We start from the raw sequence: 72089 nt of genomic DNA on the forward strand, positions 1-72089 counted from the left end.
TCAGGAATGATTCACTGTCTGAGGCATCTGCTGTCCATCAAAACAAGAGTTGCTATGGCAACAGCTTTTCTCCAGCAGAGATAAAACTATTGACATGTTTGCTAGTAATGTAAATTTCCTTATATTTGACGGTGACGGATTTATTTTCTGGCAGCAGATTTCTGTTCGTTTCTGTCATGTGTTGCTTTGATCATTTCAGGCGTTGGAAGGCAGCAGGCTCGAAAATTTCCTCCACTTTCCTCTAAAGTTGTCATTGACCTGCAGTCAGGCACGAAATGAACACATTAGCATTCAGCATGTCCTCACCTGAACACCCAAGCTCAGGTAAATCTGCTATTGGCCACTAAAGGGGCTGTTTTCTGTTACTGCCAGCTGCTTCTCAACCTCCACGTTAAAATCCTGCTGAGAGCATCAGGAAACCCTGTCTTTATTTATATTCCTCATTCTTCTAGATCTAGCAAAACCTCTCTTGTTTGTCAAAGGATGCATTTTTTTAAAAGGGTTTTCGTTAAAATCATATCAGCTGACGAGTTCAAAGTTGTCCTCACCTGAACCACAGAGGTTCTTATGTTCAAACAGAGGAATTCTGTCTCCATCTGCTGCAGGACTCAGAGGACTGCAGTTCTCAGAAACCATCAGAGACGTTAGATCTTTAAGACACCAAGGTTTCTACTTTCAACTTTGTTCCTGGTAGTAAAGTTTTTACTACCCTGTGATCAATTTACTAAAATTATGAGAAAATTTAGTTGCGGTGTAACAATTCATTTAAATAATGACTTGATTCATGTCATCGTTTGTGGTTGACCATACGATTCAGTTGATTCATGTTCATTTTGATCCAATCCTCTGCCCTAAAGTGGATCCAGATCATCTTCATCCAGACAGAAATTCCTGCTACTGAACAGTTTTCCAGATTCTTGGATTTCTTCCAGATCATCAAGTTAAATGAAATCTGTGTCCAAACCAACAAGTAAACTAGAATGAATGTCAAATCCATTCACATGTTAGTTTCCTAAAGTTCACCACTGTTGTTTTTCCACATCCAGAGAATCCAAAGGGAACATTCTTAGAACATTCTAGACACTGGATGGTCACATGACTTTATTCACAGTCTGTCCACACATTGGACTGGAATGATGGCCTGATCCGTGTTCATGACATCACACGTATGTTGTCTGCTGATGCACTAAATTTAGAAAAAAATCCGGTCCAACAAAAAAAGGAGACAGATGTAATCAATATCAATAAAGTTCAGTCTAAATTACAAAAGGGGTTTATTCAAATAAACACCTGGTGTGTCAGAAGATCCGGACCCGCCTGCTGTAACAGTAAAATGTGTCCAACATCAGAGGCCTTCAGCTCCCGTCTGTCTGCTCAGCTGATGATTAAAAAAACAATCATCTCAAATATGAAACTGACAGAAAACGTAAAAAACACTAAATTAAATACCTGAGAGTGCAGAGGAAAACAGAGTTCTACACATCATAGGAAAATTCCCGTTTATGGGTGAACTTCTGACCCGTTTATAAACCCACGACTTCCCACAAATACCGCCTTTCCCTCCTCGCCAGCCTCCTGGATTTTAGGCCACGCCCTCTGCGGATTCTCCCTGGCCTCCTCTGGTGGGTCCTCGTTGAAGCGCAGGCCTCTAGCTTGGAGGAACCTGTTCTTGGCCGATCTCCAGACCTCCTTCAGGCGCCGGGAGATGGATCTGAGGAGAACGCCTGGGGGCCCCGGGTCCTCTTTATGGCAAGCAAAAAGAGTCAGAAATCCCCGGGAAAAGCGGCGCAGAGAACGGCGTTTTGGCACCTTCAAAAGTAACGTAATTGATGCCCTATTGCGTCGTCCCAAGACGGGCATGAAAAGCAGCGTTTTATGGCGTACAAACCGCGCGGGTTGTATGTTTGACAGAATGTTGTCTGCATTCGCCGTGTGCTTGAAGCGGCTGCTCTGATATTGAAGGGAATTGTGAGTTGGACTCAGAGCGGCAGATTCTGTGTTTTCTGTCTCTTTCTTTTGCTAACTTTTAGCAACAGCGTTATTCTGGTTGTTTTTAATGTTTCTTTTAGATTTGACATGCATTACATTAATAAACTATTAAAAATGAAAACAGGCTTTCTTTGTCTTGACCATACAGAAATCTTTTTGATGGCCAAAAGGCCGTTCTTTATGACTCTTTTTGCTTGCCATACCTTCAAGTATAGAAACCGTGTTGTCTGTCAGTGATAAACAGCTGAGGAGTGGGACATGAAGTCACAGTACACAGGATGCACATCGTCTTTATTCTCAGTATGCATAATAAATTAGTCTAGCTGTATTCCTTAAAAGTTCTCATGTCAGGATTTTGGCAAATATAACATTTTCTGACACACCGTCTGTAAAGAACTACTTTAGATTTTTCAGTGCAAAAAAGCTAAAGCCAAGTTAATCAAATAAAGACCAAACCACTGTCCTGATTTAGCTCCAAAAGCTATTTTAACACAAAAGCAGGTCTGTCAATGATGACAGTTTAGTGGTGAAATGTATGTGAGAGCAAAGCATCATCTTAAGAATGACTGGTGGACATAGATAAATATGTTTTTTATGTAGATTCATTCAAGAATTCCCTTTTCCAGTGACTTTCTGCCAGTTGAAGTTTGAGGTTGGCTCAGGATTTCAGCATTTCATCGATGATCCTTTGGAAAGGTAAACTCTCAGATCGGCTTTATGCGTTCAGAGGTGATCTGTGCAGAAACCCAGAGTCCTGAGTGTGACTGTGTGCAAATAAAGAAAAAACCCTCCTTTGTTGAGAACGTCCATTCCTACAGAAAAGGTGAAAAGCTTTAACCGATGATCTCCATCTTCATCCTCCTGTCGAGCTCTCAGCCGTTCTTCCTTTTCTTCAGTCGTTCTTCCTTTTCTTCAGCCGTTCTTCCTTTTCTTCAGTCGTTCTTCCTTTTCTTCAGTCGTTCTTCCTTTTCTTCAGCCGTTCTTCCTTTTCTTCAGTCGATCTTTCTTCTCCAGTTTTTACGTTTCAGTCTCGTCTTCATTTTCTTTCAACAGTACAGTACAGCCGCCGTTCTACGTCACCTGAACTTTGGCCTGACGCTCCTCTCTGGTGCGTTTCAGCTTCTCCAAGCTTTCCAAATCTGAAGTGCAGCGTCATCACACCCGCCTGCATCAGGAGCCCCATTCTGAGGGGGCTAAAGGCTCGGGGGCTCAGTTCTTCTTCACAATTCTGGTTTCAGTAGGAAGCCACTCCATGCAAAAACAATGAAACAGCTTTGAAAATGAACGTTTCCAGAAAACCCAAACATTGCCCAGAGCTCCGTGAGCATGGCCTCTGCATGTCCAGCCTTGGAAGGACGTGACCCCGTGACCCTCAGGCGCCGCCAGGACGTCCCGTCAGCAGTCTGACACTTCAGAGACGTTGGAGTCACTGGTGAGTTTCCTGCGTTTCCGCACAGACTTCTCCTCATCCTGCAAAATAACATTTACTGTTTACTGGTGTGAATTTTAAAGATACTTTGTTACTGCAGTAGATCTGAGTACCAAATAGTAATTAATATTTACACAGGAGAGCAGAGAATTACATGTCGGTCTTTTTGGTCAAGACTTTGGAGATCATTTCCAATAATCTGTACTGCATGAAAACCTGGGTCTTACTGTTGTTGGAGAGAACCTTCTACATAAAGTGGGCGTGTCTTATCCACAACAGGAGTGGAGCGCCGCTACCTCCTCAGAAATGTTTCTGTCATGTAGACGTGGTCTGTGTAGGCATGAAAAACTGGTCCTATTAGCTGCTGTCAATCAACTATCTAGGATAGAGGCGCCGCGCCACGGGTTATGTTGGACGCCATGTTGGTGCCGGCTCACTGCTGTGCTACACCGGCACAAACGGCGCCGGAGGAACAAGAAGGACTTTTCCCCAATCAATGATTCCAGTCAGATAACGAAGGACACGTTCTAGAAAACCTTTCAGGAAGATCTGAGTGAGTTTCCTCTGAGAGTAGTGAACGTTTAGAATGATCTAGTAGTGATGACCGTGATGTCATCACTGTCAAAGTCAACTAGCATCAGACTTGGTACTGGTTCCAGGTCTTCTGGCAGGACCACCCATCTTTTGGTTTTTTGGACAACAGAAAAGTGGAACATAGGTGGACAGACGTCGTTCCACAGTCGATCCCAGCAGAAGACAAATGTCTCCATGATGGACATGACAGGACCTCTGTCCCATTGGACCATCAACACCAATGTGGACTTTACTGTCAAACACTTTGTTGTCTTTCTGTCTCCTTGACCTCATTGATAAGCGGGAAGAGGAGAACTTTCCTCTGAAATGAAGCTTTGGGTCCCTGAAGGTGACGTTTAGCAGATAAACCGCTTTCCTCTGCTGGTTAGTCCTCATCCAGCAGCAGAGCTAGAGGCTGCTTCTGGAGCCGTTACCGTGACAACGCAGCATATCAAATAGTCTGCTTCTTGTAAAAAAAAAATAAGAACAATATAAAATAAAGTATAAACTAAGTAGTATAGACTAAGTATAAATAATAAATAGGTTTTAATTTTGTAAGTGACGGTGGTTTCAGCGGTAAAATGAAGTGTCCATCATCAGAAATGACAGGACGCCTCATTGATTCCATTGGTTCTTTCTTTTAAAAGTTTTAACGTTAAATGTTTTGTCAGGTTTCTACGTCAGTGAGCTCGTCTTTCATTAACAAAGCAGTGACATTCATATGATGTGCTGCTGTTCTCAGACATGACTTGACCGGTTTTTTAGCCTGACAGGAACTTCACAGGACGTTTTGGGATGTGAACGCGAGCGGCTGCAGGTTTCTGCTCCATGAGTGTCTGTGTGCACTAACAGTCTGGAAGATTCCATTCTGGGCCCAATCTCCGGGGGACTGATCCTCGGGGTCTTCAGTCTCATCCTCCTCCTCTCCTTCTGCCTCTCTCACCGTGTCCATCCCATCCTCCTCATACTCCGTCAGATAGTCGGACTCCTCTGCAACAAACACAGATTTTCAACAAATGGAACAGAAAAAGGGTTTTGAAAAGTATCGTAACTATGTTTTCCATCAAATATCCTTGAAATTGATGAAGACTTGTTCAGATGTATTGTACAGTGTGAATCTGTTGCCAGCTGGAAGACACTCGTACCTTCAGGGCCTACGTAGGTCTGGACCGGCTCTATCCGGGACACGATCTCTGCCAGGTCGGTGAAGTCAGCAGCTGGACACGTGACAATCTGGGAAACAACAGTTTCAGTCAGAAATAAAGAACCGTCACTTTCACACGACACCGACACAACATTTGTGCACAACAACCACTGACTGTATGTGAGAACTGGACTGAGTGAAAGTGTTTGTAGGTTTAAAAGAACATTGATCATGTGAAACACGAGAAGATGTCTTGTGCCAGGTAATAGCAGAAATAAATATAATTATAGCAAATTTTGCTTTAATTGTTTTTAACTATGTCAAAAACGTTAAAAAGTGGTAATCGACTAATAAAGTCTGATAAGTTAACGGCCCAGAAAAGGATTGTGAAGCAGCACGTCTGTCTTTCCCTTGATGTTCTGCTCCGCCCTCGTAGTTCCTGGCCAATGACTGAAGAGATCTGTAGTCACGTGGTTTTGGTAACAGTTGATGCCAGTCTGAATGCAGACCAGACACAACGTTCAGGACTAGAACCAGAACAAAGGACTTCCGGCCTGAATACACCCTAAAACTCTGACACCGTTTCTAAAATGTTCTTCATAATCAACTTTTCTTTTTATGATTTTTTTTCTGTAGTTCAAGTTTTTCAAGTTACAAACTGACCAATCAGATGGAAGTAGGTGGAGCCTGCTGGCCCTCACGTCTAACGTTCAAAACGTTTGACTGCTTTCAGTGGTGGGGGTGTGGCCTTCCAACAAGCTCACTCCTGATTGGAGAGAGTGGTTGCTATAGAAACGTTGGCTCAGACCAATCCCTGCTTACTGGCGATTTCTGGCTCCAACATGGCGTTGTTGTCCGCATCATGACTGAACTAAGTGCATTAATGAACCTTCCATGGATGGCGTCACACTGACTCCGTCCAGTTCTCTGATACAGTCAATGGTAGGAAGTACACGGTTCTTCTCACGTCGGTTCTCTTGCAGTCGTTGTAGTCGGCTGAACGGTGATCCTTCAGCATGTTGTCGATGATGTCGCCTCGAGCCCAGCCCGTGAACAACAACTTGCCGTGCTGGTAGCCCACGTCCTGAAACACAGGGTCGCTAAAACATGGGGGCCAACCACAGCCGCAGTTGCAAAAAGGACTTGATGGACAGGATGTAACTCACGTAGATCTCATCAAACTTTCCAAAGTCCATGGTCTTGAAGCGGTCTATAGGTGGTCTGATGTACTCACAGTAAGCGCTCTTCTTCACCACCTCCAGCTGCCGCACACACGACACATACGCCAACCGTGACTGGATCTCTGCCATGTCTGGAACCTGTGGGAGGGGTTTGATTGGAAGCACCAGTTCAACGTGGCTTCCTCTTTCAACTCAGACTTCATACTTGTACTCGGATGTTGCGTACCTTTACTTTTTCTGCCCAAGGATTGATTCGTTTCCACAGAAGCCACCAGCCAGAGAGGCTGTCGCCATAGTTACAAAGGTCAGTCTCATCCTGACTACCCACATCGATGGCAATGACCGTTCTGGCCCCTGTGTTCCTAGCAATGTCCGCTGTTGGACGTGGAAGAATAGTTTTACAGCCATGTAGTCACAGAGTCGGACAAAACGCAGCAGCAGAAGGACGACGGCGTTACTTTGAGCTTTCTGACTCCCAGGCGGACTACGCTGAGCGTAATATGAAGGATACCCGCTGAGTCCTGCAAAAGGGAAGCTACCCTATCCAGGGCCTCCGGTACCACCTCTCCCATTAACCGCGGGACAGAGTTAGGGTTCTCTGAGACTGAACCAAGGACAACTACATACGGCTTCTCCAAGACGGCATGTTAGCAGAGAAGGTCATATATAGGAGCACAAACCTCAAGTGTGTCATCAGTTCTTTATGCTGCTGCATTTTCTCCCAGACAGACAGAGCAGGGGGGGTTCATCTGAAGACCACATCCATGCTGAGAGCAGCTCCTTCATAGAAGGCCTGGGGGCCATGACCCTTTGATACTTCCACACTGCCAGCTGATGAGGATGAAGGGTCTTCAGACAAACACAGCCCCCCCACGGCGTAACATGTCTGAGACACTGACAGACACAAGAACCAGCATTCCACTTCCATCAGTCTGACACAAAGACGAGTGGAGTTAGGCGACAGGATTCCAACAACTGCTCCAAATGGTAAGTTATTCCACATACGCATCCACTTCTTCCTGCTTTGACTCTGAAACTGTTTGAATATGTCAAACAGGAACCTAAAAACCCAGTTTTATTCCATTTACAGAGGTCAAATCTCATTCTTATCCCTGATGTAAAGTTTTCAGACACGCCTGTCGCCCAGCTCCATGAGAGAATCTCCCAAAATGATCCATCATGTCCATCACAAAACGACCAAACAGCCTGGTGACTCGTGTAAAGACAGAGCATCAAACTGTTTAAGGGCTGAAAATCTTTGATTTGGTGATATATAACAGCAGGCTGTTCATCCGAATGTTGTTGTCGTGAGTAAACAACAGACTTTCTTCATCCTGTAAACCAGAACACGCAGTTTCACATGACCGCCATCAGTCTGTATGACGTCATGTCCAAACATAACGCTGAGTTTGATCCTTTTTAAATGTTAAATACATTTTGATGCCATCCATGGACGACGTGTTCCTCTAAGGTTTGTGCAGAAACGTGTTCTGGTTTTAGATGAAAAAACTCTAAACCAGAGGTTATTGGTCACCAACAGACGTCTGTTGGTCTACAGCAAAGGTCAGAGGATTAGCCCCCCCCATGGGGCACACATGGATCCGTTTTCTAAATAACAAGAGACATTACAATGTTTGAATGTGAAACACTTCAGTTCATTCTCTTTACAGGGTGTAGGACATATTCAGCCCAAAACACCGTCTTCAATTCGGGATGGAATGATCTAAAACATGGAATGATGGAAAGATGGAGAACACACAAAATAAGCTCCAAATCTCATTTCTGAGGATTTCTTTCTTTACTCACATTGTTGAGAATCAGGATAAGGTGTAAAAACGCCGAAAAGATCGTATCTGTGACGTAAAAAATAAGGTGGGCGGGGCCACAAGCTCCCTACTCTGAGCTCTCAGCAATGGAGAAGGGAAGGGGGGCGGGGTTGCTCCACGCCAACAGTCCCGCCCACAGCTCAGAGGGGAATTTGTGATGAACTCCTGCCGCTCTGCAGAAACTATGTTCTCAACAATGCCAACAGGTTTTTGGATTTATGCTAAAAACGATGTCATCACAGTGAAAAGAGCGCTGGGAACGCTTTGAAAACAGGTCAGAAGGTGATCCGAGCTGGCCGACCCAGAACCTGTTAGATGAGCTGCAGTGGATGTGCGAGCTCAGAACCCGGTCCCTTTGGAAGAACTGGGCCTTCCATTTCTCAGGAGATGAACCTCTACGTGGTGAGAAACAGACTGATGATGTCAGCAGAACTCAACAAACCCTAAAGGACGGTTTTGTTTCTGGGGAGTAAAAACTTCCAAAATGTGATGACGTCATTTCAGCTGTCTGTGTTTTTAAAGAGGGGGCTAATCATCCAGACCTTCACTGTATCCATGAACACCAGTAACCAATGAACCCCACAGTCCCCCCTCCCTCTTCTCTGGAAACAGGGGGCAGACACTGATGGTGGGGGCGGTGGCAGGAGCTGACACCTGTACTTGCCTGGCAGGTTGTTGATGTAGCCACCGTCCATTAGCAAGTTGCCATCTTTGGGGTCGCAGAGAGGGGGCAGGTACCCTGAGAGGGTCATGCTCGCCCGCACATAGCGCCACAGAGAGCCTGGCACACCAGGGAAGAAGGGAGTGGGACGGAGGGGGGGATAACATCTCAATGTCGGCTAACAGTTCTCTAGAGCGTCCGCACACAGAGCAATCCGCCCGTGAAGGCGGCTGACCCCAGCTGAGGCTGAGCTGTGGCGCCCGTCACATAAACCTCATTAGCCTGGGCCACTTATGCAAAAAGTAGACGTTAATGACAACCATCACTCAGACAGACACCTGGTTCCAATCTCCAAACTATGTCATCACCAAAAGTGTCTTCTTAGGATTTACAAAATGATCCTTTGATCAATGGATCAGCACGTTTGGCACAAGGGCCCTTTAATAGAATCCAGGACGATGTTGGCATGACAACGCTTGGAGATCTTTCACAGTGAACATCGCAGAAAAGCAAATAGCCTACCCAGTCCTGCATTGGAGCAATTAGCCAGCAGGGGGCAGGTGCAGGCCATGTGCTGCATGGGTTGGAAGGATAAGAAGCACCACTAGGAAAAGCTGGGGGTGCCAATGTGCATGGAGTATGTATGAATGATGTGGCAGGATCGTCCTACACAAACATGACCACCAAAAGCTTCCAGCGACTTTCGTCTTTGCAGGAAGACGACGTGCAACAGCAGGATCCAGAACACGTTTATCCGAATCAGGATCGAGGTACAGGAGTCAGAACCCCACAGGCCCTGCATGCAGGTGAAAAGCAAGGGGAGAGGACAGGCGCTGGTAGGACAGACGGGACAGGATCGTCTCAGAGATGGAACAGGACATGCAGAGTCGCAGAGCAGTCCTGCAGACTCAGGTCACTGAACACACGATGAGGGGTTTGGAGAGACACTCAACACCTCAACAAACTGCTGCTCACTCGACTTGTCATCTATTCTCAGGTCAACCTCCAAATGGACCCAAACTCTGCTGGGACTTTAAAGAACCTAACAGGGAACCAACAGCTAGTCACTCAAGCAAAAGAGCAATGAAGCACAAGAAGGTTGTTTGTACTGACAACATCACAGCTCAGAGAAAGATCCGTTCAGCATAAACGGCCGTACTGACTGGAGGATCATGCATCTGTCTGTCACCAACAGATGGTGAGACATGCAAAGGCCAACATCCTATCAACAAAGTATGTGGCTTTGGATTTGGGAGAACCTCCAAGTAAACTGAGGTGGAATTGATCGGGAAAAGGATCGGCACTAGAATAAGATCCGAGGAGCCCTAAAAGGGGCACGAATTATTCTTTCTTGGGATATATGTTGTATTAAGTCTTTCCTTCCAAACCATGGGCTCCCAATGTCCACCTGCTAAAAGTTGGGTTAGTTATGTGTGGGAGTTTGAGACAAAGACAAGGAGGGTCAATCATTTTGACTGACTGTCAACTTAGGGGAGGGTAGAAGGAGGTTTCGGTGAGTGGATGTTCAAACTCTGACCTGGGACATTGTTAACATAGCAACCATCCACAAGCAAGTGGCCATCCTTGGGGTCACACAGGGGAGGTAAATAGGGGGTGTAGGAGGAGCTGGCTCTAACATAGTGCCAGACACAACCTGTCGGGAAATGGAGAAGTAGGAACACATCAAATGAGCCTGAGTCAACGTCAGAGACGGAACAAAAGGAAGAGAAAAGCAGGAAACACAACAAAAATGCCTCCAGCCCCGTGAAGAATTCAAGGATCCCGCATGGAACAAAAACACAGACATTGATAGACAAAATGTTTATTCTCTCTTTGATGCATGATGTTCCCTTAACCTCAAAAGACCCGAGTTCTTGTCTGATTTGTAAGGAATAATGGCCTTTGAGGTGTCCACTGTCAGAAATGAACAGATTTGGCTAAAGCAACCGTCCACGGAGGCCGTTAATTGGACATCTTGAAGGTAATTATCCCGCTTGTACCATGGTCACTTCCAAAAGAAATAAATATTCAATCAATTTTTAGAACTTTATTCTTGGACTTTGCTTTTCTATTTTAAATCGCTATTTCACAAAAAGGGACAATTTGGTGCGGCGCATTGTCATGGTAACGGCTGAGCCGGCACGACCTGGACTGCAGCAGCAAAGGGAAGCGATATCTATGCTGATGATCACGATGTGTTAAATAAAGCATCAGTTCAGAGAGAAAGTTCTCCTCTAACCGTTTGTTTGTGTCCAGATGATGAAGATAAAGTTTATTGTAAAGAAGCCAGAGCAGTGATACGAAACATTTAAGCTAGGTGACCAGAACTACTTTTATTGGCGTGGGGTTGTCACTTTTTAAGCCACACCCAGCAGCCAATCAGAACTGAGTATTCACCCGGACCGTGGCATTAGCATTTTTGACAGGGTTCTCTGAGACTGAACCAAGAACAACTACAAACTTCTTCAGATCAGATTCTGCTGTGGTAGTAGAATCCAGATGGGGACGCCAGGTCTGAAGAGGTTAAAGTAAAACCTTCAAATTGTCTGATTGCAGTGACTCTTAGTACCCGGTCAATGCAAATGTTTAACCTCAACATTAAAAAGGGATGGGGAGTTGTGTGTAGGTCTGGGGAGGGGGCTCTATTTGAATTTTTGTGCTTGTTTTTATATTATTATTTTTGTTGGTCATTATGTAAAGCATTTTGGAAAAGTGATCTATAAATAAAGTTTGATTTGAATATTTGTTCCTCAGTGCCGCATTAAGAACAAGAGCCTCATTTTGGATGAAGTAATGTTGTAAATACCGGTTCCCCTGCATTCCCTAAAAACACTTTCCATGGTCATAAGCCAGGAGGGTTCGGTTGTCCTGAGATTCAGAGTTAAACGAACAGAAAAAGGAAGCTGGTCCCCTCAGGATGAACGACTTGTACCAGTGCAAAGGATGACTTCCTGCTGCCCGCTTACAGAATCATAGAATTAGTGCAGTTAGAAAAAGCAGCTTCATCATCAGTGGACATCAATGCACGACAACATTTTGTTGGCCGCCATCTCAGATGTCTGGATCAGAAAACAAAGTTAAAGCGTAGTGAGCCGACCGCTTTAGCATTGCTTCTATTATTGGCTTCCACACTGATGACTGCTAATGCGCCTTGACATGATGGCCGCCTTCATTTTGTGCTAGTAGGGTGACAAGTATTCTAGTCTATTCTGTTCCATTCCATTCCATTTCATTCCAATCACTTCTGTTTCATTGCATTTGATTCTATTCTAATCTATTTCATTCCACTCTATTCTATTCTATTCAATTCTATTCCATTCCATTCGATTCAATTCCATTCGATTCAATTCCATTCCATTCTATTCAATTCCATTCTATTCGATTTGATTCGATTCCATTCTATTCCGTTCTATTCTTTTCCATTCCATTCCATTCTATTCTATTCCATTCCGTTCAATTCTATTCTATTCCATTCCATTCTATTCTATTCTATTCAATTCCATTCCATTTTATTCAATTATATCCCATCCTATTCCACTCTATTCTATTCTAATCGATTCTATTCCATTCCATTCCATTCTATTCGATTCCGTTCCATTCTATTCTATTCCATTCCGTTCTATTCTATTCCATTTCATTCTACTCTATTCCATTCGATTCCGTTCTATTCTATTCCATTCCATTCTATTCTATTCCATTCCGTTCAATTCTATTCTATTCCATTCTATTCTATTCAATTCCATTCCATTCTATTCAATTATATTCCATTCTATTCCACTCTATTCTAATCGATTCTATTCCATTGCATTCCATTCCATTCTATTCGATTCCGTTCCATTCTATTCCATTCTATTCTATTCCATTCCGTTCTATTCTATTCCATTCCATTCTATTCTATTCCATTCCATTCTATTCTATTCCATTCCGTTCTATTCAATTATATTCCATTCTATTCTATTCGATTCCGTTCCATTCTATTCCATTCTATTCTATTCCGTTCTATTCTATTCCATTCCATTCTATTCTATTCTATTCCATTCCATTCTATTCTATTCCATTCCGTTCTATTCAATTATATTCCATTCTATTCCACTCTATTCTATTCTAATCGATTCTATTCCATTGCATTCCATTCCATTCTATTCGATTCCGTTCCATTCTATTCTATTTTATTCTATTCCATTCCGTTCTATTCTATTCTATTCCATTTCATTCTATTCTATTCCGTTCTATTCTATTCTATTCCATTCCATTCCATTCCGTTCCATTCTATTCCATTCCATTCTATTCCATTCCATTCTATTCTATTCTATTCTATTCCATTCCATTCTATTCAATTATATTCCATTCTATTCCACTCTATTCTATTCTAATCGATTCTATTCCATTGCATTCCATTTCATTGGATTCGATTCGATTCCATTCCATTCTATTCTATTCTATTCTATTTTAGTCCATTATATTCTATTCCGTTCTATTCTATTCCATTCCATTCTATTCCATTCCGTTCCGTTCCATTCTATTCCATTCCATTCTATTATATTCCATTCCGTTCTATTCTATTCAATTGCATTCCATTCCGTTCTATTCTAGTCTATTCCATTCCGTTCTATTCTATTCAATTCCATTCCATTCTATTCCACTCTATTCTATTCTAATCGATTCTATTCCATTGCATTCCATTCCATTCTATTGGATTCGATTCCATTCTATTCTATTCCATTCTAGTCCATTCTATTCTATTCCGTTCTATTCTATTCCATTCCATTCCATTCTATTATATTCAATTCCATTCCATTCCATTCTATTCAATTCTATTCCATTCTATTCCACTCTATTCTATTCTAATCGATTCTACTCCATTGCATTCCATTCGATTCGATTCCATTCCATTCCATTCTATTCCGTTGTATTCTATTCTATTCTATTCCATTCTATTCCGTTCCATTCCATTCTATTCAATTATATTCCATTCTATTCCACTCTATTCTATTCTAATCGATTCTATTCCATTGCATTCCATTCCATTCTATTGGATTCGATTCGATTCCATTCTATTCTATTCCATTCTATTCTATTCCGTTCTATTCTATTCCATTCCATTCCATTCCATTCTATTATATTCAATTCCATTCCATTCCATTCTATTCAATTCTATTACATTCTATTCCACTCTATTCTATTCTAATCGATTCTATTCCATTCTGTTCCATTCTATTCCGTTCCATTCCATTCCATGTGGATCAATGGAAAATGATCCGTTTCTCCAACAAACCCTGATGAACAGCGTGGATCTCGTGCAACAGGAGGAAACTACATCCCTGAATAATTCAGAGACTATTTCATGAAGTGACTGAAGGAAAAGACTGAAAAGTATTATTATGATAAGGAAAAGTACAGAATGTAGCAAAGAAGACAGAAGAAGGATGAAGCAGCGTTCAATAAAGTGAAACTGTGAGGTGGTAAAGAGTAAAAAAGGAGGAAAGAGTGTTCTGGATCCTACATGCTGACGTGAGGACTGAACCACTACTCCGTACCAAGGCCAAGTCTGTGTCTACATCTGTGGGACTCAGGGAGGACAAATAGTGACGGTACAGACCAGTGAGAAGGAAAGGCCATGGAAGGGCTTTAGTGAAGGCAGAAAGAGATCTAGAGGAGTGATGGAAACACGACTGCAGGGGGGGGGGGAGCCTTTGTTCAAACATGTGCCAACATGCAAACACGTGCAACTGGTTTCCTGCAAGAACTCTTCACATCCAGGACTAGGATCAGCTGATCCCACACTACATCCTGTCAGTTCAGAAGAAGAACTGCAAAGATCTCCAAGGCAGAGCGTCTGGATTGGTCGAGTTTCTGGAGGAAGGCACTGCAGCTGAAACTTGGTAGAGTCAAGATCTGCAAATGAAACAGAACCTCTCCAATCCTGAAACACCTTCTGGAAGTTCTGTTGGTAGATCAGCAGCGGGGAACTCCAGGTCCAGAGGAACCTTTTCTGCTAGTTCCTGCCTAACTGACTGACAGTCACCTGGTTCAGGTGTCAGACCAGTTAGAAGCTGCACGAATGGGACGTGTGAACAGAAATAGAAAGGTGCTCCTCTGACCTGGAGTTACACACTCGAGGTCACAGTCCTGAGCCACAACACAATGTCAACACAATAAACCTGAGAGGATTTGGTATTTATGTCTGATGGGGAGTATTTCTGCTGCTCTTACCAAATAAACCTTTCTTCGATGAAGTCACCATAAAACGTTTCCACTGCATCCACGTGATCCTAGACCAGCGGTCAGAAACCTGAACCTCTCAAAGAGCCACTTGGATCCGTTTTCCACTGAGATGAAAGGCACAGGGAGCCGCAACACTACAACATTTAGAACCAATGTTTTTGACGACATGTCACCATAGTTCATTTAGCAATACTTTTATTGATTCCAAATGCTGTCAGGATATTTATTTAGTTGTTTAATTGCATGATGTTTCCTTTGATCTTTTGTCCATTTTCCACAATCTTGAATAGACTTTTCTGTCAAACACCAGAGTTCAGATGAATGAGATGATGGAAACAAATTCACTTTGATGCAGACTCCATCTATTTATCTATTTATCTATTTAATCCAGTAAACCCGATACATTATATTAATTTAATTTATAACAACTATTTTTTATTAGGAAGCAGCTGTTAGTTTGTCTGGAATCATAAGCGGTGAGTCTAAGCCCCGCCCCCCTCTCTACCTGTTTGTTGTTTTTCCCCGTGTGCAACCCCCCCCCCCCTCCCCCCCAGCATGTTCTACACAGACAGGGCAGCATACGGTCATCGCAGCAGCAAGGTGACAGGATAGTGGGGGCGCCCTGACGCACATTTGATTAATTTTACGCAGAAATGGGTGGTTTTAGTCTAGTGGGCGGCTGTGGAGCAGCGGTAGGGCGGTCGACCCATGATCGTAAGATTGCAGGTTCGATTCCCGCCTTGCACGCCCATGTGTCGAAGTGTCCTTGGGCAAGACACTGAACCCCATCCCACCTCTGGTGGGAGGCTGGCGCCAGTGTTTGGCAGCAGAGCCGCCATCAGTGTGTGAATGTGTGTGTGAATGTGTGTGTGAATGTGTGTGTGACTGTGTGTGTGACTGTGTGTGTGACTGTGTGTGTGAATGTGTGTGTGACTGTGTGTGTGTGTTTGGCAGCAGAGCCGCCATCAGTGTGTGAATGTGTGTGTGAATGTGTGTGTGACTGTGACTGTGTGTGTGAATGTGTGTGTGACTGTGTGTGTGAATGTGTGTGTGACTGTGTGTGTGACTGTGTGTGTGAATGTGTGTGTGTGACTGTGTGTGTGACTGTGTGTGTGAATGTGTGTGTGACTGTGTGTGTGGGTGTGTGTGTGTGTGTGAATGTGTGTGAGACTGTGTGTGTGAATGTGTGTGTGACTGTGTGTGTGAATGTGTGTGTGACTGTGTGTGTGAATGGGACTGTGACTGTAAAGCTCTTTGGGCCTTCGAAAGAGGGTAGAAAGCGCTATTTACCATTTTAGCGGGGGGAAAGGCTTTGGGGGGGGCTCTTGTGTCCCCTACGAGGTCGCCACTGACTGTCTTTCCAGAAGAACTTTCCATCCCATAACAGACTCTGGTCGGCGCTCACGCTGCTCTCTCCCTCCTGCCCCCCGCCCTACCTGATGGTGTTACAGGCACCACAACAATCTCAGAACGGGATATTTATTTTACTAAACCACAGAGAGCCACAGGTTCCTGACCCCTGACCTAGGCCAAGTAAGAATGTGATTACTGTCATCTGAAACTAGAATCCATACTAATCAGGGTTTGATCCCATAAAGGTTCTGTGGGTTTTTGGGTCGTCCGGTTCCGTAGAAGGGAAATAGAGGAGCGGCTGCATCTTCAGGTTAGCTCAGGTGATGAAAATGGAACGTACCATTGTCGTGTGTGTGTGGGAAGCGTTTTAGGAAGTATTCATAAGGACTGTGACCCGTACAGGTTTAGCGTATCCACCGTAAGGACAGCTGGGACTGTGAGGGCGTCTGTGTGAAGGTCTTTAAAATAATGGGGTTGGGGATCATGGTCCTGGGACACAGAGACTCTGTCTTACATCTTTAGCTTGATTCCAGTTTGGAAAACTCCATGAGGCAGTAGATGAATGAATAAGCCTGTAAAGGCATTCAGCTCAGCCGCCCGCCACTCACCGTCCTGATGAACGCGCATGGATGAGGCTGTGATGTCCGTGGTTATGTTGAAGTACGGAAGCCACAGGTCCTGGAAGCAGAGGACGCCACAGAGCTTAAAAGAAACCTACGGCTGTCACGTCTGACCACAGACGGCAGGCTCTCACCTCTATCTGCTTGTCCTGGAACACTTTATAGATGCTGGTGTTAAAGGCCGAGCCGGAGAACATGGACGTGATGGGGTAGGTAAGGTCCAGCACGGTTTTAAAGACAGAGTTCATGGCCTGTTGGACAACAGCAGACAGAGGAGCTGCACATGAAAACAGCTGCAGGTTCTCCAAAAGTGCAGCTTTTAGGGAACATCTCTTTGTCTGGAGTCAAAGATGGGATGAAGGCCACAGAAATCTGCTGCACCTTTGACCACTCCCTGGCTCTTTGTTTGGTCCGGACCGCACTCCTCTCCTCGGCATACAGAGCGCCGATGAAAGAGCCGATGGACGTCCCGCCCACGATGTCGATAGGAATCCCCGCCTCCTCCATGGCCTTTATCACCCCCACGTGTGAGCAGCCTCTGCAGAGGACAGACGACGCTAGCTTACAGCGCTGCGTCAGCGCGGCGCCTTCTATGCCAACAGCAGTAACCGCTCACCTGGCCCCGCCCCCGCCCAGGACCAGAGCAATGCTGTTTCCGGTCAGGACTCGGGCCAGCCGAGAGAAATCGCTGTGTCTGTCTGCGGTCTTCTCAAACACCTTCTCGTAGACGTCCCTCTGCCCAGACACGGGAAACACAGCCGTCATCCCAAAACGCCACAGGAGAAACGGCGAGAACCCACGGGTCCTCCATACCAGTTTGCTGGGACTCCGTCTGGAAAAGACCCGGCGAGGACATTTAAGGTGCAGGTGTCCGGAGCACCAGCTGCGCATGTTAAGCCACTCCACCGTCCTGGATGGGCCGGGTCCATCCTCTCTGTGCAGAAGGATCAGCTGCTTCAGCGCCCGCACCGCCGTGTTCTCCAGCATCTGCTCCAGCTGAACAAAACAAGCAACAGGCAAACATTCCAGCGGCTGCTCTTCCGCCCTCAACCCCCAGTCTGCTCACATACTTCTCCCAGAGAGGGTTCCTGGTCCCCCAGCCCCACGATGAGAATGCAGTCGGCCTGCCGGATGCAGCGCTGAGTCCACGGGGTCATGCTGCTGTCCGTCTGGTACAGGACGATCCGGTTGATGTCCTCCTGCTGGGCCAGCCAGCCAGACAGACGGTACTCATGAATACTGAGGGTGTGGAGACACGGATGTGCAGGAACATTAGTCCTCGTTAGAACATGCATGGGGTCACATCAGTGCTACATGAGCACAGTGGTGGGCCAGCAGGGCCTTCAAGGCCTGCTCTGAAAAATATCTGAACCATGATAGTTTGTCCATGCAGACTCAGGAAATCATTCCAAACGGTCTGTCCATTCCCTTTCATTGTGTTTGTGATGGATCTGCTGCTGCAGAGAGACAGATTTTGATATCGGAGCATTTAACCAATCACATTTCAGCTGTCCTTTGTTGCCGGGCAGGGTAAGGACCTTCACCATGAGTTGTGAAGGCCTCCTAATGCAAAACCAATGTGAGTCATTCATTTCCTTCAACCAATCAGATTGTGAGTTGGTGTCAGCAGGGCCTTCTAGCAGCTTAGGCAGCGTCACAGTATTCAGAGCTTCTGATTGGACAGAAACTTCAAGAAGTCACATGCAGCCTTGTCCAGTTTGACACAGAGGAGAACTTTTGGATGTGTCTCAGTTAAAAACAGACTGTGATGGATCCATGGAGGATCCAGCAGGAACGTCTGCCACTGATGACTTCCTGAGTGAATCATGAAGCAGACGGACAGATCTGTGTGTTTGGACTGACCGTCCCCGTGTCCACTGCGTCTGTCCAGCAGACATTTTGGGCTCTAAAGCGGATTCAAACCTACAGAAACACAACTGGACAGACTCAGCACTGATGATGGAACTGAAGACCATAATCTACATGACAGGCTGATGGACAGCAGGACAGAGAGGAGGACGGATTTAGTCTACAAATAATCCCATTTTATTGAGTGAAATGAAAATATCATAAATAATATTCCAAATGTCTGTGGTTGTTTTCAGTGTTTTTTGCCGGCTGTAGTTTGTTTACTGTTTTGTTTCTTCCGTTTATTTAGAGGCATAAAATGCTTAATGAGGGGCTGAGGGATTCAGACGTAGCACGACTGCAGGCCCGGGCGTGTGACGGTCCACCACTGCATCAGCATAACCAGCACGCAGCTAAAGCACTGAAACTGCAAAGGTCAGTTTGACTGAACCCACCTGTCCAACGCAGAAGCTCCCAGGCGCTCTCTGATGATGTCACTGGTTAACAGCAGAGTGGGCCCTGCAGCAGCCAGAGGGGAACCAACAAGACCATCAAAGAATGAAACCAGACAAGTCACAAGGTCATCATCATCCTTCCCTTCAGCCGAGCCTGCTGGGAAATCTGCATCTGCACCGGTCGTGGTGAATGAAGACTCTGTTTTACGTCACGTGTGGAAGAGGGACGTGAAGCGCTGGCGTTACCTATGGCGCTGAGCGCATGGCTGAGCTCCAGGTTGAAGGCATTGATGGGAACGTCGTCACACACAGGCAGCACCGCCACGGTGGACAGGTTGCTGGCGGGGTTGGTGACATCTGCACTTGATGCCACGCCGGGTAGGCCGAGAGCCGGACCTGCAGGGCAGAAATAGAGAGTAGAGCAGAGCCATAAAAGCTTGACTCTAAAGCGGCGGTACCTGAGAACGGCCCACGGCCCTGCTGCAGGTTCCCCAAAATCTTCTGGCCAAGCAAGTGGATCAACCTGGTCACCACCTGGACACAGACACAGATATGACTTTGTGTCATCCAGAGCACCAAACTGAAGGGGCGTGGCAGCAGGACCCGCCCACCTGAGGATAGCGCCTCTTGATGTTGTTCAGGGTTCCCTCCGGCAGTTTGACCAGCTCTGTGTCCCTCACGGCGTGGACGGTGGTGGCTCTGGGCTGCCGGGTCAGCGCCTCCACCTAGCAGAGGAAGAGGACTCTGACTAACGGACAGACGGGTGAAGGAGCCGGACGAGCAGAGCTACGGTGGCCCTGAAGTCCAAATCCCAACAACAAATCACTCCATGCAAAAAAAGACAGTTAAAGAAATCCAAACAAATCAACAAAAAACAACCAAATCCAGAAATCAAAACACAGCCCAAAAAAGTCATAACAAAAGAAAACATTTCGGAAAATAAAGGTCATTTCCAGGAAAACAAATGAAATGTTAAAAAGTACCAAACATAAGAAGCCAGAAAAGGTAGGGATTATGGGATGTCGCTGATTGGAGGAGGACTTTTGTTTTCTGCATGACGATATCTTCTGACAGGAGTTTCTTGGAGCTTCTGGCCACGCCCACTCCATCAATTCTGGTTTCCATCTTCTTCAAAACCCAAACACCATCATCCACTCAGTGACATCCCATAATTCCCACCTTTCTTATTTTGTTTCATTTGTTTACATTTAATTTTGATTTCTGGAAATGACTTTTGTTCTCTGGAAGGTTTTTTTTTCTCCACATTTTGGTTTTTGGAATTTTGAAAAAGTCCTGTTTTTCTTTTTTTAATCTGTAAAATGTTGTTGTGTTGATGTGATCTGCACTTCAGGGCCTCCCAAGCAGCTCACTAATGAACGACAACCATAAGAAACACAGGTTTAGTTCATGCAGCAGAATCAAGAGGAAACTCTTCTCACCACACCAATCAGGTCTCCTCTTCCATATTCACCAACCAGCTCTTTTTTGCCGTTTGCCTTTCGGATGACGGAGCGTAAACGTCCATTCAGGACAATGTAGGTGCAGTCTGACGGGTCATCCTGTCTACACAGGAGGAGCAGAAGCATCCATCAGAGGGGCTTCCTCTGAAGGGAATGCTCTAGAGAAGCTGCAGTACCTGTAGAGAGCTCTGCCCGCTTCAACCGCCATCCAGTCGATGGCAAAGTCCATCTGCCGGACGAAGGCCGACATGCGGATGGCCACGGTGTGGGCCACGCTCAGAACCACGCTGGGCTGTTCCCTCATGATCCTGCAGGGGGCAGCAGACAGCCACAGAGGAGAGCGCTGACGTCAGGGGCAGCAGGTGACAGCAGCATCAGAAAATGAGTGGCGCTCATGACACGAGCGCCGTCAATGTTAAGCTACAAAATGAAGTTTGTAACAAACATTTGGAGATTTCACAGCAGACGGCATGAACAACATCCACTCTGTCTCATCAACTTAGATCCTCAGCAATTATCTGCTAGTTTCTGCATTTCAGGCAAGTAAAAAGGCTGTAAATGTGGATTTACAGCCGATTCTGTTAAAGGACATGTTCCCACAGAAACCACAGATCTCACCGGACTGAAGTCTGACTGTTGATCTCTAAACTAATCAGTCATTTTAAGTTCAGCAGAACAGTAAAGATCAGGAGGTCGTCTATAGTTCAGAAGCAAAAGCTCCAAAAAATCTACAACATTAAAAAAAACACACATCATTTCCGAACAAGATGGCCAATGGTTGGCATCCTCTTCCTTCACCGTGCTCAGAAAGAACCGGTCCAGGATTTAGTCTGGTCCAGGTCTGAGGGAATCTGCTCATTCATCCTATCTGAGATGTCCACAGAGACACAGGACCGACCAAAAAAACAACACTGAGCGTCAACAAACGTCATCTGCATGTTGGGATTCAAACCCTCACTCACATATTGAGTTACTTTCTCTGATTGCACTGAAGAAACGATGAACCATCATCCCCATCAGAAGAAATTCATATCAGTCAGCTGTGGTTTGTCTGTTATCCAGGTTATTAAGGGAAGTGAAGGGTTCAATTCCCTTAGCATTGTAACTGCATGAATGTCCACTAAAGGTTTTATAAAGAAGCCGAGTCATCAAACCTCCAGGAAAACGTTACAGGCCTGAAATACAGAAACTAAACCAAATGAGAAAGTCGAGACGATTCAGTGGTTCTCAAACTGCTTGGAGCAAGACCCCCTTTACCGAAAGAAACTGTGTGGGCCCCCTCCCTGATGGAAAGAGGGGTGGGTCTTCATGAGCCCCTCCCTGATGGAAAGAGGGGCGGGTCTTCATGAGCCCCTCCCTGATGGAAAGAGGGGTGGGTCTTCATGAGCCCCTCCCTGATGGAAAGAGGGGCGGGTCTTCATGAGCCCCTCCCTGATAGAAAGAGGGGCGGGTCTTCATGAGCCCCTCCCTGATGGAAAGAGGGGCGGGTCTTCATGAGCCCCTCCCTGATGGAAAGAGGGGCGGGTCTTCATGAGCCCCTCCCTGATAGAAAGAGGGGCGGGTCTTCATGAGCCCCTCCCTGATGGAAAGAGGGGCGGGTCTTCATGAGCCCCTCCCTGATGGAAAGAGGGGCGGGTCTTCATGAGCCCCTCCCTGATGGAAAGAGGGGCGGGTCTTCATGAGCCCCTCCCTGATAGAAAGAGGGGCGGGTCTTCATGAGCCCCTCCCTGATGGAAAGAGGGGCGGGTCTTCACGAGCCCCTCCCTGATGGAAAGAGGGGCGGGTCTTCACGAGCCCCTCCCTGATAGACAGAGGGGCGGGTCTTCACGAGCCCCTCCCTGATGGAAAGAGGGGCGGGTCTTCACGAGCCCCTCCCTGATGGCAAGAGGGGTGGGTCTTCACGAGCCCCTCCCTGATAGAAAGAGGGGTGGGTCTTCATGAGCCCCTCCCTGATAGAAAGAGGGGCGGGTCTTCATGAGCCCCTCCCTGAGGACTACTTAACGTAGCAGCATTTCCGCCATCGCAGACCTGAGCACTGACCGCGCGGATTTAAGAAGTTATGAGCGAGCAGACCTTTAATAATAAACATAACAGTAAAGCACATTTAGAAGATGCGTGTTGGTCCAAACGGCAAACGTTTAGCATGGTGAACCCCCCCCCCCCCTTTTTGTTGTGTTTCCCTTGTGTGACTGCTGTTGTCATGGAGGCAACGCAGCGACGGAAGGAGGCGTGGCCTTGGGCGCTCCAGGATGAGGCAGGAGAGGGGAAGCGCGGGAGAAGAAAAAAAGAGGAAGTGTTTGCAGACGTTGTACTAACGGTTTGATCCAAGCAAAGGAATAAACGGCTTCTAGCCTGTTCCAGAGCAACGGTGTCCCGCTTCATTAGTTACCGTTTGCGTCCCGACCGGAAATAATAGCAGTTTCCGACTACGGTCTGAAGCCTGAGGCTGAAAGGTAACAGCTGATGGGGCTCCAGCTGTCCTCCAACAGCAACATCAGCACAAAAGCACCTTAATAAGTCATGTGATCTCAGTGGGTGGTGTCCTGAAGTGACGTCACTGACGTACGACTCACATTTACTGGGGAATATCCCATTTGTCTTCTACATGGCACACGCTAATGCACGGATCTGATTGGTATCCGATTTATTTCCACATATGAATGAGGCCTGAATCCGATCTGAGAAAATCAGAATCCATGCGCTTTTGTCCTGCTTCCACGTTCACCGGTCAGATCCCATCTGTGCCACATGAGAGGAAAAATGGGAATTGGGTCACTTGAACCATGCAGTGGAAATGCAGCCTTAGTGTGAAGGGGCAGAACTTCCTGCCCTAGTGCTTTCTAGCACATGTAATGCCACACAACATGAGCATGTGGGTGAAGGGGGCTGAGGGGGCAGAGCTCCGGATCATCATAGCTATAAAACTCCTCGTGATTTTAGGCTTTAGAGTCATGGATCCTTTTGTCATTTGGAGAAACGTAACTTCTTTTTGCCCCAGTGGGGTATTTGTGTCACACTGGGGGAGAACAGTGACCCCCACAGTTTGAGAACCACTCGTGTGAGGAAATAAAAGTCCAAACAGACAGCAGTGCAGATGATTGTTCAGCGTAAGCGTCACAGTACAGACACGGATACTGGATGTTCAGCAGAGAGGAAACACTCACTCATAGAAATCGGACTTTGAGATCTTCAGGAAAGTACAGTCTCGGACAGCCTTAATGGTAAAGATGAGCGGCTCTCCGGTCAGCACGGCGAGCTGGCCTACCATCTCTCCTGGGAGCGTCACAAACAAGCAGACGGCCTCCTGTTTGTCGATCATCCGCTGGTAGACGTGCAGACAACCAGACAAGACAAAGTGCAGACTCACGTCCTTCACAGGTGAGTCAGGAAGAGAAGCAGACAGGTTTACAGCTGCACACGGAGGGGGGGGGGCTGTGGGAGGGGGTCCGGGGACATACCTGGTCTCCCTGTCTTGCTAAAACAGCTCCAGCTTTTGCATGATGCAGACTCACTTTCCCCTTTAACAAAGCTGGGTCCTGAGGGGGGGGCATAGGCAGGGACAACAGTTAGGAAACTTAACGGAAGCGAGCCGGTTCTGCTCCAGTTTCCTGCAGGAACACGTCCATTAGGAAGTGGACCGCAGATGGTTCCCCATGACGCTCTGCAGACATGTCAGAGGTCAGGGGGGAGGATTGGCTGCTTCTGCCTTACAAGCCAGGACTCAAGGAACCGTATGCTGGGCTTGACCCAAACGGGGGCTGACCCCTACGGGGTCCGTGGAGGGTCTGCGACTTAAGGGGAGCGCAGGTGAGTCTCACCTGTCCACTCCAAGGCACGTCATGAAAATGGATCGTACCACTGTGGGGTGTGTGGTGCGTGTATCTTAAAGTATTGATAAGGATAATGGAAGTGACCCGCACTCATGACGTACGGATGATGCTGTCGTACGGCGTCCTTACGCCACACTTACTGACTGCACAGAGGGCGTGCACGTGACATATCATAGCAACAAATACTTACAGGTGTGTAACGGTAAAATAACAAAAACACCTCAGTCCTATTGATGCAAATATGCATCGATAACCGAAAAGACAAAAACACATAGGTGGAAAGGATTTAAGGGGTCAAAAGGTCAAGCGTGTTGACATTTCTTAAACACAGAATGAACAGTTCAGGTATTTGGGTCAAAAGTTTCCTCCAGTTTTAATTGCACAGCATGAGAAGCACTAAAGCTATAAATTAATTTAGTTTGTATATGAATGAGTAAAATACATAAAAAGTTTAAAACTGATGTGAAAGAAAATCTAGATCATTTGGGAGGGAATTCAGATGCTGAGGTGACATGTTGCTCTGACAACAACAACAAACAACAATAAAAAACATCAACAAACAACAAAAACAAAATACAACAACAACAAAAAACAACAACAACAAACAAACAACAACTAACAACAAACAAAAAACAACAACAACAAACAACAAAAACAAAATACAACAACAAAAAACAACAAATAAACAAACAACAACTAACAACAAACAAAAAACAACAACCACAACAGACGACAACAAACAACAGAAACAAAAAACAACAAACAAAAACCAACAACAACAAACAACAATAAAAAACAACAACAAAAACAAACAAAAACAAAATACAACAACAAAAAAACAACAACAACAAACAAACAACTAACAAAAAAACAACAACAACAAACAACAAAAACAAAATACAACAACAAAAAACAACAACAACAAACAAACAACAACTAACAACAAACAAAAAACAACAACAGACAAACAACAACACCAACAGACGACAACAAACAACAGAAACAAACAACAACAACAAACAAAAACCAACAACAACAAACGAAAACAAACAACAACAACAATAAAAAACAACAAACAACAAAAACAAAATACAACAACAAAAAACAAACAACAACTAACAACAAACAAAAAACAACAACAACAAACAACAAAAACAAAATACAACAACAAAAAACAACAACAAACAACAAAAACAAAATACAACAACAAAAAACAACAACAACAAACAAACAACAACTAACAACAAACAAAAAACAACAACCACAACAGACGACAACAAACAACAGAAACAAACAACAACAACAAACAAAAACCAACCACAACAAACAAAAACAACAACAAACAACCACAACAGACAACAACAATAACAACAAGCAACAACAACAATAACAAAAACAACAAAAACTAACAACAAACAAAAACAAACAACAGAAAAACAACAACCACAACAGACGACAACAAACAACAGAAACAAACAACAACAACTAACAACAAACAAAAACAAACAACAAAAACAACAACAAACAACAGACAAACAACAACCACAACAGACGACAACAAACAACAGAAACAAACAACAACAACTAACAACAAAAACAATAAAACAAAAACAATGAACAACAACTTACAAACAACAACAACAAAATACAACGTCAACAACAAAATACAACAACAACAACAGACAACAACAACCACAACAGAAAACAACAAACAACAGCAAAAAACAACAACAACAACAAACAAACAGAAACAAACAACAACCACAACAGACAACAACAAACAACAATAAACAACATTAACAACAACAACAACAGAAATAACGAACAACAACAACTAACATCAAACAAAAACAAACAATAGAAAAACAACAACCACAACAAACGACAAAAAACAACAGAAACAAACAACAACTAACAACAAACAAAGACAAACAACAAAAACAACAGACACAAACAACAACAAAAAACAACAACAAAATACAACAATAAAACAAAAACAATGAACAACAACAACAAAAACAAACAACCAACAACAAACAACAATAACAAACAACAACAACACACAACAACAACCACAACAGACAACAACAAACAACAATAAACAACATTAACAACAAAAAACAGAAATAACGAACAACAACAACTAACAACAAACAAAAACATACAATAGAAAAACAACAACCACAACAAACGACAACAAACAACAGAAACAAACAACAACTAACAACTAACAACAAACAAAAACATACAATAGAAAAACAACAACCACTACAGACGACAACAAACAACAGAAACAAAAAAACAACAAACAAAGACAAACAACAAAAACAACAACAAACAACAACCACAACAAACAACAGAAACAAACAACAATAAACAAACAAAAACAACAACAACCACAACAACAACAATAACAAACAACAACAACACACAACAACAACCACAACAGACAACAACAAACAACAATAAACAACATTAACAACAACAACAGAAATAACAAACAACAACAACTAACAACAAACAAAAACAAACAACAAAAACAACAACAAACAACAACCACAACAGACAACAACAAACAACAACTATCAACAAACAATGACAACAAAAACATTAACAATAACAACAACAAAAAACATTAACAACAACAACAATTAACAAACAACAACAAACAACAGATAACAACGAAAAACAACAACAAACAACAAAAACAAACAACCAACAACAAACAACAATAACAAACAACAACAAACAACAATAACAAACAACAACAAACAAACAAAAACAACAACAACCACAACAGAAACAAACAACAATAACAAACAACAACAAACAACAATAACAAACAACAACAAACAAACAAAAACAACAACAACCACACCAGAAACAAACAACAAAAAAACAACAACAAAATACAACAATAAAACCAAAACAATGAACAACAACAACTAACAAAAAAATTGAACAAAATACAACAACCACAACAGACAACAACAAACAACAGCAAAAAACAACGACAACAAACAACAGAAACAAACAACTACTAACAACAAACAATAACAAACAACAACAACACACAACAACAACCACAACAGACAACAACAAACAACAATAAACAACATTAACAACAACAACAGAAATAACGAACAACAACAACTTACAACAAATAAAAACAAACAACAAAAACAACAACAAACAACAACCACAACAGACAACAACAAACAACAACTATCAACAAACAATGACAACAAAAACATTAACAATAACAACAACAAAAAACATTAACAACAACAACAATTAACAAACAACAACAAACAACAGATAACAACGAAAAACAACAACAAACAAAAACAAACAACAAACAACAATAACAAACAACAACAAACAACAATAACAAACAACAACAAACAAACAAAAACAACAACAACCACAACAGAAACAAACAATGAAAAAAAAAACAACAACAAAATACAACAATAAAACAAAAACAATGAACAACAACAACTAACAAAAAAATTGAACAAAATACAACAACCACAACAGACAACAACAAACAACAGCAAAAAACGACAACAAACAACAAAATAAAACAACCACAACAGACAACAACAAACAACAGCAAAAAACAACAACGACAACAAACAACAGGAACAAACAACAACTAACAACAAACAAAAACAGACAACAAAAAAAACAACAAACAACTAACAAACAACAACCACAACAGACGACAACAAACAACAGAAACAAACAACAACAAAATACAACAACAACCACAACAAACAACAAAAAACAACAAACAACAGACAAACAACAACCACTACAGACGACAACAAACAACAGAAACAAACAACAACAACTAACAACAAAAACAACAACAAACAACAACCACAACAAACAACAGAAACAAACAACAACCACAACAGACAACAACAAAAACAACAAACAACAACTATCAACAAACAACGACAACAAAAACATTACCAATAACAACAACAAAAAAAATTAATAACAAACAACAACAAACAACAGATAACAACAACCACAACAGACAACAAACAACAACCACAACAGACAACAAAAAACAACAAAATACAAAAACAACAAACATTAACAACAACAACAACAACAAACAAACAAAAACAAAAAACAAACAACAGAATACAACAACAACAACAACAGACAATAACAAACAACAACAAACAAACAAAAAAACAACAACAACCACAACAGAAACAAACAACAAAAGACAACAACAAAATACAACAATAAAACAACAACAATAAACAACATCTAACAAACAACAACAAACAAACAAAAAACAACAACAACCACAACAGAAACAAACAACAACTAAAATACAACAATAAAACAACAACAATAAACAACAACATCTAACAAACAACAAAAATAACAACAACAAACAACAACAACAGATAACAACAAACAACAACAACAAAATACAAAAACAACAACAAACATTAACAACAACAACAAAAACAAAAAACAAAATACAACAAAAAACAACACACAACAACAACCACAACAGACAACAACGAACAACAATAAAAAACATTAACAACAACAACAAAAATAACGAACAACAACAATAGAACAACAACAACCACAACAGACAACAACCACAACAGTAACAAACAACAACAACAACAACAATCAACAAACAACAACAACAGATAACAACAAACAACAAAAATAACAAACGACAACAACAAACAGCAAAAACGACAACAACAACAAACAAACAACAACAAAATACAACAACAACAACAAAAATGACAACAACAACAAACAAAAAAACAACCACAACAAACAACAACCACAACAGAATCAAACAACCACAACAGACAACAACAAACAACAAAAACAAAATACAACAATAAGACAACAACAAACATCAACAACCAACAAACAACAACAACCGAAACAGACAACAACAACAGAAACAAACAACAACAAACAAGAACAAAATACAAAAACAACAACCAACAACAAACAACAACAAACATTAACAACAACAACAACAAAAACCAACAAACAAAAACAAAAAACAAACAACAAAATACAACAAACAACAACACACAACAACAACCACAACAGACAACAACAAACAACAATAAAAAAACAACAACAAACAACAGATAACAACAAACAACAATAAAAAACAACAACAAACGACAAACAACAAAAACAAACAACAAACAACAGATAACAACAAACAACAACAGATAACAACAAATAACAACAACAAACAACAAGCAACAACAACAACAAACAACAATAACAACAAAAATAACAAACAACGACAACAAACAACAACCACAAAGGAAACAAACAACAACTAACAACAAACAACAACAAACCACAGACAAACAACAACCACAACAGAAACAAACAACAACAACAAAAACAACAAACTACTACAACAACCACAACAAACAAAAACAACAACAAACAACAACCACAACAGACAAAAACTCGTAAACTTAATTGGCTGGTAATTTCCTTTTTTTTTCTTTGCTTTATCACTGTGGCGGTGTTGCCTTTCTTCTTAATTATATCTTTTACCTCTGCGTATGCCTCCATGAGGATTTGTGCTTCCGACGGGGAAAGGTACGCGGCTCTAGTTGCCATGGTAAATCAGTTAATCTGTGATCTGTGGCGGGGTCTATTTGAGTGAGCAGTGAGCGCGCACTTATCCAGGATTGGTTTCACCTGGGGCCTGTTTCAGAAAGGAGGTTCAACCAACTCTGAGGTTAAACTTGAACTCTGAGATTAACAACTCTGAGTTTTCTGTTTCAGAGCAGCTGATCGGAGTTAGGTTAATCAACTCTGAGTGGACTGATTCGGAGGTAAGCATGCGCACCGCGACTACAAGAAGCCATTTTTAATGGAGCGCAGATATTACGAGTCACCATGGCAACCGTGGAAAAAAAGAGGTCTGCATATTTTTCGCCAGCTGAACTTGACGTGCTGCTGCAGAGTTACAGTCAATATGAGCACATATTCCAGAAGAAAAGCAACACCGCTGCATCTGCAAAACAGAGACAGTTAGCGTGGAAAACATAGCTGCTCAAGTTAATGCCTAAGTTTGCATTTAAATCATTGGTATAAAATATTGGCTGCAATAACTTTTTAAATAGCGTAAGGTGTGAAATAAAAAATGGCGATATTTAGGTTTACTTTTGAAGTGTTATTCCTGGTGTAATTGCATGAAATGCTGCATAGTGTACAGAACCAATCTGGGGAAAAATGCATTTAACGTCAGTAATGTTTAGAGGACTTTTTTGTTAACCTTCCCCTCTTGCAAACGTTGGTCAGTTTAATATTAATACATTCAATTGTGTTTTTAAAAGTGAGTTTATGTCTACCCTTGTATTGATCAAGTGGTATAGGTTTATATGGGATTAAGAAAGTAAGCAGTGCTAGCAAATTGTTTCCTAAAAGTAATTGTTACATTAATCTAATTCAATGTCCCTGATTTCATTTTCATGTAGATGCAATCCTGCAGGAATTAAAAGAACATGGCAGCAGCTAAAAATGAAGTATAAAAACATAATTCAATCAGGTCAAATGTGAGCATGTCATGGATGTAGGCTTTGTTGACAATATTTGACATATGAAACATCTACATAGCAATACATATCTAATGTTGTTTTCATTCTGTATATGTAATTGACTGCAACGACAAACGGTAACGCTCAAACAAAAACATATGGGGAAATGACAAAAAAATCGAGTCTAGGTCTCAAAATCCTCGCATGAGGTAAATGTAATTCTCTAGGAATTAATGCAGCCTCCTCGTCTATTGGGTCCTCCAAAAAAGGACAAGCCATTCTTGTCACTTAGACCGTCTCTGTGTGACGGAAATGTGGGCAATGAAGGTTAAAGCGAAAAATACCGCTTCGTCTTTAAAAGGGGGAGGGGACCGGCAGAAACCTTGAGTTTAGAGAATAAAACCTGCTCCCGACCAGGTTAGGTTCACAGCATAAGTAACCATGGACACTGACTCCGAGTAGAAGTTACCTCTCTTTCAGAAACGGGTTTGACTTACTCTGCTTTCTCAGGTTTAACAAACCTCCCATTCTGAAACGGAAAACCCAGGGTTTCCCTGATTTCAGGGTTAACGCACTCAGAGTTTACACTAAACCTCCTCTCTGAAACAGGCCCCTGGCTTGATGAATCCGTGTCTGCTCATCCTGGCTTGGTCTTTGTGCAACCAATTAAGCCTGGACGTACATGTTTTGGCTTCATTGAGCTCAGCTCAGTCATTTATCCTGGATGTCTTAATTCTACTTTTGTGCAACAGGCCTCAGATAACAACAAACAACAACAACAACAATAACAACAAGCAACAACAATAACAACAAGCAACAACAAAATAAAACAACAATAACAACAAGCAACAAAAAAAATACAACAAACAACAACAATAATAATAACAAGCAACAACAACAAACAAACAACAACAAACAAACAACAACCACAACAGACAACAACAAACAACAACAACAAGAAGAAAAATAACAACAAACAACAACAACAACAAGAAAAATAACAACAAACAACAACAACAACAACAAACAACAGCAACAAAAAACAACAACAACAAACAACAGCAGCTGTAAATGAAGGGAAACAAACCTCGATCCTCATGAGTTTCAGAACCTCCTTCTGAGCTTCCTCAAACAGAGCAGGACTGGAACGGGCAGAGACGGGCGGGAAAACGTTTCCTGCCGGGTCTTCCTCAGGATACAGGTAGATCCCAGACGGGACTTCTTCTACGGTGACCCTCTTCTCCCGCTGGTCCTGGGAGACGGACTGGAAAAACGTGCAAACACTGAGACGCCTCGCGGGGACAGCAGACGACATCTCTGGGGATCTAACATGGCTTAAAGCGACCCTTCAGGGGGGCGTGGCCATAGAAACACCACAACAAGCCGTGGAAACACAAAAGTGATTAAAAATCACACGCTTGATGCTGCATGCAGAGTTTTTTCAATCAGTTTTTGTTTTGCTGAAATTGGAACCAGGAAGTTGATCCCAAAAAACGTGCAGACAGGTTTGGGTGGTGGAAACGCCACACCCAGGCAGAACAGAAGGTCAAGAGGTCAACTTCCCCCGGGGCTTGTCATAAACAACCCCAAGAAGGCGGAGCCAGAGGCCCTCGACATAAGTGGTCCCTAAACCCCGGGCCAGGCCACCTGGTACCGGACCACCTGGTACCGAGCCGCAGAAAGAAAAAAATACATACAATAACTTATTTTATTTCTATTTTCTGATTCTAAAGGAAGTTTTATTTTGGATTCTGTTCACCACATCCGTGTGTCCTGACGTGTCACGTGACCTTCCTTATCTGCTCGGACCGCTAAGTTAGAAGCCCAAAGCTAAAACGCTCATAAAAACCGAAAAAAATGTATTTGAGGAGAAAAGAGTCGGTAAGGAAAAGGAAGAGTCTTTGACTTCACAGAAACATAAAGCTGCTGTTTCCAGACAGGGTTTCAGTCACAGGTACTTACTCGAGTAAAGGTGGGAGGAGTATTACCGTCCTCTGCAGAGACAGATATCCTTCCTCTCTCAAAAGCCATGTCAAAGTCTGATCGCACACTTTTCTGAATACCTGCACAAACATCAACACAAACACGGACAAAGAAGGAGTTCAAACCTAGCACAAACACATTTCCATTTGTCTCAGAAAAGTGTGCAGCAGCTTGAAAACCAGACATGACTGGCTTGGAATTAAGTTAGAAATCTTATTTATAATCTGTTTCATGAAGTAGGAAGCAAAGAGACAGAAATGGACACGCTGGACTGGACATGGTTGACGTTTTGAGGTTTCCCTGCACCTGTGCCAGTATGTGTGTCTACAGGTGACCCCGCCAGGTGACCCCAGCAGGTGACTCTGATCTGTATGTGGTCTGTTAATATACAAAATAGATTTTTGTCAATTTTACAGAATTATTAACTAATGCATCTTTGTCATGGGATTTATTGATACTTAAGGATTCTAAATGACCTGAAACTGTGTTAATTAGACATAAATATCTGATAGAAGTGATGAACTGGATGATAAATCATGTAAATGGTATATGGCGTATACTTATATAGCGCTTTTCTACCTTCTTCAAGGCCAAAATTCTTTACAGTCACAGTCACACACACAGTCACTCACACACACAGTCACACACACATTAACACACTAGCGGCGGCCCTGCTGCCGAACACAGGCGCCCGCCTCCCACCAGAGGCGAGGTGGGGTTCAGGGTCTTGCCCAAGGACACTTCGACTCATGGGCCTGCAAGGCGGGAATCGAACCTGCTATATTACGATCATGGGTCGACCGCCCTACCGCTGCACCACGGCCGCCCTGTAACCATGTGGATTATATAAATTTGCTTCCTTCCACTCCCTTTTAAGTAATCTGTGATGTAATGTCTGATTATCCTAAGTTTGATGCGTCTTTGGAAGGATAACTGCTGATTGATTTGTTTTGTATATTATTCTTATTTGATTGCTTGAAATAAACCATTTCAAATCAAATCAAATTAAGAAAATCAAACCCCAGCAGTACCTGCACAGTCAGACCCGTCTCACACTAGAGGTCTCGGTGTGTAACCACAAAGACATTTCAGTGGGGGTGTCCCAGGTGCATGCTGGGATTGTAGAGGGTTAGTGAAGGGGCAGCACATATGCTGACCAGGACGTCTCTAGAGTTACAGTCCATCGTTCCAAACCACAACTTTGATGTGATGAAGAGGAGCTCCTCACCAGCTATGTCCACTGGCATGGAGATGGTCCGGCTCAGCGTTGGTCCCGATCCGTCCTTGCTATGATCTCCTGTAGATCAAAGGTCAGGGTTTATCCCAGCTTTAGGCCAAAGATGTCTAAAGACCAAAACTACGGCTGACTGAAGGAACGTGTGATGAGAAAAGCTTCAAACGGAGCTTTAGCGCGATACAAACGCTGACAGAAAAGAAAAAATCTGCTTCCTCATGAAGAAAACGTGTAGGTCTCTCAGAAAGCGTTTCTATACATGAGGCGGCAGCAGATGGGGGGGCTGTTCCTAAATGCTCTTCATCGTTGACGCTCCTCAGTGACTCAGAGGAAGAACCATCAGAGAACCGAAGCCCACATCCACCGCCGACTCTCACCGGCAGTTTCCGCCTTAACGGCAGCCTCCCGCTGCTCCTCAGGCACCGTCAAACTGCCAAAGCGCTTCCCGTGGCGGATGGGACTGGTCCGTGTGGGATGGGGGGATTGTGGGGGTGCACGCGAAGGCTGCATTTCCTAAAGGGGGGGAATGCAGGATAAAACACGTCAATCAAAGATGATCGGACGTCCTCTTTAAACAAAGACTCTCAGCGCAGCACGGACAGCAGCTTCCTTAAGGGGGGGGCCTCACGTCGATTAGAAGGGGCTTGTGGTCGGGGGGGGGGGCATTTTCCCCACTTTAGCATCAACCAGATTTCTGTTTCCATCTATTTATGTTTTTGCAATGGGGGGGGGGGGGGTTAGAGGGTTGATAGTTTGTATTTTGTGTTTTTTTCTTCTGTTAGTTTACAACCTTCAAGGAGCTTCTTCTGCTGAGAACTCTGTCTGTCAATCAACCTTTATAAATAAAGTTACATTTGAATCCTGTAGGAACGATTGGAGCTTCGTCTGTTTATGATGTCTGTCACCTGTGTTTCCTGAAGATGAAAACACACATCAGTGTGACACACACACACACTGATGTGTGTTTTCAGTGTGTGAGGAGCAGAACTTTTGTGTAATAAGCCGTCCCTGATTGGCTGCAATAGAACCGTCCGTGTGTTCATCAAAGCACAGACATGGTTACCCTTCTGTCTCTACAGCCTATCACCCCCCTCCCTACTTTATTCCATTGTTTTTTACCCACTTCAAGCTCAAATGAGTGGACGTCAATGCTAACATACATGCTAACAGGGAGGAGACGTTACACGCAGCTGCAGGTTCCAGGAAGATTCAGTGTTTTGGGCTGACGCCAACTATCAGCTATGGACTTTGCATATCTGACGATGCACAGTAATAATGTCTTTCCATGGCTTTGTGGAGGACAAAAAGGCACCAACAATGAGAAATCGGTGGAAGACTTTGTTCTAGCTAGCAGCTATACGCTAACTGATGAACAGAGCATGAAACAACACATTCATGAGGCTGTTTGTGTTGTTAGTGTGCGATGAACTCACATGACTGAAGAGCTCATTGGTCAGCCCCAGATAGTTGTGCAGGGCCAGGACAGTGACTCTCTGGAGGCGAACCATGATGATCTGAGAATGCAACAGGATGTGTTACCTGAACACTGACCAGCATCTCCGTTTTGCCGCTTTAGCAGCTAGAAAGAACGTTCCTGACCAGAACCAGGCAGACGGTCAGACTGGATCAGGGAACAGGTGACTTACCTGAACCACTCTCACCAGGCTCTCAGGATACTTCTCAAATATAGACAGGAAGGCTTCTACAGGTAGACGTAGAACAGTGGTCACCTCTGCAGCCCGCGCTGACACTGTTCTGTAAGGCTTCTGGTGGCTCTGCACGCAACAGGAAAACCACGTCAAAAGACCTGCAGCTCCAGGACTGAACACCTGTACTGAGCCCCAGGTGAGCAGGAAGATCTGAATGAAGGATGTGAGGAAGACGTCCACTGGGACAGACCTCTGTGTCGCTATATAAAGAAAGTACTAAAGCAAACAGGCACACGTGTGTACATGTGTGTGTGTGTGTTTGTGTGTGTGTGTGTCTGCGTGTGTGGGTGTGTGTGTATGTGTGTGTGTGTGTAGATGCCTTCATCACTGGGTTTAGTCAAATCTCTCACTTGTGACTAATCTGTTTTTGTCAGTTACCTAACCAACGAGTTGCCAGTTAGTCAAAATCCCCTTAAATCTCTGCTACACGTGTGACTTGAGTCAGTGTCACACAGCTGCTACGTACATTTAGTGCATATTACACGTATGAAATTGGTCATATATGAAAATATGTGGAAAAAGTGGGAAAAGTTGTGGTTTTTAGGGGAAATGTTCACAGATGTTTTAGGATTGAACCACGCTAAGAACACGTAAACCATCGTAGAACATGAACCGTGTGATTATTCTGCTGTTTATCTGTAATTCATCAGTGATTCCTGCATCAATGATGTCATCTGAAGGTGATCTGTGCGCCGTATACGTGATCTAAAAGTTCTACATCTGTGGTTCATGCATGAAAAGTCTGTTAGACCATCGTGGAACAGTCGTGGAAAGACACACATGTGTGTGCGCATCTGACAAAAATCACACACAGCTGTGTAGGATCTACGTAATAATTGTGTATAAACTACGTTAAAAACGTGCAGACTGCATGATTCTCAACCGACCAAATAGTTTAAACAGCTCCAAACTGAATTCAGGTACAGACCCGTCAGCTAAACCCTCCATGGACTTCTGACGTATGTCGAGGTCTGATGATCACAAGGAACACGTATGGATGACGCAGATCACGCATTTCATCCGTGGAAAATGCACAGAATGTACGCAGTGGCTGTGCAACACGGCCGTCATGCAGAGACTGCAGAGCTGAGCAGAAGAAACGTTCTTTTGTTCTCTTTGACGTCATGTTTTAGTGTCTTCTTCACTGCTTTGGTTCAATCACCATTTCATGCATTTTCCAGCCCATGAGTGTTTGTTTCCTTCCTCTGATGTTTTTAACGTGTTCTGGTGGCGTTTTCCTGATGGAGGAGGACATTAGCATGAAAATTAGGCTTCAACTGCATTTCTGAGTCTTTCTTTCTTCCAATCGTTGTGAATCAGGAGCAGACAAAAAAGATCAGATCTGTAATGTAAAAAATACAGTGGGCGGGGCCACAAGCTCCCCACTCTGAGCTCTTTGCAATGGGAAGGGGGGCGGGGTTGCTCTGCACCTCTCAGAGGTGAATTTCTGATGAACTCCTGCTGCTCTGCAGAAACTTTGTTCTAGAAAACGACACAGGCTTTTGGCTAAAAACGTCATCATCGTAACTAAAAGACTAAAAAGATGATCACTGCACAAAGTGTCAAAGCAAATGTGAGTTCTGGGAAAACGTAGCTTCACGTTTATGACCTACTGTGATGACATCCAGGATGCTGAGGAGGCTGTGGACACTGTCCCCTGCATAAACCTCTTTCACCACACTTTCCTTGCCATCCTAGAACAGGAGAAGACGCCTCAGTGGCCGGTCCACAGAACCAGACGGGACAAACGCATCATGAAGGAGTGGAAGACAGATGGGCTTCACAGAGGGAGGGGGGACTCACCGCTCCAGTAAGGCACAGTTCTAGCTTCCCCTCCTGGACCACATAGATGCTGCTGTCGGGCTGGCCCGGCCTGAAGACGTACTCCCCCTGCTGGAACTGCAGAAAGACCATGTGTTTGCAGAGCTCCAGGAAGAGGGGCTTTTCAAAGTGACCCAATACTCTGCAGGGACAGGAAAAGAGGACAGGTGTGAGAGCAACACCCCCGGACGTCCGCCGACCCCCAACGCCAACCCGACTACCTACCGGACATTTTTCAGCATGTAGAGCACCTCGGACGGTAGATGGGAGTTGGCCACATCGAACTCAGTCAGGTCTGCCTCCAGCACCGAGGGAGGGGGCTCCTTGGCCTGAAGGATGGGAACTTCCTTCTTAAAGCGAAGGATCCTTCACAACAAGCAGACAAGGAGATGAAAAGTTAAAAAAGAGGAAGAGAGAAGTGGGGGGGTCTGATGGGGGCAATATTCAGCTTCACTTTTTGGCAATGTTGATCATCTTCTGCTTTTTCTTCAGGCGCGGTCGAGATGACGAGGACGTTCCCACCAGGGACGAGGTAGACTGGGACACCTTTAGGGGAACGTTCAGGTGTTGTTCTGATGCTGCATCACGTCAACATGTTTAGCATGTTTGAGGCGGAGCCAAAGGATCCGTCAGAGGACCTCACCTACTTACCTTACGCATTATCTTCCGCCCATAGAACATGACTTTATCTCGCTTACGAAAGCGATATTTGGGCGCTTCTTGAGCCTCCAGGTCTGTGAGAAAAACAAATCCCCGTTTAAATGAATGAATCCCCAAAAACGTCGTCTTTCTGAGGCGGTTACTGACTTCTGAGCTGTATCCTCCTCAATATGAAGAAAATAAAGATGGCGATGAGGACGATAGCGATGCCCGCGCCAATCACCATGCCCACCATCTGAAACCAAGTGAGGAAGGGGGGCTGATGACATCACAGTACAACCAACAATCCGGCTCTGCCTGCATCATAGAAACGTTAAACCTGATCTCAGCTTCCAGAGCGTTTTCACAGAGGAGCACCTGGCAGGTAACCTTTGACCTCACACTCACCATGCTCGTCTGTAGCTCCTCCTCCACAAATGTCTCCAGGTTATCCAAGCCGTCCTAATGAGGGAACAGCAGAGTCACATCACAGCTCCTGAACAGGACTCTGTCCTGCTGTGGTCGTCTGGTCTGACCCTCCCACATCCCTGTTCCACACCAACGCTGAAGGTTTCAGGGACCAAAGCAGCAACACGCCAACCTGACAGGCCGCCTCTCATTCCAACCATGAGCATGTCCACAAGACGGCCAGCAGAAAACCTCACATCTCACTGTCAGGATGCACTTCCTAATGTGCTTGGATGTCATTTGGTCAGAACAACAGACGAGTGTGTCGGTTTGAGTCCAGGCTAACCAGACCCCACGTTAAGTTATTAGCGACTTTAGCTGAGTGTGTGACTAACCAGAGGAAATGCTGGGTCAGGACTCAAAGCAGAGTCCAGGACCTGCATGGACCTGCAGACCTGCCTCACAGGTGGAACGCTGTGGCTCCTCCTTTTTACCCTTTACTATCAGTTTGTGACCTCAGACTGAGGAGGATTTGGGTTCAACTGCAGGACAGAAAACTTTAATGAGCCATTCTGATGAAAATGGTGTTTTTAACATTTTTCTGATGATGGAGGACATTTACAAGGAAAATTAGGATTCAGCCCCGCATGTCTGTGTCGTCTTTATTCAAATTGTTGTAAATCAGGAGAAGAGCAGAAATACTGTTTGAAAAACCTTGTAAGTGTGACGTAGGACCTACAATGGCGACCCACAAGCTCCCAGCTCCGCCCCCTTTCTGATGCAGACCAACAGATCCATGAACGTCTTTGTTTTCCTGGTCTGAGCTGGAATCTGGATCAGAACCGGACGGATGGACGGATCTGATGCTGCTGGCCTACCAGTAATAGGTTATGGCTGTGAGGGGCTGTAAGCCAGCAGGAGAGCAGGAAAACAGATGAATGATGGGAAATGAGGCGGGGTTAGGTGCCAACAGTCCCGCCCACAAATCAGAGCTGATGAACTCCTGCCGCTCAGCAGAAACTATGTCCTAGAAATCGACTCAGGTTTTTAGATTTTGGCTAAAAACGGGATAAAAATAATGAAAAGATCACCGAGAACTCTTTGGAAACAGATCAGAAGATGATTAGAGCGATTCAATAAAGTTCATTGTGTCTCCAAAGTTAACTGAAGTCTTAAATGATTTTTTATCAGACATGGTTTGTGTTTGTCAACATACATCACATGTTAAACACGTGTCTGATCAAAAATCATTGAAGAACTCATGATTAGAGAGACTTTTAAAGTTTTTTTTTATCATTTTCTGCGTCCTGACAACACATGAAAAGGTTTACAACAACTATGCTAATTCTTCCATCAAACACTCAAACTACATGTTGTGGGATCCTGGCGTTCTATGTCCACGTTTACCGTTGAAGGCACGCCACTCTGGTTTTACCAATGCAAGTGTTTTAGGTTTGCCGTTTCCTAAAGGAAGCCAAACAGGAAGCAGTGGTTGGACCTACTGGTGTGGTGCCGTCTTGGACCCCTTGTTCTGAGGTGCTCTGTCCCATTGTAAGTCCGTGTCTTCATAGGGATGGTCCATCAACAACCACTGGAAACAGAGACAGTACTTCAGAACCAGACCCGGACGCCTCACGTCCAAACAAGCATGGATGCAGAGAACTGACCGGAACAAAAATGTGGATTCTAGCCAACAGTCTCTGAAGTGAGCAGAGAAAACTGCTGATAGTAGATTCATGTTTAATGAAGAGGATCCGGGTTTTACTGAGCAGAACAAACATTTCCCTTTGCTGAACATCATGAAGCCACACTTAAACTTTAGGTGATGAAATGATGTTGAAAGCCGTGTTCATGTTCTTCTAAAATGCTTCCACTTTTCTCAATAGAACGGGTTCTGCAACCCTTCCAGACCTCAGTGGAAGTTTCCAACGTCTGTCTGCACAGACCGGTTTGGCGGTTGGAAACCAAAAAGCCTTGCTTTGGGGCAAGTATTCTGAAAGAATCTGACTGCTATAATGAGGTACTTTAGCTCTTCAAATACCGCTTTACATACATTTATAATGTACGAAAACTACCTTAAGCCAAAGCTCTTCTTTTTTGTAAAAGTGTAAATAAAGCCACAGATGTTTTTAGCAACTTCCCACTAAAAATAACTAAAAAGAGTTTTTTTTTTTTCGTTTTCAATATTCAGGTCAATTCTAGAATTCCTTACATCAATGCTTCATGATGAAACAGCTGACCGTATGTAATATCAGTGATGGTCACCTGTCTGCATATCCCTTCAGGGGTCGCCACAGCCAATCAGCTTTCACGGATTCTCACAGGCGAAAGGCGGATGCCCTTCCTGACACAACCCTGTACTTTGTCCGGGCTGGGGACAGGCACAGGGACTTGGTTGCTACATAGTTAGGCAGCAGCATGAAGGGTCTTACCCACACTGGATGAAGCCCATCGCGCCCCCCAGGGAATCAAACCCTGGTTCCCATGTGCCAGTCCTACACACAGCCAACTGAGCCATCCAGTAAGTTACGTTAAGTAATCACATTACATTTAAATACAACCTTCGGAACAAATACCCTAAAGCTACTCACTTCAATCACTCAGTGTGTGTTGAATGTGACTGAGACTGGCTATGCTGACGGCGGTGATTCTCCGTCTGCAGGTCTCCCAGTCCTGCCTATGACCACTGACTGGCAAACAGCCCGTCTGTTGAGGCCGTGTTCAGAACACATGTGCATGTCTGCATGGAGAGCCGTGTCAACCTGCATCTCATGGGTGTGGAGGTTATGATGAAGGTTTGCGGTGCGTTTGTCTTATGATGACATCACTCTGGGGGGTGTGGACTGTGGTTGCAGGTCTGGTCTGATGTACTTCCTCCATAAATAAATTAGACCACCCTCACAGTCATGGATGCTACCATTAGTGCTTTACTGACGAAATTCAATGAGTGAAAAGCTGAGAATGGGGTGTCGGGTTACAGGCAGTGACCAGAACAGCGCGGTCCCACTGAAGGGTGCGGCTGTGACTGATAGACTCTACAGAACCACCGTCCATTATGGCCTCTCATTCAGATACTCAAACTCCAGGAAGATGGTTGACTTTGACTTGTTGCTACATGAAAATTGAGCTCAAAATGCCGGTTTCTAAACAGCCCTGACTGATTGCTGGAACAGCGCCGTGTGGGAAGCACTGCCGTCTTTTAGAGACGGTTCACTGTCTGACCAACCAGCGCGCCCCCCCCCCGGTGCTGCAGGCCTCCTCACATTGTTCCTGGAACAATGACGGTAGTGTTGACCTCTCAGTACAGACCTGACTACAAACACACCAAAGTCTGTCACTGCAGAGCACAACAGGCCCTGTGGCATGTCAGTCACCGAGAAGCAATCAAACCCCCAGAACCCCCCAGAGAATCTCCAGAGGCCCTTCAGAGACCCTCCAAAGACTGTACACTGATATACTGTCAGCTGCATCACATATCAAAGGCAGTGGTTCCTATAGACCACTGTGACCTGAGGATCCACGTGTTCTCTTATCCTGCCCAACAATTTCAATAAAAAATGTGTTTGTCTATAGAATTCTTTGTCATTTAGGCTTAAAGTGTTAACATGTCAGTAAATATAAAAAAGTTTAATCTACTGATATGTTTTTTATTAGAATAAATACGTTTAAAGCCAATGTTCTCCTCTGCTGCACAAGAGCGTCTAGTTGGTGATCAGAGGCAAAGTATAGAAATGCATTTCCATGTCTAAATATATTCAATATAAAAGCTGAAAAAGGACGTTGGTGTCCAAACTCACAACTGAAAAAGCCTTGAGGGACTTTTTGAATTCAAGTAAATCTGCTGCAGCAGGAGCATCTTGTTAAGGTGTATTTTATTTGTACTTGAATGTACTGCTGTCAAAAATAGATATGAAGATAATATTTAGAAAAGATTCCACCTTTACAATTCAATTCTTGTAAATATTTATGAGCTACACTTGTAACTGAATGGCTTAATGGTGAATAACAATGAATCGATTTCTATTCCTACAATCCAACCAGGTCCATCTGTCAGAGGAAGAATTGAATTGACCTAAAAAAAAAACACATCTAAATGAAATAAATCGATTATGAATGGATTAAATTAATCGATCTTGGATTCAAACAAAGCAGTTTTATTTTGCTATGAGGTCAAACCGACCAATCACAGCATCAACACACGTGTGATGTCATCAACACGGATCAGTCCATCATTCCAGTCCAATGTGTGGACAGACTTTGAATAAAGTCATGTGACCATCCAGTGTCTAGAATGTTCTAAGAATGTTCCCTTTGGATTCTTTGGATGTGGAAAACAGGAATTTCTGTCTGAGTCTCACTGCTGGAAATTTGGATGAAGATGATCTGGATCCACTTTAGGACAGAGGATCTGGATCCACTTTAGGTCACAGGATCTGGATCCACTTTAGGACAGAGGATCTCTATGCTCCTACCATAGATGTCATGTTTTAACCCTAAGGGAGACCTGGTTCCCTCCCAGAACCAGAACTGTCTGGGTTTCAGTGAAAAAACTCTCAGCCAGACCCGGTTCTGCTGGGAAAACCGTCTCTAACGGAATTTCTCGGCTCTTTGGTCCGTATTAACGGACCCACGTGTCTCTTTTCGGGTCAGAGGTTGCAGACCCCTGGTCCAGACGGGATGCTGTGACGTCATCCACGTGCGGTCATGACGTGTGCTCCGTATGGACCACCTCAATTTGATCTTTACGGTAACCGCTCTCCGCCATAGCAGCTCTACCGGCTCCATTCAAAAAGGGCACCGGAATGGACCGAGCGAACGGGCCAGCCCGAACCTCCGTGCGTGCCTGAGCGGCTCCCGCTACAGTCCGTGGACGGTCCGTCGGTCGGTCCAACCTGTGCCAGCACCGGCCATGCCGTGCCGCAAACTGAACGCTGTCGTTCAAAACAGCACCGGTCAGCGTCACCGAGGAGAGGCGCCACACCGACCGTCCCGGCTACAGCTAACGGCTAACGGAGCTAGCCGCGCGCGATCCTGACGCTGGTTTACCGAGAGGGGCACGCGCACAGAGACTTTTGCTCTTAATATGATTTCGGTTTATTTCCACTCTTCCCGCTTGACTTCCACACAACCACCGGACACAAACGCACCGATCGGTTGGTTACAGCCACAAAATCGTTTCCGTCTTCCTCAACAGCCGAGACTAACCGACAGAGAAGAGCTGCTGCGGCACAAACACCGGAACCGAACCCGAACATTTACCTGAGCGGAGCCGTCAAACCTCACGGACTTTGAAACAGGAATTCAGCGGAGAACGTCGCTCCTGCAGCTCCTCCCGCTCCGCGATGCTTCTGTCCAATCAGGGACCGGGACGCGAAGGGTTCCAACCAATCAACAACTCACTTCCGGGAGGGGCGTGGAGTCCCGCCCTTGCATTAATGTGAACAGACCCCGTTCTTCAGTTCTATGATGCTGTGCGGCTGTTCCGTTAAAAAACCCGCTTCAGTTCACCAATATATTAAGTTAGTGCGATAATCCTTCAGGAGTCATCGCTGTTTTTTAACCTCTGGCCCGCTTCTGCCTCCGGAAGTAACTAAACACACCAAACGCTGCAACAGCTTCTAATGACGGGATTGACGGGAATAATCCAGGCTATACCGCCCCCGCGTGGACACGTTCTGAAATTGCAAGTCTAGTTTACCTGGAAGATCCTCAAACACGGATGTTTGTCGTTTAAGAAAACACTTTTTCAAATAAATGAATCCACTGGTTCGCTTTAAAATACATAATCTTTATTGTGAGACAAGGTTCCATGAGATAATTACAGGTCTGCGATGGGCTTGTGGGGCCAGTAAGGATATTTGACCTTGTCCAGTCGGGTCTCAGGGAAAGCATCGCTGAGGTCGTCCATGGTCATCTGGTCAAAGGGGATCATGTTCTTAAATTTAGTGAGCTGCAACACACAAGGAAAAGGACAAATGTAAAGAATTTCCTCCTACATCATGTATATCTGATCAGGCTATTCATAAAAATGCAGCAACAAACATCCCACCTCCTCTTCATACTGAGCAATGCGGGCCTTTGATGCTTCCACGTAAGCTAATGCGCTTTTATTCTGAAAGAGAAAAATGAGACATGTGACAAAGCAGAAGAGCAGTCTAAATAACCCACAACGTCTGTCACTCTTAAGATTTTTTTTTAGGAAAGAAAACTAAATAATGATACAAAATTTCCCAAAATGCACTACAGCAGCACTCCTCAGAACAGGCATAAACTGGATTTAGCGACTCACAGCCTCGGCCTCCTGTGCGTTGATGGCGCTGGTCTGAGTATCAACAGGCTCAGGGATTTGCAGCGCTTTAAACTGTAGTGAAAAACAAAGATTGATATAACTGCAATAATGCCAGCCAGCAGAAATAATTACTGGACGTCATCTGTGAAGGAATCAAAAACTACACCCTCCATATGTCCTCTTAACACGAAGAACAAAGCTCCATTTTCTTTCCTCATGTTTAATCTGGCATTAAATTGACCTGTAATATTTACAGTCGTGCACACACAAGCCCCTCTTCTAATGCCTGCAGAAACCTCACCTTCTTCTCAAACTCATCAACCATTCCAGCTTTAGCCACTGCACTCCTGTAGAAGCTCCAGTCAATAGCAGCAGGAGTTTCTGGCAAAGATGCTAGTCTGGTGTAAAGAAAACAGCATCAATACACAAAAGTTTCTCTATTGCTTTTTGTGTCAATACTTTATTTCATACTGCCTTTAAACAATTCTGCCATGAAGCTCTACAGAAACCAGAATATGTGTTTACAATGCCAATGTGGGGGGGGGGGGGGGGGGTGGATGGAGGGATGGATGTAATGCCTCCATAATCATATGTGACAGTAACAAACTTCCTTCAGTGATATCTGAATCCAGGACCCCTGAACCAGCAGCCAATCATATTTTGTAAATGTTTTGTGACACAAAAGGCAGTGAAATGAATTCTAACAAACCTTTATCACAAAAAAATAAAGACTGATTAGGTATTAATCCTAAACCACACAGGGAGGGAGGGACATACTTGGCAGAAATGGCATCACTGCGAGTCTTCAGAGCGTTGAACATGCTGCGCTGGTTGGGCGGGACACGTTCAGCAAACGCCAACCAGTCGACGGCCTTCAGGGCAACGCGGCGGCTCGCCATCTCCACGGTCTGACATTACAGAGGATTAGTGAAAGTCAGCAGCACAGAGCAACATTTAGACACAGCACAATGTGACTGACCAATGTTAGCCTGTAGCTACGGCTGTTTTCCAATTAACGATTGCAATTAAGCATCAAGAATGATGAGCATCATCAGGAATCATTTAATGGATTCATCCAGTCTGTCATGATAACATTGTGCAGAAACAGCTGTTAAATGGAGTAAAGTGACCTTTTTCCTAATAGAAAGCTCCAGGTGATGTTTGACTAGGTTGGTATAGATTCAATCAAAGGGCTTAACTAAACACTAAATGAAGAGAAAACAGATAAAACCAGAAAACATCCCTAACCCTATATACTTGTATACATTACATATAAATATACTTGTATAGATTACATATAAATATTCTTGTATACATTACATATAAATAGGCGTATGGTGCCGAAATGGCAAGAAAAATTAGGACCACAAACGCCACCGGACCTTCACCGCACAGCAGGCGCTAGTTAGCTCCATTAGCTTGTTAGCCAAGGTCAGAGAAATCGATTCATGCTAACGCGCGGTAAACATACATTAAGCGCGCCAAACATTTAGCTGAGTTTTAAACACCTTAATATAGGTTCTAATCGCAGCAAAGGATGAAATAAAGACAAACAACAACCCGTATTGCAAACTCACCTCACTGCGATAAGCGTCGAATGAACAGCACGGAGCGCCGGAAGTGGCCTTTCTCCTTCACAGATGAGTGCAGCACTCAGCCGCTACCGCCCCCTGCTGGAGAGAGTCTGCGCATGCGCGGTTCTCTGCAGGGAGTCGGCTTCACACCGCAGGGCTGCAGCCAGGGGTAGTTGCTATGTTTTTTTTTTTTTTTTTATTGAAATATAATCAATACAAAACTCTCGCAGACACTACACACAAAGATGCAAGGCAGGCACAGCTCTTTTCCAAAAACAAAGATAAAAAAAAACCAAAAACAAAGAAGCATGCATAAAGATATTAAAAGACATCAGCATAAAATAAAAAAAAGGCAATCAACAATCTGGACCCTAGATTTGCAACCATTCTGTAGCAGAGTTACAAATGTCATCAATGAAAGGATTTGAGTTGTGAATACATTTCAATGAGGAGAATTACTATTTCACTTCATTTTGAAAACACAGGAGGTTCGGCAGATCTTTTTTCCACTTTTTCTTATGGATATGATATTTTCCCAAAATCAGGAGGATGTTCACTAAGTTTGCTGACTCTTTTGGCAACTTACTGTTATAAAACAAAATATCTTTTTCTGTGAATTGTATGTTGTTAATTTTTTGACTAAGCCAGTTATGAAAATCTTGCCAGAATCTTTGGATCACTGGACATGAAAAAAACAGCTGTTTGGTTGTTTCTGGGGCTACATGACAGAAATCACACGGATCAACCTCAAAGCCAAATCTGCTTCTCAATGTCTCTGCCGAAGGGTAATAATTGTTTATAATTTTGAACTGCATTTCTTTTATTTTGGGGGCCACTGGCCATTTTATGAATTTCCAAAATTGAGCACCAGATGTGACTGACAGGTGTCTCAGTTATTTTATATTTCACTTTTCTATTAAAGTCATGATATAATTTACCTTTAAAGGATTTGTTTAGGTATTTATTATCACATTTTTTTCATTAAGTTTTATTTCTCCTATTACTAAATTTGGTAGTTTAATTTGAACATAGGAAGACAATATTGTATTTTTTATTAAATGTATTAAAGCAATTGGAATTGCTCTGCAGGTTTTCTGGAATTCTTTGGTTGAACATTCAAAATCATATTTACTTTTGAAGTCTCTTAACTGAAGAATTTCTCCATTTGAATCAAGAATATCCCTCACAAAAAGAATCTTGTGATCAAACCAATTCTGATGAAAAATGGTCTTCCTGTTTGTGGTCATTACTCTGTTGTTCCACAGGGGGGCGCAGTGAGGAGTGAAATTGTGGCTAAATATCATTTTCCAGTGGAAAAGTACTTGTTTGTGAAATTCTGAAATCTTTATAGGAAGTTTGGAAATTTCAAAGTCACATCTAAGCAAAAAATCTAATCCACCTACTTTATTGAAGATGTTTTTGGGAATATGAAACCATATTGAGTCAGGGTTAGCCATAAAATCTTTTAAGCATTTTATTCTAAAGGTTCCAATCATTGATTCAAAATCAGTCGTCTTTATACCTCCTAAATTATATTCCTTAATTAGTTGAGATTTTCTGATGTAATGGGTCTTATTTCTCCAAATAAATTTATACATAACTGAGTTAATTTTTTTAACATTCTTTGGGTTAATGTAGAGAGATTGGCACAGATATATTAATTTTGAAATTCCTTCAGATTTGGACAACAAATTTCTTCCAAAAATGGTTAGATCTCTGATTAACCAGTGATTGAATGATTTCTGCATTTGGTTAATTTTTTCCACTATGTTTATTTCTTCCCTTTCTTTTTCATCTCTAATTAATTTAATTCCTAAATATTTCACTTCATGTTTTACTGGGATTGAAAACATTTCTTTTTCCAGGCAAGAGAACAGGGGTAGTAATTCACATTTTTGTAAGTTTAATTGAAGACCAGAAGCTTTTGAGAAAATGGATATAATTTGTAGGGCTTCCATTACCATGTTTTTGTCTTTTAGAAAAAATACTGTGTCATCTGCAAACTGGCTAAGGCGGAATTCAAAATCAAAAACTTTAATGCCTTGAAAATTAGGGTTGTTTAGAATTAAGTATGCTAAGAGTTGAGTACATAAAATGAAAATTTTTGGTGATATTGGACATCCTTGCCTTATTCCACATGTTACATTTATTCTGGGTGTTAGTGCTGAGTTAACAGTGATGTAACTGTAAATTTCAGTATAAAACATTTTTATAATTGAGCAAAATCTTTTTCCAAATCCAAAATGTTCCAGCGTTTGAAATAAAAAGTTGTGTTCTACAGAATCAAAGGCTTTGAAATAGTCAATAAATAAAATGAGACTTTCTGTTTCTATCATAGATTGATAATCTAGCATATCCAGAATTAATCTAACATTATTATGTATGTTTCTTCCTTTTATAAAGGCAGGTTGAAAACTATCCACTACTTTGTCTAGAACCATTTTAATCCTGTTTGCATAAACTAGAGCCAATAGTTTGTAATCATTACACAGCAGAGTGATGGGCCTCCAATTATCTAACTTTGAAGAGTCCTTATTTGGTTTAGGGAGTAAGGTTATCAGTCCAGTTTTCATAGATGGAGTAAGGCAACCTTCACGGATACCATCATTGAAAGCATTAATCATTAAATCTTTAATGTCCTGCCAGAAAACTTTAAAAATTCTGCAGTCAGTCCATCTATTCCTGGTGATTTGCCATTACTCATATTTTTCAATGCAATTTCAATTTCTGATATAGTTACATCTTCTTCTAAACTAATTCTATCAACGTATTCTATCTTTTGGATGTGTTCTTTAATTTGGGTAAAGAATATGTCACAATTTTCTTGGCAAAAATTTGAGCCATATAAAGTTGAGTAAAATGGAAATATTTCAGATTTAATTTGCTCTGGGTCTTCAATTAATCTTCCATTTTTGTTTATTTTACCTAATTGTTTTTTTGTTTGTCTCCATTTTTCTAATCCATAGAAGTATGTTGTGTTTTTTTCTCCCTCTTCAATCCATTTAGCTCTGGATCGTATAAACGCACCGTTTGCTATTTCTGAATAAATCTCAAGTTGTTTTTGGAGCTTGTTTAACTCGGCCAGATCTTCCTCTGAAGGATCAGCCTTGTTGCATAAAATATTCATCTTTCTGACAATTTCCTTTTGCTTTATTTTCCTATTTTTTACAACATGTTTGCCAATTTCACTTGCTATACGTTTGCTTTCAAATTTAAGCCCCTCCCACTTCCCTTTGTTTGTCATTTCCATTCCCTTCACTTTCAAACACAGAGATTTGATCTCCTTAATAAATATATCATTTATTAAAAGTTTATTGTTGAATTTCACGTGTTGTGAGATGGGTGTGTATTTTTGCACAGTTTTAGGGAAAGGCTGATTAAACAATGGTCAGTAAGTGGAGACGGTTCTATTTGACAGTTTCCTACATGAGCAGATAAAGGTTGAGAAATGAGCCAATAATCTATTCTTGATCGCTGGTTATTGTTTGATGCACTAATCCATGTATAGTTTTTAGATGTGGGGGTTTTTAATCTCCAGAAATCAAATGTGTTTGTCGACAAACAGAAGTTTCTGATGACATCATCGTGTTCTGGTTGTTGTCCATCTATCAAGCCAGGAGTTTGAAGCAATGTTAAAGTCTCCTCCAATAATTATTTTATCTGTTGCATGAGAAATTTTCCATTCCAACAAAACCTTAGCAAGTTTTTCCAACATATTCTTATTTTGTACTTTGTAATTGTCCCCATATAAAGTCAGCACAATTATGACTTGCTCATTCATTTCAATAGCTGCTAACAACCAGAGGCCTTCTCCATCTCCAAGATGCCTCATTAACTTCCCTGAAAACCTGTTCAACAGAATCCTGACTCCTGCTGAGCGGCTCGTGCCGTGTGAGGAAAGGACCGGATCTCCCCATTGTTGTTTCCAAAAGACTTCATCTGCTGGACCTGAGTGGGTTTCCTGCAGTAAAATTAGATTCGCCTTAAGTTCTTTACAAAATAAAAAGAGGGCCTTGCGTTTTGTAATATTTTTCAAACCTCTGGTATTCAAAGAAACAAATAAAATAGACCTGAACACTGAGCAGAAAACTTGGTGTCTAAATAAACGCTGAGATTTCCTGAAGACGCAGGAATGAGCAGAATGTCTGTCCAAAACCATAAAGCAACATAAATGGACCAACTTCCCCAAGAATAGTAAAAGTTATTTTTTATTTTTTTAAATTATAAACCTTGTTGTTATCAACCTTGAAATGACAACATTCTAAAGCTCAACAAAAACAGACCTTGAAGCTATGGTCTCTGGTCGTCATGGCATCACTTTCCTCCCTTCAATCAGCGCATATCCCTCCTTCAGAGAGGCTCTCTTCCCGCTCCGTCTGGCTCGTTTCACCATCGGCCAGAGTTTGGCTCTTGCTTCCCGATCTTCTCTGGAAAAGTCCTCCCTGAAGTAGATCTTCATCTCTTTGCAGACTCTGGCTTCCTTGGATTTTCTCCAAACTTCATCTCTCACCGTGCGCATTGCAAACTGGATGATTATGGCTCTTGGCGTGTTGTCATTGACTCCGCCTCTTTTCCCAGCCGATGAACGGTGTCGACGGTGTCCCGGAGCTTCTCCACAGACATCGGAACCACTCTGGTGAGGATGCTGAGGAGGACCTCTCTGGTGTTTTCCTTGTCTTTCTCTGGCCCCCCCATCAGCAGCAGGTCCCATCTCCTCTGGTATCTTTCGCTCTCCAGACATTTCTCTCTCAACTCTTGTTTTCTAATGAGAGATGCTCCACGCGTTCTTGCAGCTTCACAATATTTTCTGTGTTCTCTTTTGTAGATTTTCCAATCCCATCCATCCGATTCTCTATGCCTTCCGATTTCTTTTCCAAGTCGTCAAATCTTTTCAGAGCTGTTTGGATTTCATCCATACGGGAATCAAGGCCATCAAATCTGGTTAGAATGGCCTGCATGGCGTGAGTGAGGCTAGCATCACCAGCGCCATCTTGTTTTTTCGTGGCTCCTCGTTTCTTCATTCTTTTTGGGTTTGGGCTGTTTAAGCAGATCGGGTCATTCACCTCCTCAGTAACCGTTTGCTCCATTTGCACTGTTCCTTCTTCCTCACAGCTGTTTTCAAGAGCCGGGAGGTCATAATCATGGTCGCTAACGTTAGCTTGTCTTGGGTTAGCCATTCTTCATGCAGTAGAGAAAAAACGTGAAAAATATATCTGGAGTAATCCGTTTTTTTGTTTTTTTTTTTCCTTCCTAATATTGACTTTCTGACACTTCTGGGGAAGGTTGGTCTCACCCAAATTCCTAATTGGACACAAAAATTGGTTTCTCTTTCAGACCCTGCCTCAAACACCACCACTCACTCCGCCATCTTCCGGAAACCGGGTAGTTGCTATGTTGTGCAGTTCTGCAGGCTGCAGGGGGGGCGACCAAGATGGCGGAGTGAGTAGACGCTCTTTACCGAGTTCTGCACAAAAAGTTCTTGAAATACGGTAAAACCCTGACTTTATTCTTTAAAACACCAACAAATCTCTTTATAAACAAGAATACATTGACCTCTAAGAGATAAGAAGCAGAATGCCGACTTCAAAAGGTGCAAAGAGAGGATTAGATATATCAAAATCCAAGCTAGCATCTGGAGAGGCTGTCGAAGCTACCGCTACCTCAGGCAACATACTTGTGGACAACTGCCACAACTACGCTGCATCCCAGTCATCGGTTGCTCCAAATGTTGAAGATATGGATGACTTTCCATCCTTCCCTGCTACACCTCTCAAATCTCCAGCGTCAAAAAAAGTGATGTACGACTCCGGCAGCAACGATCCACCCACTTCAAACGAGATCATATCCCATCTTTCAGCATTGATAAACAGAAGATCGGACAGTCTGGAAATCATGGTGAAAGAGAATTCAAGTATGGTGAAAGAAAATGCTCTGAAGATTGAAGGTCTCAAAAAATCGATTGACTTCATGCATGCTGAAATGAAAGATGTAAAGGAAAAAGTGAATGACCTTGAAAGAAAATTAAAAAGAGGCGAAGACCAACTGGATAACCACCAGCTGAGACTGTCTGATCTGGAAAGATACTCCAGAAGATGGAACCTCAAACTACACGGTGCCATGGAAGCTGAGAAAGAAGACACACGAAGAAAGGTGATAGAAATTTGCCAATCGGTTTTACCTGAACAGAAACAGAAGCTACCTGACGTCATCGACACCGTGCATCGACTGGGACCCAGGAAGCAAGGCAACGCCAATCCGAGAGGCATCATCATACAGTTCACCTCACGTGTCTCCAGGGATGCTGTCTGGAAAGCAGCCAAAACATCCTCTTACCTGCGAGAGAATCACTTGAAATTCGCTGAAGATTTATCCCAGGAAGACAGAAGTCGTCGTGCCAAATTGTGGCCATTAATAGACAAAGCACGCAAGGAGGGGAAGTCGGCATTGGTTGGAGCCCGTGGCTTCATCAATGGAACAGAAGTGCTCCCTCCTTCATAGAAACGCTCATCCTACATTTAAAAGCTGACTGCTTCGGTGAGACTATTAACACTATTTCTTAATTACAAATTGGTTGATGTTTACTGTCCATACATAATTTTCTGATTAGGGCCATAACCTTATTTTAAACCTCAATTTCTTAGAAGAAGAAGAAGAGAGGAAGAAGGAAAAAAAAAAATTATAGCCCTCTTCTTATTTTGGCTGCACTTTTTTTTTTTTTTTTTAATTTTCTAAACCAAAACGGGTTGGATGTTATTCTATTTTTATTTAGTTAGTCAGGATTATTACACTATTTTTGTATGATTCGTGCAGTGCTCGGTCCCCTTCTCTTCTGTAAATCTATTCTTTCTTTGTTAGATCAGTTCATTAAACGTGTCTTTTTCACTCGTTTCTCTCAATGCCAGGGGACTAAGGCAAACATACAAGCGCAAAGCTCTATTTTTATTTATTGAACAATTTAAAACAAATTTCTGTTTTTTGCAAGAGAGTCATTCCACATCTACTGATGCAAATTTTTGGAAATCACAATGGGGCAACGATATTTGGTTATCTCATGGTTCTGAACGTTCATCTGGTGTCACCACACTTAAGAACAACTTTTCTGGTTACATATTAGACTCTGACTGTGACACTCTTGGCCACTACATCTGTATGGCAGTTAAAAATGATATTTACAATTTTATCATTGTTAATATATATGGTTACAACAATAAAAGTGACAACGACAAACTACTGGACTCCTTAGAAGAAAAAATAAGCTTCTGGTTATCCAGATACCCAGACTCCATACTTTTTGTTGGGGGGGACTTTAATATTACTATCAATAATACACTTGATAGATGGCCTCCAAGACGGGAAACTTCATATAGCACCAATCTCAAAAGATTTATGAATAAGTTCGATATTGTGGATGTTTGGAGAGAGAAATTTCCCAATGACAAACGTTTCACCTGGAGTAATAATTGCACCAATTGGGAACTTTTTAAATTTGAAATTTGTAAATTCTTAAGAAAATATGGAAGTCAAAATGCCAAATTAAGAAAAGCTGAAGAGGAAGAAGTGGTACGCAAAATGATGTCTTATTATCAAAAAAGACCAGGGGCCTCATTTATAAAACTTTGCGTAGGATTTGCGTCAGAAGTAGCGTACGGATGAAACATAAGACGTGCGTACGCAAAGAAATATTCGGATTTATTAAACCGTGCGCACGCACATCCTACGCATCTTTCCATTAATAAATCACAACCGATTCTAAATGCAGCTTTTGAGGCTTCATGACACGCCCATAGTTGCCCATAAATAGTCCGTGAAACGCCCACAAATGAATATTCATTGATTGCGGAACCATGGCAAACACCGAGAGGAAATGAAAAAAACGTAACTCAAAAAACGTAAAGTAAAAGTTATCGTTGGCGAGGTGGAAAAAAGGAGAAAAGTGTTGTTTGTGGACAGTGTGGACATTACTAATGCCAAAAAGGCACGTGAGCGGCAAACGGTGGCGGACGCCGTAAATGCTGTAGCCTCACAACCATTCGAGGTTGTGAGGCTACAGCGCTCCATCGGGGGGGGGCGGGGGGGGGGGGGGACACCGGAGCGCCAGATGCACTGGGTGACACGCGTGGTTCCTCCGAGTGCTCCTCTGTAACGCCGGGCCCAAAAGCCCGCAGAGGTCCAACAGGACGGCTGGAGGAAGTCAGAACCGGCTCATAAGCCACTCATCCTCATTTGCCAGCAAGTCTCCTTGCTGTCTAAATATGCGTTCACTCCGAATTCTTCCATTTGCCACATCTTCTAAGAGCGTAAGATCAGCCATTGTGCGTCATTACGCATTGTGATGGGGCATTTTATTTCCCTCCATTTAATTACATCTGACAAGCTACAGATGTCGGTAATAATCCACGTGGAAAAGGGAAATTGATCTGTGCAAATGTAATTTCTTGTTGCTTTCTGAATGGTTGAGACATACGCCATACATTGTTTTATCAAAAATAAAACAAACTAAAGGCATATGCATGAATACCATAATTCTGTAGCTTATGAAGAAATGTTTTAATATGAAAACAAATTTCCCCAGTGGATAATTAGTACGTCCGTCCGTCCGTCCGCACGCCCGCACCTATATCTGCTCCGCCAGACGGACACACTGACGAGAATATCAGTTTTGTACATTATTTCGTTCGGTTAACTATATTATTTATGAGGATGAATTGCACAACATGCCAATATTGCAGAACAAATTTCACTTTTCTTTCTGCAAATAAGTGTTCATTTGAATTTCTGTTGTAATTTTCGTTTGATTTTTTTGTTTGTTTCACTGCTGATCGATCAAATGGGTGTTTGTGTAGCTGTTAATTGTCAGACTTGCTTTGTGAAGTCTTCATGTTATTTCTGAGAGGCAGTATTGTCATTTTCACTTTCACGTGTTTCTTCCATCTGCCGACGGTGTCGCCGTTTCTCATTTCACCTGTTTTTGTGCGTACGCCTGGGTCAGAGCGTGAAGGACCGCACATTTTCCCGTCAAGTTTGCTTTTTATAAATCTCAACTATTGCGTAGAGAGTGGCGTACGCCTTCTTTTGTGCGTACGCAACGTTTATAAATGAGGCCCCAGAAGAGGTTGAGGAGGAGGATAAATTAACTTTAATTGACCTTCAAAACAAATTAGACCAAATATATCAACACAAAGCTGAAGGAAAAAATGGCTGGAGGAGGGAGAGCAAAACTCTGCCTACTTCTTTAGACTGGAAAAAAACAGATCAACAAACAACTTTCTTAACCGCTTAAGTATCAATGGCAATATTTCCAACAATCCGATACATCTTTCAAAATTTGTGCTAATTTCTATTCTAATCTATACAGCTCCAGATACAATGAGGACATTTCCTCCTTATTTTTTAACAATATTCAAAACCTCCGTACTATTGACGAGGAGGACAGGAGTCAGTGCGACAGCCCTCTAACTCTGGAGGAAGTACTTAATTCCATTCTCGCGCTGAAGTCCAACAAATCTCCCGGCACGGATGGTTTATCTGCAGAATTTTACCAGGCATTCTCTAATAATTTAGCTCCGTTCCTACAACAAACTTTTCTAGAAAGTATAGAAAGAAATGCGCTCCCTTCGACACTTTCTCAAGGTCTAATAACTCTCATTCCAAAACCAAATAAAGACATACTCTTAATTGAAAACTGGAGACCCATCTGCTTGCTTAATTGTGATTATAAAATTATGGCTTTAATATTTGCTAATAGAATCAAAAAAGTATTACAGTTAATCATCGATGAAACGCAGTCAGGTTTCATGAAAAATAGGCATATCTCTAATAATATCAGATTGGTGCTAGATCTACTTGATTACTCTGATTTGGTGCCTGATGACAGCTTTATTCTTTTACTTTTATAAAGCATTCGACACAATCGAACACCAATTTATTTTCAACTCATTAAAATTATTCGGCTTTGGAGATTTTTTCTGTAATGCTGTTAGAACTTTATATTCGAATGGTAACAGCTCTATAAAAATGAGACATGGCTCCACCCCTAGATTTGACCTAAAACCAGGCATTCGCCAAGGTTGCCCAATCTCACCATATCTGTTTCTTCTCTGCACTCAAATCCTATCAAACCACATTTGTTCTAGTAATGTGCAGGGCATTACCATAGCTGGCAAAGAGCTTATCATTAGCCAATTGGCTGATGACACTACACTCTTTTTAAAAAACTCAAGCCAGATTCCTCTAATCTTAGACGTAATTAATATTTTCTCTCAAACTTCTGGTTTAACATTAAACTTAAACAAATGTGAATTACTAGCTATTAAAGACTGCTCAGTTGATGTTATCTGCTCGATCCCTGTTAAACAAGAAATTAAGTACTTGGGTATTCATATTAATAAAAATCAAAAACAAAGATGTTCATCTAACTTTACTCCAATCATACAGAAAACCAAAAAGAAGCTTAATCAATGGCTACAAAGGGACTTATCCTTAAGAGGTAGAGTACTGCTAACCAAAGCAGAAGGAATCTCCCGTCTAACTTATGTTGCCATCTGCTTACACCTTGACAACAACATTTGTAAAGAAATTGATCGCACACTTCTTAATTTTATCTGGAAAAATCGAACACATTACATAAGAAAATCTGTCTTTATGAATGACTATGAATCAGGTGGACTTAACTTTCTAGACTTTAACTCTCTCAATAATACTTTTAAAATTAATTGGGCCAAAATTCTTTTAAAGAACCCCACCTCTATCTGGAACATCATACCATTTCAGATTTTCTCCCGTTTTGGAGGCTTTACATTTATTTTAAATTGTCACTATAATGTTGAGAAACTCTCATCCTTCCATAAGCAGGTTCTCTTAGCATGGAACCTTATTTACAAACATAATTTTTCTCCACACAAGTACATCATCTGGAACAACCGAGATATTTTATACAAAAATACATCGCTCTATTTAGAGACCTGGATCCAGAATGGGATCCTACTGGTGGCTCAACAACTCAATAAGGAGGGGCAGCTGTTAAACTATAACGAATTCCTATCACAGTATAATTTACCTATTACTTTACAAGAGTTTTCAATGGTGCAGAAGGCTATCCCCTCAGGAATAGTAATGTTATTTAAGAACACTGATAATTTCATACCTAATCAAAATACAATATCCAACGCGGATGAGTCACCGGTAGGAAAAAAATGCTTCTCTTATGAGCGTACTACTAATATAAAAATACGCAGATTATTTCAAAAGATTTATACCTCTCCCCCGTATATTTTAAATTATTGGAATCAATTTGTTCCAGATATCAACTGGAAAGCAGTCTGGACGATCCCTCGTAAGTTTTTAATAATAAATAAGGTAAAGGAAGTATCCTTTAAAATTCTCCGTAAAATTTACCCTGCCAAACATTATATGATAAAATTTAAAAAAGATATTAATACTGATTGTAGTTTCTGTGGAGATCACCCAGAAACAGTAACTCATCTTTTCTGGCACTGTTTGTCCACACAGAGATTTTGGAAGGAGTTCAGTAGATTCATCATTATTCATGTCTTCAAAGATTTCTCCTTGAAATGGGAAAATGTATTACTTTGTTTTTTCAGGACCCCCAAAAAACAAAAGGTGTTTTTTATAATTAATTTAGTAATTCTTCTGGAAAAATTCTACATACATAAATGTAAATTTACTAATAAAACACCATACTTCTCACAATTCATTAAATATGTAACTTTTTACATAAAATCAATATCCTTTTCCTCCAACAAAAAGGCTCTCAGAACTATTGAAATTTGTAACTCTCTGCAAATATTTAATGAATCGACTCCCCTGGCTGTTTAACATTGTTTGTGTTGTATATTGATTGTATGTTGTATACTGCATTGATTGTTCTTCATGTTGTATACTTGCATTTGTTCAATAAAGTTATTAAAAAAAAAAAGTTCTGCAGGCTGCAGCCAGGGGTAGTTGGCCATAACTGTTCAATACAGCAGGACGAGTGTCTTAGAGAACTAAGACCAAAATTTATTTCTAAAAATTAACGTTGTATGTATATTTAATTACAAATAGACGATGAAAATTATTGCTAAACAATGAAAGAAATACTTTGTCAAATGTCTAATTATTCTTTTATAGTGACCTCACTTAAATGGACTTTTGTTTAGTTCATGCTTGGGAAACAAAAAAATAAAGCAATGTGTAATACTTGATTGTGTTCCTAATATCAATAAATATCGTATTTTTGTTGTTGTTTTTTTAGTTGTTGTTGTTGAGTTTATGAGATAAAATATTATTGTTAAAACTCTACAGCTGTTGAAACATCAGCTGAATTTTTTAAATAGGCCACATTGATAAAATGATCAATTTAAACTGAAACAGTCATGTTTCATAATAAAATCAAATTATTTTTGAGAGCAACCTCATAAAACATTACAATTAAATTATTTATTTTTATGGCACATTTACAGAATATAATACAAAATGCAACACTTACAAAATAAGAATACAACACAGTAATGAATACAGAATATTCTTTTAATCTTGTGAAAATATTAACTGTTAAAAGCTAAATTTTAAGTAATATAGATTTTTAAAGCAAACTGGTGTTCAGTAATAATCAAATAAATCACCAAAGGAAACAATAAGTAACTACAAATAGAAAATAAAACAAGAAGAAAAAATAGAAATGTGAGAGTACATTCAGATAAGCCGACTTGCTCCCTACTTTGGTGTCCTCATGGCAGCTCTCATGGCTTCACAGGGCCCACCTGATCTTCGTTGACCTTTATTGTTACTAGGGTCACCGTCAAAGGCCCAGTATAGACATAGCTACTTTTAAGCTTCACTACCTGTAGGCCCACATGTCTTTTTCAATATTTTTTTATTTAAACCTGCCCTTTTTTTCTAAAATCCTAGAAAGAGTTGTAGTTAAGCAGCTTTACTGCCACCTACAGGACAACAGCCACTTTGAAGACTTTCAGTCGGGGTTTAGACCTCACCACAGTACGGAAACTGCACTAGTTAGAGTCTCTAATGACTTGTTATTGGCCTCAGAAAAGGGACTACTTTCTATTCTGGTCCTGTTGGACCTCAGTGCAGCCTTTGACACTATCGACCACAGTATTCTACACCATAGATTAGAGCAGGACATAGGGATCAGAGGATCTGCTCTCCAGTGGTTTAAATCCTATCTGTCTGATAGGTATCAGTTCGTTAATGTAAATGGCCATTCCTCTCAGTGCACTCGAGTCAACTATGGAGTCCCACAGGGCTCAGTCTTGGGACCCATCCTGTTTACGCTTTATATGCTACCCCTAGGAAACATAATCAGGAAACACAGCATTAATTTTCATTGTAATGCCAATGATACGCAGTTGTATTTATCCATGAAGCCTGACCAGAATGACCAGATAGAGAAACTGAACGCCTGCATCAGAGACATCAAGACCTGGATGACAATTAATTACCTCCTCTTGAACCCAGAAAAAACTGAGGTCATTATACTTGGTCCTAAAAACCTCAGAGATGCTCTGTCTGCTCAGATAGTCTCCCTGGATGGTATAAGTATAGCCCCCAATTCCACAGTTAGAAACCTTGGGGTTTTATTTGACCAGGATTTATCATTTAAGGCTCACATATCTCAGGCGTGCAGAACTGCCTTTTTTCACCTGCGGAATATTGCTAAGATCAGAAATATACTTTCTAAGAGTGATGCTGAAAAACTCATCCATGCATTTGTTACGTCGAGGCTGGATTACTGTAACTCCTTGTTAGCAGCGTGTCCTAAGAGTTCCTTAAGAAGTCTCCAGCTTGTTCAGAACGCAGCAGCTAGATTGTTAGCTGGAACTAGCAGAAGAGATCACATCACTCCTGTGTTAGTTTCGCTCCATTGGCTCCCAGTTGATTCTAGAATCAAGTTCAAGATCCTCCTGTTAACCTAGAAGGCCTTACATGGAATGGCCCCGTCCTATATTAAGGACCTCATAGTCCCTTACCATCCAATCAGAACACTTCACTCACTAAATGCAGGACTGCTTGTGGTTCCTAGAATTAGTCAAAGTACGGTTGGAGGTAGAGCGTTTAGCCACCAAGCCCCTGTCTTATGGAATAAACTCCCAGCTCATGGAAGAGAGGCCGACTCAGTTTCTACATTCAAAGTTAGACTGAAAACATTCCTCTTTGGACAGGATTATTGTCAGACTAGTTAGTATTCAGAGATTATTTAACTTAATGTTAATGTGTTTAAATTTAACTTAATAACATTTAGTTTGTTAGTAGCTGCTAGAAGTTGAAGCTGGGGTAACTATGGTGCTCTGGGGTTCTGTCCTCTTTTCTCTTCTACTTCTACCCTTCCTCTCCTCTATTCTTGATCATTATTCATCATTTAGTTCTCCATCCCTCTGTTTGCTGCAGTTATTCGTGTATTGTCCCTCCTGAGCTTTTGTATTTTATAACAGAGTTTATGTTCAGTATGTTTGTATTATTGGTTATAGAAATAAAACTGAATTGAATCTTTCCAGTTCTCATCGGTGTGTGAGACCACACTAGCCAATGAGAGTTAATGATGGACCACAGCTAATGTGCAATTAATTATAAAAGAAAATGCAAAGAGGCATTCAATATAGATTATTATAATAACATATTTATACACTAACTGTTTATTAAGCTGAGCTATTAAACTACTTGATAAAACTCATATTATGGTTCATTTTAGCTGAGATGTGTGGCTTATTTTACATTAAGGTGAAGAAACTTAAAGCTTTTCATCCAAAATAATAGATTTGATAAAACATAAATATTAAATCTGATTGAAGCCAAACAGCAAAAAGATTTTCATAATGATTTATGTGTATTTTTACTGACTTATCAGCAACAGTTACAAGTACGTCAGGACACTCACCTGAGGTTTTCTGGTGGCCCCGCCCACCACAGCAGCATGGACCAACCAAATCAAGTGTTACATGTGGAGCACTATCATGGAAATAGTGGGTGTTAACTTTTAAAGAGGTGATATCTCCAAACTTACGTGACCCCTTTTACCTGATGGCCCACTTTAGCTGACGTCACCACGATTCTAAGTCACCGATTTTCAAAGTGCAGAAGATTTCTAACATTTCATTACCTCTGCAGTAGAAAAGCCTGTGAGGGTCTAAGAGAAAACATGGTTCTTAAATGAGAGCCAGAATTCAGACTAGAGTTTATGAATGAAGTCGTAAAGTCATATTTTTGAATTTATTATTATCGTTTGCAAATTGGTGGCATAAAAATCACTTCATAATAAAGCCTGCAGGATGAAACAGAGTGACGAAATCATTCAACTAGAATGCTTAAAAATAAAAATACTACAATACATTTAATGAACAGACACATTTCACAGTTTAGTTTGAGCAGAAACCCGTAAAACAGTCCACCAAAACTTTGCTTGTGTGACAAAAACGGCGCTTTTGAATCAATCTGTCAGTATTTTCCTTGACCTGCTTTTTTCATAATTTCACAGAAATGATCGCCGTTTGCACATTCCAGACATTTTCACAGCGTTTGACGTATTGCATCACTTTTGACAAATAATTTCAAAAGAGCCAAAATGCGTTTCTGCTGGAAATGACAGGTTTGCGGCGCGCACGCGGTCTGAGCGCACGCACGAAGCCGCCTGTCTGTGGAAGTGCAGGTCTGCGGGACGTTTCTCCGAATGGAAATGTCTGACGCAGAAAGTCCTCCCTCTTTTTTTTATTAACTCCCAGAACTTAAAAGCATCATAAAAGTCAAAAACATGTTTTTTTCTTCTGGATGCGCGGAGTTTTCTGTGCTTCCCCGGAGTCTGCTTTACTGTTAAAGGACACCTAGATAATCAAATGAAGACCTTTGCGCAGAAGTGATGATCAGTAGATTTTAAAAAGTCAACATTTATTCTTTTTGTGCCACAAACGCTGCCGTAAAACCAACTCAAACGTTCATTTCCATGGTTGTACTTTTATTTACTGAAACCAGTTCTTGCAATAACTGAACTGAGATGTGTGTACACAGTACAGATACAAAGATATTCAATAAATATCACTTCCCTGCTCTTCGGCGAGTTCAGAGCTCTACATTTTATTTACACTGAAGCTCCACAGACTCCCGCAAAGGCCACTTCGTGAGTTTCCACTTACTTCTCCATGAAAGATCAGTTCCAAATGTAAAAAAACGTTTACATTAAATTATAAGGAGCACTGTGAGGAAACACAGCAGTGCCGAGGAGCTGCAGTTTCATCCCAAACAAGCAAGGCTGACATCAAACCCCTCAAGTGGCGGGCGGCCCGCTGCAGCTCAGGACCGTTTTTTCTGCTGTCCGAGGACAGATGCGCGCTGGGCGGCCTGGAATGTCCAGCTGCCGTTCCCAAACCGAGCTCACGAAGAACAGTCGACTAAAGCGGAAAACCGAGAAAATATTGAAAGTATTTCTGCCCTCCATGCGCGCTCAAATACGCATTATTTATTCCCCCAAAGCGTTATTGCAACCAGATCAAAAGGCAGGAATTCTAAGACAGATAGTACATCCCATAGGTGACAGGCCCGCTAAAGAGTCCCGGGACCGGCAGGCTTGGCCTCGGTAAGGCATTTGAGGGGCCCCAGGTGGGAGCTCCCACGTGCGCTCCTAAGGGGAAAGGCAGCGCGAAGGCGGGCAGGACGGGCTTGGAGGCCAGCTTGAACTTTTCCAGCTCGGCCTCCTGCAGTCTCTTGGCTTTGGCTCTTCTGTTCTGGAACCAGATCTTCACCTGAGTCTCCGTCAGGCTGAGCGAGCTGGAGAACTCCGCTCTCTCGGCGATGGACAGGTACTGCTTCTGGCGGAACTTGCGCTCCAGCGCCAGCAGCTGCGAGGTAGTGAAGGGCGTGCGAGGCTTCCGGTTGTTTTTGTGCTTCCTCAGAGTACACTGAGCTGGACTGGAGCTTCCTGTCACACAGAAAGAAACGGGATGGGTTACGTCATCCTGACACTTGACTGATCCATGTTTGTGTTCTGGTTATGGACGTTTTTCTGTTCCACCAGATCCTGAATGTTTTAAACCTTTTTATTTTCTTTCTGATATTTTTAAAGCCTTGAATCTTCAGGCTTAAACATTTCAGAATCTGATGGAACAGAAAGACTTCCATGCACGAACCACACTGAATGAACTTTTGAACAGGAGTTCGTTTGGGCCCGCAGACCTTCAGCACTAATTACTAAACACATTCAGGAAAATATGAAGCTGAAACAATAAAGTCCACAGAGACGTGAAGGATGTCGGGTAGTTTAACGGGAAGGTCCCCCTTTTGAACAATCGGAGGGACGGACTTACGAGGAGGAGTAGAGAAGGAGGACACCGGGTGCGGACTGTCCTCCTCGGAGCTCTCCGCGGGAACTCTGCTGTCCGCGTAAAAAGTTCTTGGAGAGAAGCGCGCGCCCTGTCCGGCCGCGAGCTTCGGCGGCGCCGCGGCGGAACCTGAGGGCGGGAAAGAAGTCCGACAGGTGCTTCTGGAAATGAGCGACTCCACGCTGAACGGAAGGCTCCGCGGGAGTTTGTATCCTCTGTCGGTTGTCATGTCTTTGGGTTGGAAGTCGTCGCCGTCGGTGCGCGTCTCCTCCGTCTGATGAAGCTGCTCCACGTCTCGTGCCGGCGCAGGATTCATCATGATGCGGGGGGGCCCACGCACCGTCTTGTGGCCCGTGCAGAGGATTAAGAGGGTGTCCCGTCTCCAACGTGCGTCTTTGCGCTGTCAACTTTGTCCATCAGTTTTTTACGCGCCGGACTGTGTCCTCTATAAAAGGGCAGAGGCTGTCCCCCCTCCCAACTCCCACCAATCAGATCGTCCTCTTGGCCCCGTGACGTCCCTGGGGGCCGTTTTCATTGGCTCGCGGCCTCCCGAGGGACCGAGAAGAGGCCCGTGAAAGAATGGGGAAATAAATCCCGCAGACCCCCTGCGGGCCCGTGGGTTTACCGATTCCTCTCAGAGGCGCTCGGGGGCCAATTTCTGCGCAATAAAGCAGCGGGGAGGATTTTTTTCTGTTTCCAACCGAAACAATTTGGAGGAGTTCATGGAAACGCAGAGCTGTGCAACAGCACAGGTCAGATCACGTGACACACGCGCCCCAATCCGAGACATCAGTGGAGCGAAACAGAGAATTCCGCGTGAAGACGCAGCTGTAGGAACGTGATGACGTCAGCATCACAGCCTTCCAGAGCCCCACGAGCGCCTCTGCGCCGCCCGATGATGCCCTCAGCGCCACGGAGGCCCGGGATGCAGAGGATCCGGGAGGAAACGATGAACCCCTCCGTCCACCGTGGAGCGGGGAGAAGAGGGGGGAGGCGCTCACGGTGCAGTGACCCGCCTCACGGTGACCCGCCTCAGGTGACTTGAACTTGTTTGAATCACCTATCGGTTCAGGCAGACACGCTGAGTTGGTCAGAAAACGCAGGAAAGTGTGACTGAAAAAGCTTTCTGTGACAGAAGTGTTTAACGGTCAGAAGGTGATAAATGTTCTTTCGGGGGGGGGGGGGGGGGGGGTGCTGACTGGTCTGCTGCTTCCGGTTCCTGACATCATCCAGTTTGAGGCACAGATTTACTGAGGATGTCCTGATGTCACACCTCAAGTTTTAGCAAAGCTTTTTGAAGATTCCACAGACTTTTCTAAATGTCTCATCTGCTTTTTCCTCCAGTTTCCAGTTTCTTCAACTTGGTGCAACAATCACCTGTGAGACTAAAGAATAAAGGCTGTTGAGTCCAGACTGAGGACAAAGCAGCCATCAGGCCCCTCACATCCCGCCGGCGTCCCACCGGGCCCTGGAGTCCCGCCGGCTCCCATCTTCCAAATGGGATGAGGTTCATCAGATACAGGAAGAGTCAAAGATAAATCTACACAAAACCCCCCCTGGTGTTGGGTCACTGTATTGAGCCCTGGGATGCCCCCTCCTCCCTGACAGACGTCACAGTAACAGCATGCAGGCGAGCGAGCCGTGTCAGAAGCTGTTAGCCAGTTTGAACGCAGCTCTGTCCTTCAAGGTCGGGGCTGCAGGCCTCACAGGAAACACTGCCGAGTGTTTGAGACGTTTCCAAAGTTGAACGTTTTTCCTGAAAGTGCTGAGGTCACATGGTGACACGGGTGGGGAGGAAACCGTCAGGCTTTGGGCTTTGAAAGGGGAAGAAAGCTCCCAAACATTTGTGAGTGAATCTGGAATATTCATGACGTTTCCCTGCAGCTTCACCCATTTATGACATTTAAATATTGACTCTTTACAAATAATTTCTCTTTCCATCAGCAGCCCGAGGTAGAAACTGCTCGCCGTTTACGGCACTAAACCTTAGTTTAACGGCTCCCTTATGTCTCTGAGGCCGACGCGCTTCATCATCCAACGTCAGTTGTCTGCATGAACGGAAAAGTGAACGGTCAAATGAAGGGAAGCCTCTTTAGTTTGGATGTTGAAGCGTGTTAAATGCAGCTTCAGCAGCAGCTGCTGGCACTGCTGACCCCTGTGGAGAACGCTTTGACCTTTCATTTGACTTAGAAGCTGGGGGAGTCCACCTCAAACTGGCTTCAATGCTGCACTAAAATGCTGGTTTATATTTTCTGCCGTAGCCCCCCCCCCCCATCTTTGTTTAATGAGGGCAACATTTCCTCTGAACGCAGCAGAAGCTTCCTGCCTTCATTAAAGAGGATTTTTTAGATTCTTCAGCAGCTGCAGAGTCACAGAGTTCTGCTTCAGAGATGCTGAACGTTCTACTGAAAACGCTCGTGTGCTCATCACACGCCGACTTCAACAGACCCACCGTTCTACCGGAGAACTCCTCCAGGACCGTACTGCCAAAGATTGTTCAAGAGAAGAACCACAAGAGGTGACAATGCAATTGGCAATTTCATCTGGCGTGCAGTTGGCCATAGAAATGCACATTCTTGAGGAGAGTCTTGAAACAATGTGAGTGGGTGAGTTGGGCCGAGCCTTTGGGACGACAAACATTGTGCGGCTACTCTGTGGTCTCATTCACAAACCCAAGAATGTCACCGCAGCCTTCCAGGCCAAGGCCGGGATCCAGAAAACCTCAGGGAACCAGAGCAGGAGCGTCCGTACCTCTGCTTTTCTCAATGGATGGATGGATGGATGGATAGACAGACAGATAGATAGATAGATAGATAGATAGATAGATAGATAGATAGATAGATAGATAGATAGATAGATAGATAGATAGATAGATAGATAGATAGATAGATAGATAGATAGATAGATAGATAGATAGATGATAGATAGATAGATAGATAGATAGATAGATAGATAGATAGATAGATAGATAGATAGATAGATAGATAGATAGATAGATAGATGGATGGATGGATGGATGGATGGATGTGTGGATGGATGGAAATAATTTGGACTGTTTGCAGTTTCAAGTTACATTCTTGTGGGAAATCCTCGTAACACTTAAAGGTCGTTACAAATCCAACTAATGACCTTTCTAGTCCTTTTAGAGCTAACACATGGAGATCAACATGAAGACAATATTTATGACAAAACTGGAGGTTTTTCTCACTGATTCACCTAAAAACATCAGACATTGATGGGTAGAACTGAACTCACACACAGCATGTTGATTAAACCTCTAAACACATAGAAACACAACTCTTATGGAAAACAAAACCTTTCTAATCTAAAGTTCCACTCAAACGTAGAACTTTTCCTAAAGGAAGAACATTTTGACCTGCAGTGGTTACATGTGACCGGCCCCACAGCCATCCGGCTACTTTAGGTCCGGAGATCCGAACAAACGTGTGAGCTGGAAACTCCTGACATTACAACTTCAAAGTCCCCCCCACCCCCCACCCCCCAGGAGCAGCTGAACAACGGGGAGGGTGGGACGTTAAAAGAGCAGCGTCTCATTCACATAAACAAGCATGAGGCCGCTCTGAATAGAGCCGCTGCCGAGCAGCCGGATTGGTTCTCAGAGGCATCAAGCATCCTGGCTCTCCTCCTCCTCCTCTTCATCCTCCTCTTCTTCATCCCTCCTCCTCCTCCTCCTCCTCCTCTGCTCCCAATCAAACTAATGTAAACACACAGTCAGGACAGTTTCATGACCAACATTTAGCCGTTTGCCCCTTTTTCATCTCTGCTCCCGCTGCTGGACGGGAACGCAGCCGGAGGTCAGAGGTCGTGGCTTTGATGCTTCGGTTTGACGACGGCGCGGCGTGGAGCGGCCTGCAGGCTGGTAGAGGTGAGCAGTGCGAGAAAGGCTGCAGAGCGGATGGTGGCGGACAGGAGGAGGTCCTGTTGGGGGGAGGATGTGGAGGAATGGAGCGGCGCTCACTTGTTGCTCCGCTTCATCCTCCTGCTGCTGATGTGGGAGATTTATTGCCCCTGCACCGCAGCCATGTGCACCGGCCCCCACCATGGGACATGTCCGCTGTTTGCTACCTTTCAAGCCCATAATTTCACACAATGAGCCGCTGCTACAATCATCATTCAGTTTAATTTTCCATTCTTCTGCAGATTCCAGGGTGGGGCCGCTCACATGGCACATCGCCGCGCCTCTGGCCGCCCCGCCTGGCATCTGCCGCCCATAGCTGCATTCTAATGCCCCGTCCTGCTGGGACGTTAACTCTGGACCCTCCATAATTGATGGCTTCCACACTTCAGCCGCTGTCCCTGCTGCCCCCCCTCCCCGCCGATTGTTGGTATATCTCTGAGGTTTGGGGGTCTTTCAGTCAACTATTGTTCTTTTATGGGGAAATTATAAAGGAGAAAAGAGAAAGGGGGGGGCAGAGATTAAAGCAGAGTCACTGCTGATATTTAGTAAACTCTGAGGGGGGGGTTCATTCTTTTCCTGCGAGTTTGGCACATGCCTTCTGTTACTAAGTGGCGATGCGCTGAAAGAGCCCCCAGCACTTCCCTTTCTGCAGCTCTGCTAGGTGCCTGGACTTACAACCCCGGCAGCTGTTGGGCCTTCTATGCAGCTATAGACCCCTCTCCACAGGTGAGCCCCCCAGCCAAACTCCACTCCCCACTTCACTCAATGGGGCCTTTTCTTCCAGGCTTTTATCTGAGCTGAGGCTGACTTTCTGTGTGCCGCCGCTCGCTCCACTGGCGCTTCTCAGGACTGAAATTCATGGGTTTGTTGTGGTTCAGGTTTCAGCCTCACAAACGTTTGTGTGTTGGTTCCACGGCACACAAACAAACAGCAGCAGCGTCACCGTGGGACTGCAGACCCCTATAGTCGCAGACGTTGCTGCATTGAAACTGTATTTACAGGAAGCTGGAAGGCCAAAGTGCTGGAGGCTGAGAGTCTATTCCTGGAGGCAATAATTAGTTGGAAGCTTTTCTCTGCAGGCTGCTGCTGCTGTTCGGACGCGTCTTTCCTCTGTTCAGGGCAGAAGATTTGCTCCTTGTTTTTCTTTCTCCTTCTCCCTCTGGGATGTGAGCTGCTACATATTACTCCTTAGGTGTGGTGCCTTTTACCTCAAAGGCCTTCACTGTTTCCCCCAAACTGCTGCCAAGCTGGGCTATCTATTCATTTGGTTACTTAAGTGTAATTGCCCTCCTTTGAAGCCTCAGAGAGGCAAATCATTTGCTCTGGCCCCGGGGCAGAGTGGTCACGGAGCTAGCGACCCCCTCCCGGTTGGAGGGCCCCGGAGAGACGGCGAGAGGCCAGCTCCCATACAGAGGGGAGATAATACAAGCAGGGCCGCTCAATTTCACCTCCTTTTCATCCCATTATGTGAAACTTTTTATTAACAACAGCTTTCTCTCTCCTTCCAGGGCGCCAGGGGGGGCGGGCGTGAGAGGATGTCTGCTGGATGCACTCACATGCACACGCATACACACATGATCAATACTGACAGGTCAAGGACCCCCCCACTGGGTAAACTGCTAAACAGGACTCGTGTTTCTTTCGCCTGGCGTGCACATTCCTCCTCCGCCATTCACGTCCGTCTGCGTGCTCGCTAATGCCAATAACCTGTTTACACACACGCATGTCTACCTGATGGGCTCCTGTGAGGACACATCAGCCCCCCCCATCCATGACAGCCCACAGAAATGGACAGAGCACAAAGACCCCCCCTTCATGCTGAAATGACTGCAGCACTTATTGTAATTGTCACAATTCTGACCACACTGACACTGTAATCTCATAATGAGCTGATGGGGGGGGGGGGTGCGATTAGAAGGGTGTAGCTCAGAGGAAAGGGTTAAAATGTCAGAGGCAGCATTTCTGTGTCCAGCGGGGGGGGGGGGGGGGGTCTGTTTTCTTCTCTCTGCTGGAGGAAGATGAGGCTGAGAGTTTCGTCTTCTCCAGACTCTGCAGCTTCTCAAAGCTGAAGTTTTGTAATCAGGACCCGACAGGATCCGTTCAGGACAGCTGAACCGAGCTGAACCGAGCTGAACCGCGCTGAACCGCGCTGAACCGCTCCAATGTGGACCAGGAAGAGCCAACCTGCTCCTGAAGGCCCCCCCCTCTTACCTGCATCACTTTCTTCCCTGCAGTCCATCCAGATGGGAACAGTCCTGAGGGGAGCGGCTCTCTGTTTCCCCTGAGGAGGAAAACACAATCATGTCATTTGGATCAGTTTGATCAGTTATCAACTCCCCACATTTATGTGAGACAGAGCAGAATCTCTCTGGGGAACTTTTCCCCCTCTGACCTGCTGGGGGGCTTTGCTGGTTTGACGTCTTCATGGTGAGACGTGGAGCAGGTCACCACTGCGAGCCGCCGCCACGGCGGCAAAACGCTGCAGCAGAGCGACCGTTTCTGACCCTGAAACGGTAGCAGACCCTCTCAGCCCCCCCCCCAGCCGCCTGCAGTGACTCACAGTTCACCTTGTGGTCGTTTTGAAGCCTCTCTCCAGACCCATTAAGGATCTCACGTCAGAATTTGACCTGATTTGACAAAACCAGCATCTTGTCCAAGGTCGGATACAGGCATGGCAAAGGGGGGGCAGTGCCGTAACGGCCCCCACAAAAATACACAACTAACTGAAGAAAGACAACTAAGGATCCAAAAACGATCAAACAAAAGACGTCAGCATGGACAGACTGACGTGATGAATGCAGCCTCAACAGGGAACAAACTAGAGTCCTTCTGCTCGTCCCAAGCCCGGCACAGACGGGCCTTCAGCAGAAAATCTTCATCAACAGGTGAAAGGAGAAGACAAACTTATGGATGGATGAACGGAGAAGATGATGGCGTGTTTCTAGAGACGACACCCCAAATTCTCACCATACCAGACCCGCCCCACCTGGTGCTCCACCCGCATGGCGTAGTGGGGCTGGCTAAAGCAGGTCCCCTCGTGGCCCAGGACCGTCAGAAGGCCAAAGAGCTGCCCACTGAAAGCGCCAGCGTCTTCTCCCATCCCCAGCAGGAGGCCTGTCCTGTGGAATTACTCACACCGTCTTTGCAGTAACTGGGAAAACAGTGATAAAAAACCAAATGCAGCAGGATGTTGGCCAAATGAAAGGAGGGTTGAGACTCTGATACGTTGAAAAAGAGAATAGGGCAAATGTGAAGGTAGTTAGTAGAGTCTAATTAAAGTTTGCCGTGGTGACTCTGTAATTTGCTCGTCTGTGGGGTCATTAAATCTATCCCTGGCCTGCTTTAACGGCATCCAAACTGCAGTTAATGAGACAAAGAGCTCAGTCTGTCTGCTTCGGCTGCAGATTTACTGTTCTTGGTGCTGTTCTGGGGAGACCCATCCGTCACGCCAACATTTTTCTAAGGGGAACACTCAGAGGAAGACGAGCAATGCCGCACGCCGTGGAAATACTGACAGAACAGCTGGGATTGCATGAAGAAGAAAAGCATGCAGTTAATGAGCGGCTCCAGCCTCTCATCATATCTGACCTTTCTACCAAATGTGGCTTTCATCAGACGGAGCAGAGCTTTTATCTCCTCACAGTCGTACCCCATTATGCCGTTTTAAAGCTGTTACTGATAAAGCGGGTTTCTGTGTCCCACAGAAGAGCTGCGGGTTCCACCGCCGTGCTGCCTCTCATCGCCGGGCTGAGCCCGACTTAACCAAACACACTTTTATCTTTGTTCCCCTCCTCTGTCCTGACGAGGCGGTGGAGTGCAGGGCTTTAAGGAGCTCCATCTTTGACCTGGGTTGTATGTTTTCACAGATGTCATGTTGTGCAGGTCTAGTCTGGACTGTGACGTCCACACGATTTGACGTTAAAGGGACGGACTCCCAAATCTGTAATCCCATACGGGTGAATGGCGATGGCGGGAAAGGACCAGCCTGGCCTCTTTTGTTCACACTGTTTCTAAATTTGAACC

General features: G+C 43.5%; 3 protein-coding genes across 7 annotated transcripts; all 3 read right to left on the bottom strand.

Annotated features, from left to right (window-relative positions):
* Window positions 1–2263: 2263 nt before the first annotated feature.
* LOC101155983 (neuropathy target esterase) lies at window positions 2264–44633 on the bottom strand. Of its 5 annotated transcripts, XM_020699764.2 has the most exons (37): window positions 44220–44558; window positions 40463–40551; window positions 38961–39014; window positions 38721–38808; window positions 38565–38647; window positions 38368–38459; window positions 38139–38279; window positions 37896–38055; window positions 37706–37786; window positions 36030–36158; window positions 35817–35897; window positions 34761–34896; window positions 34378–34446; window positions 33129–33229; window positions 32254–32430; window positions 24223–24300; window positions 23929–24134; window positions 20941–21072; window positions 20744–20867; window positions 19916–20029; window positions 19763–19838; window positions 19551–19700; window positions 19305–19368; window positions 18072–18240; window positions 17815–17997; window positions 17618–17736; window positions 17383–17539; window positions 17136–17252; window positions 16990–17059; window positions 10341–10457; window positions 8807–8923; window positions 6543–6691; window positions 6302–6454; window positions 6103–6219; window positions 5137–5224; window positions 4842–4981; window positions 2264–3459 (listed from the first exon to the last, which is right to left on the bottom strand). In XM_020699764.2, the coding sequence occupies exons 2-37, from the start codon at window positions 40508–40510 to the stop codon at window positions 3385–3387; spliced, it is 4155 nt and encodes a 1384-aa protein (XP_020555423.1). In that variant the 5' UTR covers window positions 40511–40551; window positions 44220–44558; the 3' UTR covers window positions 2264–3384. The 5 variants fall into 5 exon arrangements, with proteins under 5 accessions (XP_020555423.1, XP_020555426.1, XP_020555425.1 ...); XM_020699767.2 differs by lacking the exon at window positions 8807–8923 and having other exon boundaries at window positions 44220–44557; XM_020699766.2 differs by lacking the exon at window positions 10341–10457 and having other exon boundaries at window positions 44220–44552.
* Window positions 44634–44727: 94 nt separating this feature from the next.
* Window positions 44728–46950, bottom strand: atp5pd (ATP synthase peripheral stalk subunit d). The gene is made up of 6 exons (XM_023952852.1): window positions 46827–46950; window positions 46027–46157; window positions 45551–45647; window positions 45250–45321; window positions 45010–45072; window positions 44728–44910 (listed from the first exon to the last, which is right to left on the bottom strand). The coding sequence occupies exons 2-6, from the start codon at window positions 46146–46148 to the stop codon at window positions 44779–44781; spliced, it is 486 nt and encodes a 161-aa protein (XP_023808620.1). The 5' UTR covers window positions 46149–46157; window positions 46827–46950; the 3' UTR covers window positions 44728–44778.
* A 15084-nt stretch (window positions 46951–62034) lies between these two features.
* On the bottom strand, window positions 62035–65006 carry LOC101155486 (homeobox protein MSX-2). Its single transcript, XM_004084372.4, has 2 exons — window positions 64133–65006; window positions 62035–63747 (listed from the first exon to the last, which is right to left on the bottom strand). Exons 1-2 carry the CDS (start codon window positions 64464–64466, stop codon window positions 63335–63337), a joined length of 747 nt encoding a protein of 248 aa, XP_004084420.1. The 5' UTR covers window positions 64467–65006; the 3' UTR covers window positions 62035–63334.
* Window positions 65007–72089: the final 7083 nt, after the last annotated feature.

Source organism: Oryzias latipes, chromosome 1 (genome assembly GCF_002234675.1).
Source record: "Oryzias latipes chromosome 1, ASM223467v1".
NCBI classification, from domain to species: Eukaryota; Metazoa; Chordata; class Actinopteri; order Beloniformes; family Adrianichthyidae; genus Oryzias; species Oryzias latipes.

Coding starts and splice junctions, on each gene's coding strand:
- LOC101155983 (XM_020699764.2), bottom strand. CDS start 40,510: ATGGGACAGAGCACCTCAGAACAAGGGGTCCAAGACGGCACCACACCA. Junction 38,280..38,367: donor ATGATCAACATTGCCAAAAA/GTGAAGCTGAAT, acceptor CTTGTTGTGAAG/GATCCTTCGCTTTAAGAAGG. Junction 8,924..10,340: donor CTATGTTAACAATGTCCCAG/GTCAGAGTTTGA, acceptor CTGGTGTGCCAG/GCTCTCTGTGGCGCTATGTG.
- LOC101155486 (XM_004084372.4), bottom strand. CDS start 64,466: ATGATGAATCCTGCGCCGGCACGAGACGTGGAGCAGCTTCATCAGACG. Junction 63,748..64,132: donor CTCCTTCTCTACTCCTCCTC/GTAAGTCCGTCC, acceptor TCTGTGTGACAG/GAAGCTCCAGTCCAGCTCAG.
- atp5pd (XM_023952852.1), bottom strand. CDS start 46,148: ATGGCGAGCCGCCGCGTTGCCCTGAAGGCCGTCGACTGGTTGGCGTTT. Junction 45,322..45,550: donor TTGATGAGTTTGAGAAGAAG/GTGAGGTTTCTG, acceptor TTTTCACTACAG/TTTAAAGCGCTGCAAATCCC. Junction 44,911..45,009: donor TTGCTCAGTATGAAGAGGAG/GTGGGATGTTTG, acceptor TGTGTGTTGCAG/CTCACTAAATTTAAGAACAT.